Here is a 72,089-nt window from a genome sequence, read left to right as displayed (position 1 = left end):
TTTCAATGCACACGACAGCAACTACAAAGTCTCAGCTTGCTCTTCCACTTCCTCAATCACTGTAAATAATGTAAATATGTTTTAACTTAAACCATATTTGAACTTTCCTTTTCAGCTGATTTTAAAGTACACACAAATCCAACATGAACTATATTTAAATGTTTAAATTAAACATTTATCCACATCCTCCCCACGATGAACAACTGTTTATCACTAATTAGCCCATATTTAACAAATCTCTAAAGGATACATCAGCATCATCAAAGGATCAGGATCACCAACACGTCTCCTTAACACACTGACTGTGAAGGTACGAACAGTACAGGAACATACGAGTCCATCTCTACCAGGAAACAGCTCAGTTATCCTGCCCATCTTCCAAGTCTGCCTGGGAGTGTTGCCCTCTTTGATCAAGATGACAGCTCCCATTTTCAGCATGTGAGCTGACTCCAAGTCCATCAGATAGTCCTTTCGTCAGCAGTTCCAGAAACTAGTTGACAGCTTCTGCAGATATCTCCATCTCATGTCCTCTCCGCTCACACTTGTGGCATGAGATTGTGGTAGCAAAGTCTTTGGCGGTAAGGATGCAAGTCTTTTCCCCATCTGAAAGTGAGAAGGTTTGAGTGGTGGAGCACGTTATGGCTGGAGTATGTATGGACTTATATAACTCTGGGGGATAAGCTGTGAAAGCTGTGAAGTTTTTTTTCTTTTTAATACTTTGTTAGATGTCACTTCACCCCTCCGTGTTGTTGTACGGCGTGATTTGGAAGAGGAAGAATTATTACTGGCACTAAGAGATCATTTTCCTGATATTCCACAGGCTATTTACTGTGCATAATACAAATTCTTGAGACAGGTCATCCCTTTGAGTCCCCAACAAATTATCTTAAGCAATGCGTTAGTAACTGCCCTTTATATTCGTCTCAACTTACTGAAGATCGTAAAAAAAAAATTCTAGCCTTTGCAGTTATATGTAATTGTTTTCACATGTTCTGCATTAGCAACAATGTTTTATTTGACTGTACTTTTCTAGTTACAGATGGTCCAAGTGACTTCCTGTAAAAGAAGGAATGTCCCGATTTTTGAAATGTGGACAGAGGATCACTGACGTCTCTCTCTCTGGTGAGATGAAGCCTTAGCTGAGCTTCATTTGGGAGCCCAAGTTGAGGTGTCGTATCTGAGGGCCATAATCAGGCCAAATGGATACAGCAAGTTCAATTCACCCACCTTTTCAACAATGAAGATACAACATTAAAGGGTAACTAAACCCCTGGTCAGAGCCTGACTCTGCCCACTTTTCCAGCATTTTTCAAATATTGCCAGTGGGTGGAGTCCAGCGGAGATAGAGGGGACGAACCGAGGGCGGGGCTAAGCGGGGGCCTGCACCTGAGACCCACAGTGACGGATTAATTGACAACTGCTATCAGACTCTAAAATGGAGAGTGACTGGAGTGACGCAAGTAGCTTTGCAACAGAGCTGTCATTTGAAGTCAAGGATTTTTCTCCCCCACCTTCACCTGAAGTGGAGGGTGAATTGTTTGTGGACACAGGGCCAGAGCCATATCAATTCAAGCCACTGGCTCAAACTGCGGTCTTAACTCCTGCATCGCGATCGCATCCAGGATTATTATTACTATTACGTTATTATTGTTCCTCACAGGGTCGCAAGACGACGTAAAGCACATGCATCTGATGAGTTTTATTGAGTTGATGTCAATAGCACATGCTATCTGCATCTGTAGGCATATTCATATTTTGCTGCTATGTGAAAAAATCCAGCAAAATGCGCCGGCGCGTTTGTCGACCCCAGAGGATTAACTTTAGCCTAACCATAAATTGTGATTAAAATATATATATGATCACTCACATCAAGACGCCGCTGCGGTGGTGGAGTCCATGCAGGAGGAGCAGCGTTTGGCACTGTGTCGCTTTTCAGCACGAGCTGTGTAGAGAAGCCCATTTCCACCTCTATTGCGTTGGAAAAGCAATCCCGTGTAAAATGCAGATTGCACACTCCAGCTCTAGGCAGGAACTCACGGTCTTCCAGGCCAAGTGCATGCAACCACTGGCACTTAATTTCCAAGTCTGCTGGAAAGCTATGCAGTCCAGCAGTGCTGTTGCAACCAGCAACACTACACCTATATATACCATCCTGACCACTGTACTAAATACAGATAAATCTACGGTAACTTAAAGCTATCCTAACTAATGCAATACTATGCTACTAACTAACTATGTTTCTAACAATACTACACTAACAACTATGCTAATTAACTACCTAGGCCACACAAAATAATCAAAATAACTATATAAATGCTATGTTAAATAGATGCTAAAATACTCTATCCTGATTGTTTTCAATACTCGCAATTCCAACTCCTGACTCGCTACAGTGGTTTTGACGAAACAATATGGTTTTTATACTGCCAAGGGCGTGGTAGCTCGTACAAAGGGTGTGAGAAAGCCCTAACCACGACCCCTGAGTATTTGGTATTATACAGTGCTCAGCCAGGTGTGGACATGCAAAATCAGCAGCTGAGTTACAAATCAGGCCGGCTGGTCTGTTATCCAACCATGTATGTTTTTTCTCAGTGCGTAAAAGATTATGGGCGAGTTTTCGTATATATTTCGCCTTTGTTATTGATATTATTGTTCTGAATGTCGAGATTTGCTCATAAAATGAACACATTTTAAACTGCGTCACTAAGTGAAACCAAACCGTTTTCATATCAGACTTTGAGCTAAAAAATGATTGTAATTAGATTAGATTATAAAATATTATATTCTCTTTCTAGTTACAGATCACCCGGTGTGTTCAATATTGTTTGAAAATGTTGAATTTAACATTGTATGTTTGCTGCTGTAATATTGAGCATACGCAACGTTGCAATCGTGCAATCTGCGTGTCATTGTTTACTTTATTATTTATTAATATAATCAGCACATGGTTTACCCAAGTATGTTAATTTATATATTACTTAACTGAATGTTTGTATCATTTACTGATATACGTACAACTGTTTTCTTTGTTTATATTCTGTTTATTGCAGACCACACATTTGTGAAGTAACATATACAAACTCCTTTGAATAAATAAGTTAAACTGGGATTCCCTTTCCGGAAACACACACCACCATCTTGACTACATTAATCCGGAACCCTTGAGCGTCCCATACGCTCGAATAAAGGGCGTGGTCAGAGCCCGTCTATGGAGAGCCTTGGCACTTCCTATTAGCCCCATTGTATCGATCTTGGTTGCAGTTCCATTAGAATTCCACTGGAGGTGATCGCGGGCGAGTGCAGACTGAATGGGAGTCTATGGAGCTAGACGGCTAAATGTATCTCTTTCTCCTGCTTGTCGTTGAATCAACGTAGATTTTATTGTTGATTCCGCAAGTTTAATATAGATTATAGTCCAAAAGTTCAATGAATGAGTACTTATGTCCTTTCGATTTCTTACAGGTTGGGCCGTTGTTGGCCGGAACACGCTAGCATTCTGCTAATGAATGCTGATTGGTCAGTGACGGACTTGTGACTGAAATGGCACAGAAGGAAATGGCTTATTAACATGAGACTAAGTGACCTCAGACTCTCCATGTCACACGAGAAGTTAATGCAGGGGGATATGTTGTATGTGAAATGCATTTTGAGGAATGCTTCCTTGTAAGTTGTGCATTTTGAATTTAAATAAAAATAATACAATAAATAATACAATTAATAGAATTACTGATACATTGTGCTGTGATACCTGCTCCAGAGGTGTCCTGATGGCTGCCGGAACTTCATTAAGGCACAGCTGTCAGAGGCAGGGAAAAAAGACAGGAAGAAGGTTTGACCGGAACATGAAGGATCTGGGGCTGCAGCTTTTACACAGCAGCCCAAAGGCGTATCGCCAACTGAAGACGATATTTGCTCTTCCCTCTACAAGAACGCTTAGGCGTTATGGGGTGTGGGATATGTGGGATATCCGTATATACGTGTGGGATATTTCTCTGTAAATACCAATTTATGAAATTAGACTACTCAACTTCGACCAGTTTCATAATTTGAACAAAATCTGATTATTCAACTTAATTGTTCCGACAGCCTGGCTTCCTGCAGGGAATCATCTTCCAAATGGGAGTCATCGCCACCACTATGACCCCTGTGGAAAGAATGTGCACAGTAGTCCTGGACGAGATGGCAATCAAAAAACAATTTGATTACGACTGGAGAAATGATGCCATTTATGGCGTATCAGGATCAGGAGCTGCTGCCAAACAAGCAATGGTCATCATGACTAGGGGCATTTTGGGGAAGTGGAAGCAGGCAAGCTATACTTTAGAAAAACATTTGTTTTGATATTGCTGTGTATATTCAAACGCATTTACCTAAACCATGTCTTTCAACAGACCATAGGATATTTCTTTTCCCCAAGTTCAATGCCAGCGGAGGAAATTGCAGCCATCATTAAAGATGCCATTCGCCACCTACAACAAATAGGGCTGAAAGTATGTAGTGCACAGAGTTTTTTTTTTTTTTTTTTTTTTTGAAATAGCAGCATTAACAAATGCATTACTGCATTGTGTGGACTTCCACTCCAACCTTGTATTGACAAAATGTATTAACCAATTTCAAAGGTGCAGGCAGTAATATGTGACCAGGGAAGCCCTAATGTTAAGGCTGTGCGTAACCTCGGGACTAGCCTGGACCCTCTGGGAGGTGAGGAGTCCCAATGCATCCTGGTGGGGGTTCAGAGGGTTCCAGTGATCTTTGATGTACCTCACCTTCTCAAATCAATCAGGAACAACCTGTACAAATATGGCCTACAGGTAAGCACAGTAAACAAAGCAATCACAATTGCAATGACTCATACTGAACATAAAAGATATCACAATGATTCACACACCAGCTCGTATTTATTTATATCCTTAGACACAAGGAAAAAATGTTCGTTGGAATCACATTACCAAATTCTATGAGCTGGACAAGCTTCACGCCATTAGAATGGCCCCAAAGCTAACCGAGAGGCACATCCACCTGCCCGCATTCTCAAAGATGCGTGTCAGTTTGGCTACGCAGGTGTTTAGCCACACTGTCTCTGCTGGTAAAGTTTATCCATATTTTCAAAAACTTTTCTTCAACAACTAACTGCAGATTGTAATGTGATACTGACCACCTATTCAATTGTCGTATCTGTTGTGACCCAGACATTTCTGCGATGGTAACATTGCAGAGACTGCCAGCAGAGGCAAAAGATACAGCTGACTTTGTAGCAAAATTAAATCACCTCTTTGACGTGCTAAATTCTAGGTCATTATGTAAAAAAAATAGCACCTTAACTTCAAATATACAACTTACTAACTACACCCGATTAACTACGACCTACCTTTCTACCTTCACCCCACTATCTACGACTATCTACCTACAACTATCCTACTTGCAGATCCGTCAAGGACTCAAACACCTGGCGACGACCCCTCGGTGCAGGAAACCAGGAAAAAGAGAACTTCCTGAGTGAATGCATCAATTGGGTGGCAGGCTGGCAATTCAGGTCAGTCAATAAGAAAAGACAAACAACCAAACTACACCAAATCAACATCTAGGCTGAGGCACACACTCGGGCCAGCTGACAGTCTTGCCTGGGCCCCGGACGAGATAATCTTAGATGGGGCCCCCCCGCGCCCAGATCTCTCCTTTTCCCTTGCTCTTCCTCTCCTTTGCATTAACTATGTTAACAAATACAACTTTTGATTTCAATAATGTAGGCTATGTAGGCTAATGTAGGCTAGTAGCCTAAATAATATTAAAATTAATATTAACAATGCTGTAGAAGTGCTGTTTATTAATAGTATGTTAACTAATGTAGTTAACTAGAGTTTAATAAATGGAACATTATTGTAAAGTGTTACCGATTTTTTTATACAACGATTCAGTGTTTGACAGATCAGTTGTTTTAACCATTCATTAAAGTGAATGGTTCAAAGAAGTCATTCTATTCTACATCACTCACCGATCAAATAAGGCTTTGGCGGGACAAAAATTTGCTTTGGCAGCCGCCAAAAAAAAAGTCAATGCAGGAAAACCCCTAACAAGGCTCGTAAACGTTGGCTGCGCTGTTTCTTACCTTGCTCTACGTTGACTTTACTAGTTCCAGCTTCACTGTCACCACCTTTTTTTTTAAATATTTGTTTAGAAAATCTCCCAGCCCTTAATTTTCTTCTTCTTTTTTTCTTTCCTTTTCTAAGCACCGGACTTGTGCTGACCGGACATTTTGAGCGTAGCCTACTGAACTTCAAATCAAATGATAACATCAAATTTTGATCAGTGGCCAAACCATTTTTGTGTTGGGGGTGGGGGGGTTCTTGACCACTATTTCAAGGACAATTAGGAAGAAAACAAATAAAAAGCTTTTATGTAACTCAAATATTACATTTTTTTTCCACAAATAGACCTATTTAAAAAAATAAATAATAATAATTATTCCATAATTTAATGAGGGCCCAGTTCTGCCGTGAGACGTGTTACTGCAGCCAGTCCAGAAACCGGAAGTAACCAGAGTGCCAATTCTCTTCCTATTAGACATTCTCTGGCGTGGTGAGCTTCTACCAAGGGCGTGGTGAGCTGGAACCTGCTTACGTCACGCAGAACCGCAAACATCCAATAGGAAAATTCAACTGCAGTAGCCACCGTTCACCCTGAAGAGGGCAGCACTCAGACGTTTTTAAACCATATATTGTAGAATTAAAACACTTTATACCCAAATGTCAAAAAAGTTACTCGAATCAATGAACAGCACTAATAAAGCCCCATTCCTACAGATCATTAACTAAAAAAAGTTGGTTTAGGGTTTAGTTACCCTTTAAGTGCAAAACATTAGAAAAGTGCTTAGACCAGACCATTAGACCAGTACTTCTCACTTATTCATGGGATATGAAGATTTTTTTTTAAATTTGAAATTTAATTCCTGATTTAATTTTCACTCACAATTCTGGTTATTTTAAAATTAAGGTTGTTGTAGAGCCATCGACCATTGAGGACATGATCATCATTGAAGGAATTTGTAATGATGAAAATGGTGATGGAATGGTGCTCTTATCAGAGACAGTTGAGGAATATGTCAACTCCACTGCTGCGGCCACAGCCATTGGTGAAGATTTCTTCAGCAATCTGTCACTGAGAGCGAGTGTGGGACATACTAGCCGCAGGGTACATAGGATTCAGCGTTTAGATGACATGGAACAATAGAGTTTTAACTGGTTACTGCCTTATAACCGTTTTGTAACTGTTTGTTATATTCTCGCCTCACGATTTGGATTTGATTATCCTGGACTCTGACCCTTGCCTACTTGATCATTCTCTTCTCTGCGGTTTCAATCAGGAGCCGTGAAGCTTGAACTGTATTATTGTTTCAATAAATAGAAGTTAAGCATTCTTCTGCTTTTGGGTCCTCCTTCCTCAGATCGTCACAATAAGAGGGAGAAACATCTCATATGTGCTGCTCTCAAGTATAAGGGTCTTTCCTTTCCATTAATGCTTGGATAAACACACCTATGTCTCCCTCCATTAAGAATAATGGCTAGTGCTAGTGGGATATACAGAAACTTACCAACATCCGTTGGTACATCCGATTTTTGGAATGACTCGCGAGAGGAAAAAATTACGTTTTAGTTGCATAACACCAGTTAATGGTAATGCCGTCATTTCATTTTTTATCAACATTTAGACAATATTGCAAAAGTTTATCGCAAATCTGTAATGGAAACACAGCTATTGATATCCCATGACTATACTCCAGTATACTCTGTATTAGCGATTACATCCAAGTTACCTGCCCTTGACACTAATTCATATTTTGGGTTGTTAGTGCAACATTTATCTACAATTCAAATAAATTATTAAATAAGCATTGTATCTTTCTTTTTAGTCGGCAAGGTGCATTAAATAAACAAATTAAAATGCACATCATACATTCTACAACAATATTTATCTAGAACTAAACCTCTGTTAATTCTCAATAAGAACGTTTATGGAAAACTGGTTAATAATAGGTGAAGATTGCAATGCTGTTTTGTGTTTCTTGTGTCATGTCAGAACTTTTGTTGTACTTCATGTTTCTAGTGCCATATTTGTTAATTAATTTTATTAGTCTAATTGTTCCCAGGTACATTGTGCCCTTGTTTCCCTTCTTCTTTGTCAGTTGATGCACAGTGTTTCCTCTATGTTGATTAGTTAATGGCGGCCCGCCACGGCAAAATTTTTGCCGCCACGGTAACGTTAGGGCTCTACAGTGCGACCATTTCACTCGCATTTGCGCCTAAATATGTCTGTGTGCGATCATGAAAAGATATTTAGGCGCACTTGTGCGACTGACCCGATCGAAGATTTTTTTTTTTGGCAGCCGCCAAAGCGTTTTTTTCGTCCCGCCAAAGTCTTATTTGACCGGTGTGTAATGTAGATAAACTGCTGCGCTTGTGACAGCTGGGCGCATGTTTAAAAGAACGAGAGAGCGAGAGCGCGCGCCCTCTGGTCGCGTGTGCGCGAGCACTCTCTTTGCGAAGCAAGGTTCCACGTTTTAATGAATGGTTAAACGACTGATCTTTCCAACACTGAACTCACGAGACGTCTGAATCGGTGTATAACAGATCGGTAACACTTTACAATAAGGTTCCATTTATTAAACTCTAGTTATAACTACATTAGTTAACATTAACTTTTAATAAACTGCACTTCTACAGAATGTATTAATTTTTGCTAATGTTCATTTCAACATTTAATAGCCTACATTATTGAAATCAAAAGTTGTATTTGTTAACATTTAGTTAATGCACTGTGAACTAACATGAACAAACAATAAACAGCTGTATTTTTATTAAGATTAATAAAGATGAATACGTTCAGTAACATGTATTGCTCATGGTTCATGTTAGTAATAAACTAATGTTAAATCAAACCATATTGTAAAGTGTTTAAAAAAAATAATTTACAGAACAAATAAGAACGTAAGGTGTGCTTACCCCCTTTAGTACAGCCTATATGGTTAGCTAGATTTAGCCTTAATAAACTACAGCATTTACAACTGAATGGTAGCCTATTCAATTGTAGATGGTAGAAAATAAGACTATTAGTTAAAATAAACTTTTTAATGCTACTTTTTCTCCCTGCTTTTTTATATTGATATGATTATATACCAAAATAATCTATTAAAGAAGGATTCTATCTTACAAAGCTATGAAATCCATAGGTAAAATCACAGCTTTTTTTTTTTTTTTTTAAGTGTTGGCCACCGAAGACCATTTTTGACCCAGGTAAAACCCTGCAGGGCCAACAATGTTTGTGTGCGGACATTCACACTTCAAGCAAGAATCGCTAGTGAGGCACGAAATGTATGAATTTAGTTTTTTTTTTTTTTTTTTTTATGCAATTTATTTATGACAGCCAGTGTAATTGTTTTTCTAAAACTGAAAATATTTAATGTTCATAAGGTAAACTTTTGTCACACAATGTGGCACAGTAATATTGTGTCATTAAAGGAAAAAAAAAAATTTGGACTGTGCTCCTAAATTTTTTTAATTAGGAGCACAAGTGCTCCTAATAAAACAAGTTACCATAAAGCCCGGGCTGTACGAAAGCCGTCTATCAGCAGTGATTGTTAAAGTGCATGTCGGAGAATCCCGCGGATAATCGCGCGGTTGTTCGGACAGACCTGCCCCCACTGCTAAAAAAAATCCTAAAGGAAACACTGATGCATGTTTGGTTGCAGTGTTTTAAAAGATTAGTTGTCAATGAGCCAATGCATAATCTTCTTTTTAGAACAGACAGGCACATGTTCAGATTATAAACAGTTTTTTTTATTTTATTGAATTTTTTTGTATTATCTTTTAACAAATTACAAAACAATGACAAACACAAATTACCTAACACACAACAATGAAGATATTTAATCAGAAATATACATAAGATGACAGCAAAAGAACATTGCTCTACAAATCAAAATGTACAATTGGACTAACAAAACCGAGGAGAATACACATGATATCTAGACACTTCTGAAACGTTATGTCATACCATACCACATAATGTCCATATGCAGTTAAAAGTGTCCATTGTGGAGGGGATAATACATGTCAAAAGTTCCAAGGAAATAGTCTCTTTAATGATTGAATGCCAACCTTTAATGGAGGGAGGATTATCACTGATCCATGACATCAGTAGATTAGAGTCCTGCAACGGGTCGGGTACCCGCATAAAAGTGGCTAAAACGGGTGGATTGTGACATTCCTAAAATTCACGGGCGGGGATGCGGGCGGATAATGAACTCCTTGCGGGCGGGTAGCGGATGAAAAATATGTTCAATATTTGTATGTCTAAATTACCATTACACATACGCAAATATGTGTTTTAGTCAGGCCATACTTAAAAATATTCTTGTTTGCCGTAACCCGACCGACCCTGTCAATTTAGGACCGACTCAATTCATTTTTTTTATTTACTTTTAGTCCGACCAACTTTCCGGTTGTAAACTTGAGTTAAGACAGACCGATTTTTTTTTTTTACTCTTAAACAACTAATACAAATGCAATAAAATGATATTAATTATATTTTAGTAGGCTAAGTATTGTGTATATAAATTGTCCATATATAGGCCTACATACAAATGTAGGCTACGCTCTTTCTTTTAAATAAAAACCCGTGGCGTCATCTATGATTATATGGGCTGTAGGCTATATGCGAAATGAAACCGAAATCGCAACACTCAGGGCCACGAACCTACAATTAAAACTTTCACAGAGATCTCAAACAGGCATTTAAAACACCAAATATTAAGAATTGCCATATCAAGCAAAATAATATTCGATGATTGATCGAAAATCATATCTCTCCCCCCACATGCTCACCGGCAATGCTCCGACATTAAATTTCTCTGTACTATAGGCTAATAGGCCTATGTATTGAAGCCCAGTCATTAAAAAACAATTTAGTTTCATATTCATGTTTAAATAAAATACATTTTTTTATAACATGTTGATTATATGAAAAGTGAAAAGCATGAATAAGATAAGATGATCCCGAATATCGGGAGACAAATGTATGTGGGCAGACATGATTTTGACCACTTCATTAAGTTTGTTTTTGTAGAAAGCCTTTCTTTAAAGTGCATTTCGTTTTGTATTAATTGTATCTTAATTTTAATCAATGTTTCATCAACCAATTTCCTGGATTTAATAAATAAGAGGTAGGCTAAATATCGCAGGAAATATAATCAGGACACGGAGGCATCTGCGCGTGAGGCTATTGTGATGTTGAGAGAGGTGCGAGATAAAAAATAAAGCACTTTAATTGGAATGATTTTAGCTTGTGTGTGATTTATCGCAGGCACGGGTCGGGTAACGGGCCAAATATTAACGGGTCTGGGCGGGTGCGGATTTAATTTTGATATTATCACAGGTGACGGGTTGGATCTGGTGCTGAACTTTGCGGGTACGGGCGGGAGTGGGTCTCCAAAAATGGACCCGTGCAGGACTCTGCAGTAGATTCTTTCTGGCATCAAAAGTTAAGTGACTAAAAAGACGTCTTTTATGTTTATTAGAAATTAGCCTACAGGGAAAACCCAGAAAAAGTAACAATGGATCCAGTCCCAAAGCCACATCCAAGATATTGTTTAATTCAACCACAACTCTGGACCAGTAAGCCTGGATCACATGACAGTCCCAGATACAATTAGTATTATCTCCTATATTAGACTTGCATTTAGGGCAGAGCAGTGAGAGAGTTGGATTGTATTTATGAATTACATGAAAGGTGAAATATGTATTCTGTGCAGGATTCTGAACTGAATGGCTCTTGCTCTATTGCATACTGAAGGCCTATTAGCCTGGGACCAGACAGTCTCCCACTCCTCTTCCAAAATATCCACCTCTTGCTCCCTTTCCCAAATCAGTCTGAGGTGTGAGGTACTAACTGTACCATAGTAGCATAGATCTTTATAGAAAAGGGAAATCAACTTGTGCGGAGGAGGGTTCAGAAAGATCTTCTCAAGAACAGATAGTGAGTAATTAGAAGTGAGTTTAGTATTTTTGAATATATAGGTTTGAGAGTATTAAGCACTAAGGGACTGCTACACAGAGTATTTCTCAGCTTTGAGTTATGCACAAATAAGAGGTCTTTGAAGGGACAGGTGGACTGTGCAGATTTGAGATCAAGCCAGACTGATTTAGGGTCTAATAAACCATTCAACAATAAATCGAAGTTGCCAAGCCAATTGGTCCAATCTAATGTTCGGAAGGTCCAAACCTCCCTTTGCACTAGTGAGCTGGAGGTTTGATCATTTCAATCTAGGTTTTATTTTGCTCCAGATAAATAAACTTAGCCACCCATTCAATGAGTTTGGAGTTTTAAGCAACCAAAATTATGATCAAATTAAAAAAAGAATAGACTCATTAAAGGTGCCTCAGGATGTGGGAAGGAAAATTGTATCTGAATTTAGTACTGATCAGTGGAAAAATCAGACTGAAATTACCTGAATGTTAATGTCTTTTAGCCACAGCAAATAATATATATTTTTCTGTGTAGTGATGTACTTAATGTTGACTCTTTTCCCGCCAGCGTTTTTTTTTTTTTTTTTATGTTGCCAGCCACTGCCAGCGATTTTGGTCATTTTCACAAAAATGTCATGGCCCCCAGACTATTTTGTTGTATGAAAATCTGAATATGTAATATATCAAAAGAAAGTACAGACTCTCTGCTTTTCAAGAAAAAAAAAACTTTTATTCTAGATTCATGCATTCTTCTTTTATAAACACTTGAATGTAGGTACGTTTCATAAAAAATAGCAACATTTTGAGCAAAAAGGTGGGAAAGTCACGTTTTTGTCAAAGACTACACATCCAGATGTGATTCACAAACGATGATCAAAACACAGATGGAGTTGATCGAGTCCATCAACACCCCTAAAGCTTCACAGTCCTAAAACTCGTCCTGGGTCAACATTTCATGCAGTGACATTAAGAGTTGATTTATATCTAATCGTATTCTCTTTATTGTCACACACTGTATACACAAATGTACCGAACATAGACTGTAAAAAAAGATGGACGACGTCCCTTCATTCTCTTCCATTGGTGAAAAGTGAAGACACCAAAGTCCTAATAGGGCGCTGGCATCTTGCGCAGACTTGGGTCCCAAATCTGCGCAGTAGTGAGCGGGAAGTAAAGCCGCAATATCAAAGTCCCGTCCTCACTCCCGCAGAAACGGTTACTACAAAGTTTACTGTTTGAAATAAACAGTTATGGACATGTAGAAATTAAAGTTGAAGCTCCAATCTCCTCCCGAAAATCCAATAAAAGTCTGTTGGTGCCTTGGTGACTTCATTTAGAGAAGCTGTCAATCATGATGTCACATTCCCGTTTTTGTAGCATCAAATAACGAACTAAGACCGAACTTATTAATAACAAACAAACACAAACTTAAATCAGCATGATAAAAACTACCTAAAATGACAGAAAACATCTTTGAAAAAAAAAAAATATATATATAATTTGATTGTTTATTTTCCATCGCGTCCATTAGACTTCATGGGGAGGCGGGGTTTATGACCTATACTGAGCCACCGGGGGTGATCGAGACGTTTGGCTTCACTTTTTAGCACTTGTGCGGCACGCTTGGTACCAACGGTGAAATTCTTAGGTGGAAGTCTCTGAACATGGCAGTATAACAACACAATGTATGAACCAGCTATTTAATGTTGATGATTGCATTGCATTATTTTTCATATGCAATATTGTGTATGATATTGCTAGTTTCTGCATCATCTTTGCCTGTGTTTTGATTCTGGAGATATGACATCTTTCAGAATCTTCCCTTACCATATAACAGCGAAAACACAAGAAGGCCAGAAAATTTCATCAGTGGTGAGGAAAGAGTTAAATTTCAGTGATAAACCATCTTAAGTTAACGAAACAATATGAAACTAGTACTTGTTTAATTAGTGTTAGTTTTACAGACAATTTGGCCCCCTGTTCTAAAGTGAAAGTTTATCCACATGTCATATTTAGAGTCTAATGAAGAGGAATATGGTCAGGGTACAAAATTAAAGTTGATATATGCTAAACAAAACAAATTCAGGTAAATCCACAGGTGGACAGAAATGAAACATTTATAACATAATACCGGACAAAGGAACTGAATTAGGGATGCACCGATACCATATCGGCCCGATCCTGAGCTCATGTACTCATAAAAATGCTCCGATACCAACAACCGATACCAGGCAGCGTGTAAACAATGTTTGTGTCCAGACAAAGAAACACTGACAACAGAGGGTATAATTGGGATAAAAAAAAAGAAGGCTGTCTTTGAAGTTATTGTATCTTATTAGTGGAATATTAAACGAAATATAGTAACACCTATATAGCTGTGGTGCACGAGCTGATAAGAGAAAAACGCGCAGTGGATTGAGCGCGCAGCGGCACAGTTATGTGCGAGCTGGTCGAGCGCATCCCTTCTGTGAGTGGAAAGTTTGTAATTCAGTCGGATGTCAAGAGAGAGAGAGCGCGCACTTCTGTTGAATGCTCTTGATTGCTGATCGTTCACTCAGCACGTGTTATTTGAATTAAAACTAAATCGTATATGCAAGTAAAACATGAACCGTTACCTGATTTATGTATAACGAGTGGTTCCCTACATTATTACAGGATGTTTGCAGGTCAAGCAGTTCCATGAACGAAACATCCAAAGCGACCGCTCCGAAAACCCAACGTCTTGATAGACAGTGCACGTATACTGAATTGAATTGTCTTTCATGTCTTGCGATTATACGGACGAATTCATAAAAGTTTATGTAAAAACGTCTGTCTTGGCGAGTATCCCAGGAAACAAAGTCGGTTATATCTTAAGTGAACGTAGACAGTATATTCAAATGGGGTCCGTGCGTTCGGTCTTAAAGGGCCAGCAGGTTTATTAGAGCAGGTTTTGTTTAGTGTTTTAATGTTAATCAAACAATGGACAAATAAATTACTCACTGATCTTGACTAAATAGGCTATCCTTTTCAACTTTACAAAAATATCCATCTATATTTAATTTATACAGTAAAGAATGTCATGTTTTTTCACATTTGATTACTTAATTCAAATTTCTGTACCTGTTAGATCTACCCGAACAACTCTAAAAACATTATTTCATTTGTAGCCTCTCTTTGTTCTATTGTATTTATTTGTGCTATATATGTGTACTTTGATTATTTGTTCTTATTTTATTACTGACTGCTTACTTGTCTTTAATAATGTTTTAAATTCACATTAATTAGGCTGGTAGTTTTTGTAGTATCAAAATTGGAATAAAGAATTGATATTTCACTGGTGTCTAAACATTTGTACCACTGACCCAGTCCTCAGCACTGAGCCCTTCAGGAGCTGCTCTAAATATGTGATGTGCTATTAAATGATAGATAAAATATGATAGAGAGAAAGTATGAACAGTGAAAGTAACAGAACTCATTCAATGCATTTTAGCAGGCTTAATTAAGCATGAAAATAACTGAAGGAAATATATATTTGATGAACAAATTAAGCCAACTAATATGATTTATATTATTTTGGTTTATCTTTTAATATATTTAAAAATTAGAAATGCAGTGAAAATACAGGTATCAGTTTTTAGTATCGGTATCGGCGAGTACCAAAAATGGGAGTATCAGTATCGGACTCATTCTGGAAAAAGTGGTATCGGTGCATACGTAAACTGAATACTAACAGGTATGCTGTAATTAATGAAAAACCAAGGTAAAAAAAAATGAGTGGCAGGAAAATGAGGGAAAACAAATGAATCCAAAACTGAGACGCTAATACAGTATGAAGACAATTTCACTCCCTGTTCTAAAGTAATTTCCAGTAACCAATGCTGATTTTAGGAATCGTCCAGAGCTGAGATTCACATAATGGGCTTTTTGTTTCTACGCGCTGTAACCGGTAGACCAATCACAACACTGCTATTTCCAGTATGAGCTCGCAAATGAAGTTTCAGGTCTCTTCGATATGTGAAACTCATGTCACACTGAAGACACATGAAAGGTTTCTCTCCAGTGTGAAGCCTCATGTGGACTTGATAGTTTCCTTTTTCATTGAAACCTTTTCCACACTGTTGGCAGGTGAAAGGCTTCTCTCCTGTGTGAAGTCTCACATGAACATCGAGGTTTGATTTGCTTGAGCAAGTCCTTCCACAGTAATGGCACATGAAAGGCTTCTCTCCAATGTGACTTATCACATGCCACTCAAGGTGATTGCTGTCTGTGAAACTTCTTTCGCATTGGTGACATTTAAAGAAGTTTTCTCTTGAGTGTAGCCTCATGTGGCCATTAAGGTTTAATTTACGTCTGAAACTCTTTCCACATCGATCACATGTGAAAGGCGTTTCTCCAGTGTGAATTCTTTTGTGGTCATTCAGCGTTCCTTGATGTGCAAAACTTTTTCCACACAGTTTGCAGGTGAAGGGCTTCTCTCCAGTGTGAACTCTCATGTGGACTTTAAGGCTTCCTTTTCCAGAGAAACCTTTCCCACACTGTTGGCAGGGGTAAGGACTCTCTCCATTGTGAATTCTCACGTGAGCTTTAAGGTTTTCACGTTTACTGAAACTCTTTCCACACTGAAAACAGGTGAAATAACGTCTACCCCCCGTCTTTCGAGCTCTTTTTCGTGAGGGAGTCTTTTCAGTCTGCGAGCAGCTAGGATGGTTTTCCCCAGTTATGAAATCATGTTCCTCTTCCTTTACAACGTTAAGTTCTTGAATCTCATCTTCCAGCAGCATCGGGTCTAAGGTGAAAATAGATAAATACAAGTTTAAGCCCCAGTTTAATGGCACAGAATGAAAAATAAATGCATACAAGGTTCAGGCTTCTCAAGCCAACATCAACATTTTTTCACAAACTTTAGCCTCTAGTTGCAAATTGTGGCAAGCATTCCCATCTCGCTTTATTAATGATGTCATCAGCGATTAGTCAATGTCCGCTCGACTTTAAATCACCATAACTGTATATAATATGATGCTATAAAAATTCTAAGATCCACACTGGGAATATGGAAAAAATAAAAACACAGGCTTTAGTTGGATAATAGAGGATATGGTAAATGTAATGGGTCAGAAGTGCTATGATTTCATGCCTACAGTGATATGGTCATGCAGATCCACTTTCCTGCAGAGATCAGCTCCAACCCTGATCAAACACACCTGAACAAGCTAATCAAGGGCTTTAGCATACCAGTCAAGTCAAGTCATCTTCATTTATACAGCGCTCTTAACAATATTGTTTCAAAGCAGCTTTACAGTGATAATAGGAAATTAAAGTAACAGAGATTGTTTTGGCTTTACAGCAGCTCTAGAAAAATTTTATTGTCCAGCTAAAGTTAGTTTTGATTGATTCACTTCCGTTGCGAAGATCATTAGTTATTAACTTAGGGGCCACTTACACGACACCGTTCTAACAGAAAACCCTTAATGCGCCCCGACCATTTGCACAACAACAGTGCCTGGTGGCTCGAGAACGCAAACCTTGAAATAGGTTCCAAGGTGCAAGCGTTGAATAATTTTGAAAAACGTTATCTCTGTGTAAACTTAAAAAACGTGAATCTGTGAAAACTCTGGCCGCGTGTACATGCATATTACGTGTCTTGACTATAGGCATGAGTGTTTGAATGTGCATAGTCTTTCTTTACAAATTTACCTCACCAAATTATGTGTCTGGCCTTAAAAAAAATCATAATACAGATACCAGGGAATGTAAAGCCAGCAGCCATATCACCCTGTAGCCCAAGACTGGTTGCCCACTGAAGCTAAGCAGGGCTGAGCCTGGTTAGTACCTGGATGGGAGACCTCCTGAGAAAACTAGGTTGCTGCTGGAAGAGGTGTTAGTGAGGCCAGCAGGGGGCGCTGCTCACCCTGTGGTCTGTGTGGGTTCTAACGCCCCAGTGTAGTGACGGGGACACTATACTGTCAAAGAGCACCAGCCTTCGGATGAGACGTAAAACCCAGGTCCTGACTCTCTGTGGTCATTAAAAATCCCAGGATGTCCTTCAAAAAAAAATAAAATAAAAAAAAATAAAAAAAACCCGGTTTAACCCTGGAATCCTGGTCAAATTTGCCCATTGGCCCCTGTCCATCATGGCCCCCTAATCATCCCCATATACTGATTGGCTTCATTACTGTCTCCTCTCCACCAGTAAGCTGATGTGTGGTGGGCGTTCTGACACAATATGGCTGCCGTCGCATCATCCAGGTGGATGCTGCACATTGGTGGTGGTTGAGGAGATTCCCCCTTCCATGTAAAGCGCTTGGAGTTTCAGAAAAGCGCTATATAAATGTAACTAATTATTAAAGTCAGAGATATCAAAATTTGGAGAATGTTTAAAAAAATTCACAAGTGTTTTTGCGAAACCATTATATATCTGGAACACTAGGTGGCGCTGTATTCATATTATCATTAAAGATATTGCAATTTATGACAAAATTCAAAAAGACGGACTGATGTTTCGTCTGATCTGGACAAAATCAGCACAGATTCAGCATGACACCAAGAGACACCAATATTATAAGTTTCTGACAAGCTGTTAAAAAGTTAATAGCAATAGCTATTTTTTCGTATCTCGTGACCCATAGGCGGCGCTGCTCCCATCTTTTGTTTCCCCTCAGAACATGGATTTGATGAAGTGTACCAACTTTTGTTTTGATTAATCAAAGTCTGGCAAAGATACAGCCTCTGAATTCCTTTGGTAAATATTAAAAAGCTTGTGATTAGGGCTGTGCGATATGACGATATACATCGGATGGATGGAATAAAATCTCTATCGTTCATATTTTGCTCTCAGTTATTTGGTGGTGTCGCAAAATACATTGTTTATGGCAATATTTTTTGATCATTTTGATGACTGCAATCTTACACGCCACCATTAGGCGATAAATAACATGTAAAGTGAAGGGGAGACAGAAACTGGTGGCCCGAGCAGGACCAGCCAGGACAAATCAAGGAGCTCGTTTCTAAACGAGGGGCTACCTCTAGCATGGACATGGTTTGATTATGAAAAGTCTGACATGGATCAAAAAACTGTACTTTGCAAATGATGTCGGACGCCGGATCCCACAACAGGCTCAAAACACCACTAACTTCACTCGCATTATCGACGTAATACATCATTCTTCATATCATATATAACAGCACAGTGAGGCAGTGGTCACGCTGCACGGCAGATTGTACTACGGACTATTTCAATTGAGCAGTGTAACTTTCTAATATGTTTGGTTGACTATTTTATTTTGATAATGAACAATGAAGCAAATTGGCTCAAAATAAATATAAATAAATCAATCATAACTTGTAAATAAAAAATATTTGGATCAGTTTATATAATTAAATGTAGTCAAATTAATATTACAATCAATCAACCTGTTTGTCCCATGAAAACTCAGTGTTAATTGTTTTTTTTAATTCTAAGAAATGTTCATTTCTGGGGGAGTGAAATGTCTTCCTTACTGTTCCATTACTACTAAGAGCCTGTAGTCAAAATCTAAATTGTAAAATAAACTTTGTTGCAAGCAGAGAATCAGAACCTTTTATTCAGAAGTTTTATTAACTAAATTACAAACATAACTAATCTAAACACACATTCACATAAAAATGGTAAGTGACAGTATGAAACCGTGGAGCAGGAAATGGAACTATGGAAAATATCCATCAGCTTATCATTATCAGAGCACCTCATTAAATGTATACATGCATGGCCTTTGCAGTGAAAGCATTTTGTGAAGTTCCTGAAGAGGGATTTTGATGGTTCCATGAGTCTGAGAAATGTTCGCAAGACTGGAGCGCAGATTATGCAGAGCAACCAGGAGAAGGGAGGAAGTCGGAAGAGTCTGTCGCCTTGGCTACGGTTTCGTTCCAATGAACTGCAGTAGCCAAGGCGACATCTAGTGTATATATCTATACCCGCCCGCACCCTCAGATCATTTGGACGCGGCTGTGTTCAAGAGGTAACAACGATATAAATACTGTTCGTTTTCTCACACAAACCGCTCGTTTCGTGTCTTAGGCCATCAATGTGTACTTACGATGGGGAATTGTTTAATTTGGAAGATGGGGAATTGTTTTAATTTGGACTCTGTGCTTGCTCTTTGAGGTGGTGACAATAGACCTGCATTATTTGACTGACAGACAAGAACGGTTTGACCTAAAAATATCAAAATTGAAACTACTGCGGAAAAAAAGACACCTACATCTTGGATGCCCTTGAGGTAAGCTAAAACATACCAAAATTTAATTTCAAAGTGAACTATCCCTTTAAATTAAGAAATTGTTCCACACTCCTGATGTTGTCCTTGATTCTGTTGTGGTTGGTCCTCTCTCCTGAATGAGCACATGGCTGGTTGTGAGTGAAGGCCTGGTGCAGCCCCGCAGGACAGCAACCCGAACGTACCGAGAAGCCAAGAGAGGGAAGGGCTTGAGTAACCGGCCATTTAAAGCCTGAGAAAGGTCCCACCTCTCAGGGTTGGCTCGACCAATAGTAAAGGTGGAATTTCCAAACGGGAAATTGTTCTCCCTCTGTTTGGGGGATTTAGGATTCTGTCTCAAGTGTGGTTACATGTGGGTCTGGCCGTTTGTGTCCATTTATACTCAGATTAAATATAACAAACACACACTGCCTTCTAGGGTTGTGCCGATAGACGGTAGTATCGTGTATCGATGATAGTCAGAGTATCGCTAATGGAAGATGCCTTTGACGATATCAATACGATAATTGGCTCATTTTACCATTAATGTATAAAAATTATTATTATTATTATTATTATTATTATTATTATTATTATAAAGCTAGTATTGTTATTAAATTAATATAGGAACTAAAATTAATTTGCCTTGCCTAAATTCATAACAACATCACCACATAGCCTAACACTTGCGACATCACCGACACGCACGTATGAGGACTCCCCTAAGAAAATGTTTTTAAAACAGACTAAAAAACATGATTCATTCACAAATTGTCAAGAGTGCTTGTTTTAACCAAGCGGCAACCTCCCCGTCTCTCTCTTGAAACCAACACGGAAGTGAGTTAAACTGCAATTCATTAACTGGCCGCTTGGCCTGGCTGCAGGAGTGAGTCAAATCTGTATCTCCCTCATGTTAAAATTACCAACTTTACAGCAGAAAAAAACATGTTTACAGCCTGGATCTCTATGTGGCTTTGGTCTATATAGCTAATTTTGCCCTTCATAACAACTGTGAGGGGGGTGAATTATTTTATAACTCGTCCGTTTAGTTGATTAATATTTAAATTTAAGGGTGTGGCCAGTGGCCACTTGAGTGACAGATGGATTGCCGCTGTCAGTGCTAGCCGTTTGTCTGCTGTTACTAGTCGTCACACTTCACCTCAGCAAATGTTAGCTGCTGAACTTGCCATCTCTGCAGTGTTTGTGCTTTTTTTCAGGATTATTTCATACAATTTAATACTTGGGTACAAAGCCCACGTCTTTGGATTCCGTCGTTGTCGTCGAGTATCGTTCGAGAGAACAACCAGCACTGTATTTCAGTTGTTTTCCTCTGTGAACATGCACTAATGGATGTCTGACAATTTCGTTGCTTTTTGGGGTTTTCAAATTTAAAACGTCAATAAATGCTCGTTCGTTCTGCTCTCACCGAACAGATGGATTATAATATGCTTATGTAAATTACCGTCAGATGAAATCATGCAGGCGTCGGCGCTTTCTCCGTCCGTGCAATAAATGCACATGAATGAGCGCGGATTTTCTAGCGCATTTACTTGCACTTCAAAGGTAATATATCTATGGTTTAACCCATTTGAGAGACGGCCAAAATCAGAATTTAAAATGGACTGAATAAAGCTCTCTACGAACTTGAGCGATGCCGCGCTGACGGACCATGAAAGAGTGACGGACATGTATGCACATAAATCACTGTCACACACAAACACTCTCGAAGTAATACACAGTCTAACTTGTAGCCACGTCTTTTAACTATTATAATATTTCGAAGGGCAAAAAAAGGAATGTTTAATTGGTTTTACATTATCAGGTAACTCGATCACGTCGAGCTAGGTGATTTCAGATAGCCAGGCTGCTCAGCTCCACTCACGCCCCGCCTGTTTGCCTATTTTCTGTTATCCTGGAGTGACGCAAGGCCAAGATGGCGACGGACGGCTACGCCCACTTTAGGCTTCAAAAATGCTCTTCAGAAACCTACGGGTGACGTCACGGACACTACGTCCATATTTTTTTACAGTCTATGGTTTTAACAGACGCATCATTCAAGATGAAAACACCATCGCTGTTCGTCAGTATTTTGTTTCCATAGCACATTAACAAAACATAGCCTATATATAATAACTAATAACACTAAATACAATACAATTACAAAATATTAATAATAATAATAATAATAATATCACTAAAATGATATAGGCCTAATTTAGTTCACGAACGCAGCACAACTCTGTTAAAATCAACTTCAAACACTTGTTTAACAAGAAATATTCTTCTAATTTTTCCACGGTCATTAATGTAGGTCTACAAGAGAAATATTAAGCCAGTAAATTAAGATAGTTGCTATACCGTTATATCCATCGTCGTCTCAGAGAATGCAGCGTTAATGCAGCGACAGATGCCGAAAGCACAGTCCGTTTCTGCTTTCACTTTCAGGGAATGAGCGCGTTTACATGCACGTTCTTAACCCGAATATGCTAAATAAACTGACAATGCATGTGGTCACATTAATCCGTTTTCCTTTATCGGAGTCAAGTCATAAGTTTAAACCGATCGACTCAGCTAGATTTTTGCCCCTTACTCTGATTTCTCCCGGCATTTAAAACACATTAACCCGCGCGGGTTCTTTGGGCTTATTGAAGTGCGCATGTGAAGTGAATCCAGACAGAGAGAGCACTGGTAGGAGGACATATATCACAAACTCCGACTCTTTCTTGACCCAAGAAATTATTATGTGTTCTCATCTCGTGCAGAAGTACAGTCAAAATGCTGCATCTGTAACGGCATGAGAGGATAATGTGTGTCCGTAAATTCCCCACTGACATGTTAAAATACTCTGAGTCAGATTGAAAAATGATTAGGATCTTTATTTACCTCACTATACCGGGAAATAACCTGATTTAGCCTATTAATAAACACTTCACCTTTGCAAGCAAAATAGAAAAAGATTCTCATATATAAAATGAAGTAATAAAACAAGCAAACTAATGAGTAAATAAACAAGTTAATAATCAAATAATTAAGCCCCACCCCCCACGATAATATTGTGTATCGCCGATCTCGCAGGCTGACGATAGACGATATGAAAATGGAGCATATCGCCCAACACTACTGCCTTCTATGAGGAGGTGATGTACACTAAAGTGTGAGTCATTAAAGGGGTGGTATAATGCCCTTTTCACAAGATGTAAAATAAGTCTCTGATGTCCCCAGAGTGTGTATGTTAAGTTTTAGCTCAAAATTCCCTACAGATATTCTTATATAGCATGTTAAAATTGTCACTTTTTGAGGGTGAGCAAAAACGCACCGTTTTTGTGTGTGTCCCTTTAAATGCAAATGAGCTGCTGCTCTCAGCACAGGGGGCGGAGCTTCAAGAGCTCCTGTCCTTTTACCTCACACAGACATGCACTGAAAATGTCAATGTTTATGTTCAAACTGGAGCCAGACAATGATGGAGAGACTCAAGAAGAAGTGACAACATGTAGAAGCAACAGGATGTTTCTGAATGGTTAGTTGATGAATTTATGTAGCTTATGTGTAGTTTATGTAAATTATAGGGTTAGTGATGTCACTAACCCGGGAGGAAGCTCGTGTAGTTCCTACCAGCCGTTTGCTGTAGTCCTTAAAAAGCGATTTCTTTAAAAGCAAATATCTCCCTTTGCTTTGAACTTTGAGCGTTGGAACTTTGCAGATGTTGTTTATGCTCAAACAGCAACATTACACACTAACTAAAGTCAGAAAAGTGAAATCATAATCAACCACCCCTTTAAATAAGTATTAATTAGTTAAGAGACACGATATAGGTGGGGTTACATTAACTAGTAGTTCTCTCCCAAAGCACGCATAAAATAAATATTAAATGCAAGAGACAGTATACAAGACACACACAAATTATCACACACAATGTCCTGGGATGCATGCTCATTTAGATTTAATTAATTTATAGTGTTCATATTCATTTATATAAATATTTACTTCATGTTAATTTATATATTTTCTCCAACAGCTCATATGCATGTTTTTCATAAGTGAAAAGGGGTTTAAATAATAAACTAGCTCAATAGTGGATTCCAAGTGATCAAGGGCTTAGTGTGTTCCACTTAAACCTTATGCACGAGTTCCGCTAGTAGTGGGCACTTGTGCAACGTAAACAATGACTCACATCCAAGTGAACGAGACGGAGGGAAGTTAGCGACTGAAGGGCATAAAAATTTGGAGTGGAACGCAGCCCCGGTGTTTTAAAAATGCAGCGCTCCCATCGAAAACGATTGGAAAAGTACGCTACCTGTGGGGAAAAAAAACATGGACACAGCCTAAGTCAGGGTTCGCCAATCTCGGTCCTGGAGGGCCGCTGTCCTGCAGAGTTTAGCTCCAACCCCAATTAAACACACCTGAACCAGCTAATCAAGGTCTCACTAGGCATACTAGAAACTTTCAAACAGGTGTGTTGGAGCTGGTTGGAGCTAAACTCTGCAGGACAGCGGCCCTCCAGGACCGAGATTGGTGAACCCTGGCCTCATGGTGCCTTCACGTGCTATGGTAATTATGGTAAATACCAAAAGCCGACATGGAAAATGCACATGAACACCCCCTCATGTGGTATTTTCCACTGGGCAACTCGTAGAATATTTTGATGCACGAGTTGCCGAGATGAGATAACCTTTGACCTTTTCAAAATGGCGGAGAGCAACGCAAGAGTCGTGAATACTGTTAGCGGATAGTTTTTGTAGCCTATACAAATTTGTGTCATTAACGATTGTAATATAATGCGTTAACACTCAATTTTCAACTTCGCCGCAATTTCCTTGGTTCAAATTTAATCATTTTGTGTCATGTTTTAATTTTTTTAATTATTAATTATGTTTTAATCATCAGAAAGCACCACATTTACGTTTCTATTTTTTTTTTTTTTTTTTGTAAAGTTAAAAAAGATACTCTACTGACACAGACCTTGAGTGTACTACATTACGACAACAAAAGCACTTGAACACAACACACTGGTAAATACCAGTTCACAAGTGGAAAATATAATCTTTTCCATAGCATGTGAAGGCAGCATCAGTGTTTATCTGGTCATGTTATCTCACCATGTCTGTCCACATATGGCTTGATGCCAAATAATAGCGCTTTATTTAGGACACTCATATGACATTCTTTAAAATTATCATTAATTTCTGTACAGCAAGAGATTTTAATAAGGATTAAAACTGTGAGAATGAAACCAACCTGTTTGTTCCTCAGTATCTTTGTGTTTCAGTGTTTCATCAATCTTCATGTCTTCACTCTCCTCTTTAATAAACTCCATCTTTATAATAGTGTGTCACGTGGATCTCAGTCGCTTCACCTGGAGTTATAATGTGTGTTTGTCCTGTTTAAGATGAGAATAATAAACGTTAACGTTAAGAAGCGTTTCAAACAGCTCTAGTTCAGTTCACTGGTAAGAGTCAGTCAGAGGTAACTTACTTAAACATTAGCCAAAAAAGTGATTGAAAAAACTAGTACTATATGAATAAAAGAGTACAAGTAGACATACACACATCATTAGCCTACTATGATTCATTTACTTAGAATTTATTTGTGGTGTGATGTGTAGATTAATATAGACTGCACTTTCATGAAAACATTCGCTTTTGTTTTTTTACTAACGTTAACTTACACGTTTGTGTTCGTTAGACTCGGTGATTCGAGCGCTTCGAATCACTGAATCATTTCGCGAAGCATTTGGTTTAATTGATTTGAGTCAAAGTCTATAGAATAACACTTAAAAGGTTTGTTTGAGTTGCCCAAAGCTCCGTTTCTCCATCCCTACTGCGCTTTACTCACATTCTTTAACGTTTGTTAATGGTTAAGCATAACAACGCTACATTCAGTGACATATAACTCATTTCAAAGCTCTCATAAAGCTATAAAACAGTGCAAGTCATAATCTAACCGAGCCAAACAGGATTTATATCGATCTAAACAATTAAAAACACAAACCTTTATTCAGCCGAATCACAGCAAATGCAGGAGCAAAGAGGCACAGCAAAGGCGCAGCCATATGACGTCACACCACCGAAACAAAATAAAAGTTCCGGTCAAAAGTTTGGACACGTTACTATTTTTAATGTTTTTGAGTTTCTTATGCTCATCAAGCCTGCATTACTTGATAAAAAAATTAATATTGTGAAATATTATTACAATTTAAAATAATGGTTTTCTATTTTAATATACTATAAAATGTCATTTATTTCAGTGATGCACAGATGAATTTTCCTCAGCCATTACTCAGTCTTCAGTGTCACATGATCCTTCAGAAATCATTCTAATATATTGATTTATGATTAATGTTGGAAACAGTTGTGCTGCTTAATATTTTTTTGTAACCTGTGATACTTTAAGGAAAAAAAAAGTTTATTCAAAATAGAAAATCTTTTCTATCACTTTTTTATCGATTTAACACATCCTTGCTAAAAAAAAAGAAAAAAAAAAAGAATTACTGACCCCTAACTTTTAAACAGTGCTGTATACATTAATTTAAAAAAAGTGAGATTTTGCAAAACAATTTATTCCTGATATCATGATATTCAAATGCAAATAGCTCCATTTTAACATCTTCTTTAGACAATATCTGCCCCCTCCAGGCAGGCATGCGCTCCTCCCTGTAACCACTGGTTATCTGAGGCTACGTCTACATTAATCCGGATACATTTGAAAACGGCGTTTTCGTTTATAAACGCTCTCCGTCCACACTAGCATTTTCAGACGTTTCAGTGTGGATGAGAAACTTTTGAAAAACGCCTGAAAACGCTAAATTCACCTTACTGCGCATGCGTAAAACCCCACAAAAGATCACTGATATGATTCCGCGCAATTTTTCTGACAGGATAATTTTATTTAGTAAAATTTCTCACCATTCACTGATGCGGTCCAGGTCGCACGCAGTCACCATATGTTTGGTCTAAAACGCAACTGCTCTCATGTATTGCCGCAGGACAGCAAATATGAGTAAATTCTGTCATCTTTGCACTGCAGGACTGTGATATGAAGTAGGGCTGGGTATTGTTAGGAATTTCACAATTCGATTCGATTTCGATTCTTGAGGCTTCGATTCGATTCGATATTGATTTATTAGCTTCGATATCGATTCAATAATAAGTAAATACACAAGTAATTAAGTACCTGAGTATATTTTTAAATAATGTGTGCAGTATTACCAATGTTTAAGAACAAATTGACCCCAGCATGTTTCCTGTCATGGTTTATTTAGCAGAACAAACTGTACAATATTGTACATGTGTTGAATACAAACCACAACTGTAACAAACAGGTGCTTTATTAACACCTCTAAAGTGCATGTAACTGTAAGTAGTAGAAAGTATATTTCTTTCTTCCTATACATTCAAGTTATAAAAGAAATGTAAACAGAAGCACAAAATGTGCATACTCATAAAAAAAAGTGCAACCATAGATATTAAGTGCTATTTTGTCAACACAATAAATAACACTGAACAGCTGATCAGAGAACCTTTGGCTTATTTACTGTGCCTATATGTAGGATACATTACAGACATTTCCATCATATAACTCATAACATTTTAGTACAATAACATGTTAACTCTGAAGCATTTGTTATCAAACTGGTGCACATGCAGGTTTTTGTTCAAAAAATGCAGCTGGTCTACATGCTCAGGCGTCAGTGCACTTCTCTGGGCTGTGACAATGTCACCAGGTGTTGAGAAGACTCTCTCAGCTGGTACACTACTACCAGGAATACAGAGGTATCGCTTAGCTTGGCATGACAAAAGAGGGAATTCCACCTCATGTTCCTTCCACCAGCTGAGTGGATTAGTGCTGAGTGGTATTGGTTTTACCTCTTTGTACTTCATCACCTCATCTACTGCATCATCTCTTGTTTTTATGGAGTCTGCTTCTGGAGTATATGTCTGCCCAAGGAGATCTGCCAATGTACAAGAGTCTCTTTTCTTCTTGGATGGGGGTCCAGAGTCCTCAGCTGGTTCTGCTTCATTTTGCCTCTGCATTTATTGGTCCACTCTGTTGAGAAAGCAAAGGAATTGTATTGTAAATAGTTATCACCCTTTTCGAAATAGTGTATATAACAATATAGTTAAGTTTAAATTCATAATTGCAGTGTATCATTAATAATAAAAATACATAATGTTTTTATTCACACTATGCAGTACTTACTGAGCTTTTTTCAGTTGCCAGTGTCTTAGTGTTATCAGTGATTTGGGCGAAGACTTCCTCACGCTCATCATCAGTCAAAAAAGGCAGGGCCTTAAAGCGTGGGTCCAGGGCAGAAGCTAAGTAGAGTTGTTTCTTTAAGCCTGTGTACCTTAAAATAAATATAATACATTTCTATTACAAAAAAATATAAAAATTATCATTATGAAATTAGTATAATACAAAACAACTGTCTTAGAATAGAGTGTCATAATGATAATAAATACCTTTTCTGGAGATCCTGATGCACAGCAGATTTCATCTCCTTCACCATCACAGGATCACTCGGGGCCGGATGCATCTCTTCCAGAAGTCTTGCTCTCAGAGGGGCGATGACAGAGAGAGTTGGGGTTCCTTCTTGAGATATGACTAAGGTGGCTTTCTTCAGTGGCTTCAGAGCCAGTGCAACAGCTTCTGATGCTGTTATGTCTGCCTCTGTAAGGGAGCTCAGATCTTTCTCTTGTTTTCTTATCTCAGGGGCAAGTAATGCAGCAGAGATAGCAGCTTGCCGTTCTAAAAATCTTTCTACCATGTCAAATGCACTATTCCAACGCGTTGGTACATCGGTCACTAACTTGTGCTGTCAGTCTGCCTAGAAGCCTTGATACTGCAGGCATCTTGAGAGCAGCCTGTGATGCCAAGTTTAGGGCATGTGCAAAACAGCCAATGTGCAATGTCTCTGTCAGTCCAACTGCTCATAGCATGTTAGCTGCGTTATCTGTTACAATTGCTGGCACTTTGTCATTCAAGCCCCATTCATTCATTGCCTCGGTGAGCAATTTAGCAATATTGTTCCCTGTGTGGCTTTCAAAGAGCGCTCTGGTCTGCAGGATGTTTGACACAAGGACCCAATCAGTTGAAATAAAATGAGACGTGATGGTTACGTACGGGTCGGTCGCTCTGGAGGTCCAGCCATCGCAGGTAAGCGCCACTTTTTCCGCCGACATTAAGGACTCCAAAACCTCCGTCTTAACCTCCATGTAAACACGTAGCAGGTATGGCGTACCGTGGCTCAAGTGTGTATTTAAAGCCCACGTTTTCAACAACACTAAATGGGCGTAAGTCTTTACAGATGTAGACGGCCACGGATCCTGTTGTCTTCTGTGCACGAACGGAGCCTGAAGGAAATTTGCAGTGAAAGGCTTTGTCGAGTTGTGTCTGTTTAGAATCATCCGGCTTAGCCACGCTGGATTGTTTTTGTTGCATTAGATCTGCATGGTGTCGAGCTAGGTGGTTGCGCAAGTTAGTTGTGTTGTTACAATATTTAAGAACGGTGTGGCAATGCTTACAGACCACTTTGGTTTTATCCATCTCTTCATTTTTTCCTGGCTTACAGTGGAATCCAAAATGACCCCAAACGTCGGCTTTTAACTTTGGTGGTGCAGGCTTGAACGGAGTGCAGCTGCTGTCCACCATCTTGCTGTTTTGGTAAATCGCGTCTTGTACAACGCTGAACGCTCTCACTAGAGTGTTGCCCACAGCGCCGCCACTGGCCGGTGGGCTGAATCGATTCATAGGATTTGATGAATCGATTTTGAATTGAGAAACAAATAATTGCAATGCATTGATGAATCGATATTTTTACCCAGCCCTAATATGAAGAGTGTGCAATGTAGAATATTTTTAGCAACAGTGTGAAAGTGAATAGCTCATAACAGGCAGAATACTGGTATAAACATGAATATCTATTGGTACAATATGCGTCACATTACTAAATTTACGTCATCGTTTTTAAATACCACCGGTTTCACAGTCCACACTACAACGTGAAAACGGCGTTTTCAAATGTATCCACTTTGGAGTGCGTTTTCAAAAAAGATTCGTTTTCATTAATAAAAACGCTGTCTCAGTGTGGACGAAGGCCAAAACGGAGAGAAAAATATACGTTTTCGTTTGAATGGCCTTCCATTAGTGTGGACATGGCCTGAGGTTCTTCGTGAACACCGGACCGAACTCAGGGCAGCAGAGAGGAAATGGCGCAAATCAAAAGACACATCTAGTCTGAGTATGTGTCAATCTCTGCTCTCCTTTTCTGTTGATGTTCATGCTGCAAAATCTTCATATTTCCACAACAAGATCAACAGCGCCTCCAACACACGATCACTTTTCAAGACATTCAACTCTCTCCTCTGTCCACCACCACCAACCTCCTCTTTAATTGCTGATGATTTTGCTAACTTCTTTACCAACAAAACAACAACAACTATCAGCAGTCAGTTCTCAGCTCCACACACACAGGAACCCAGACCAACCTCTCCCAGAGCCAATATTCTTCTCTCCTCCTTCTCTCCACTAATCGAGGAAGAAGTATCTAAACTTCTCCTCTCCAGTCATCCTACCACCTGCCCTCTAGACCCAATCCCCTCACACCTTCTACAAGCCATCTCTCCCACACTTCTACCAGCACTCACACACATCATCAACTCATCCCTCCATACTGGCATTTTCCCTACAGCATTCAAGCAAGCTCGGGTAACTCCACTGCTTAAAAAAACAACATTAAACACATCACTTGTAGAGAATTACAGATCTGTCTCTCTCCTACCATTCATTGTGAAAACAATTGAACGAGTTGCTTTCAACCAAGTAACATCCTTCTTGTCTCTGAACAACCAGCTGGATGTCAACCAATCTGGCTTCAAGAAAGGGCATTCAACCGAGACTGCATTAATGTCGGTCACAGAAGCCCTACAGACCGCGAAAGCTGCTTCCAAATCTTCAGTTCTCATTCTCCTGGATCTGTCTGCTGCCTTCGACACTGTGAATCATCAGATCCTTCTGTCCACCCTCTCATTACTGGGCATCACAGGAACTTCCCTCCACTGGTTTGAGTCCTATCTCACAGGTAAATCCTTCAAGGTCGCATGGAGAGGCATTTTAAAAAGTGCCAAGACAGTGTTTGAGTAAATGGATAATAAATAATAAATGGAATAAATGGAACCTTATTGTATTGTAAAGTGTTACCGATTTGTTCTCCACCGATTCAGTGTTGGACAGATCAGTTGTTTTAACCATTCATTAAATGGAATCGGTTCAAAGGAGTCATTAGTTCACGAATCGGACGTGTCATTAGCGGACTTGTACGCGTTGTGTGATTATCCCGGCAGTCAGGACATCGCACAAGATTTGTGTCAACACATAAAACATTTCATCACTGGATAAGTTTTTTTTTGTTTATTGAAAGTGTTTTTTATGTCAGCTGAATGGGCAGAACGCTTTTCAGAGAAGATAAGGCAATGTAAAAACTTTTTTTTTTAAGCACAATTCACACCCAGTGGTAATTCAGGAAAAAAATATCCGAATGCTCCACGTGAAACTTTGGTCCTCTGATCTTTTACCATCGTGTCAATTATCAATTGATTTTGATTAATATGCGCGAGGGAGCGAGAGAGAGCAAGACAGTTTGAAGACGGTGAGTGCGCTGAACATGCGCCCTATGGCAAGCGCAGCAATCATCTACATCATTCACCGATCAAATAAGGCTTTGGCGGGACAAAAATTTGCTTTGGCGGCCGCCAAAAAATTGTTAAATGCAGGAAAAACCCTGAGGCCACGCTTCCAGGGATGATCTCGTTTTCATGGAGACATACACACGCGGTGTGCACGGAGGGGAGGGGCTGTGCGTGAGAGAGACGCGTGAGTGACAGAGAGACAGAGGGAGAGCAGGGAAAGGAAATGCAGCTGAACGAATACTTAATAAATATCTTGTTTTAAATAGCATTTTTTTTTTTTATAACGAAGCGCAATATGTGGCGGCCAGTGTTGATTCTGTGGCGCACCGCCACAAATTAGTCTATGTGTGGGAAACACTGTATTTAACCCTCTGAGGTCGGCAAACGCGCGGGCGCGTTTTGCTGGATTTTCTCCACATTGTAGCACTATAAACTTAAATTACTCCGTCATTTATGGTCATACAGAAAAAAGAAATATAAAAAAAGAATCTGTGATATTTCTACTTTTGTATGTGTCCACTTACAATCAAATCAAAACATTGTGCTTTTGTAAAATAAAGAAAATAAACAGGGTGTGCGTTCTGCCTCTCCGTCGCGGTGAACTTTTTTTTCTTGAGCACGTCTATAAACTGAAACAAAACTCAGCGAATACTTGTCACACATTTATGAGCCATACACCTTTATAAACATTTAAGTGTGTACTTTTAAATGATCGGGTTCAAAACGAAAACAAATATTTTCTGTTTAAGTAATTTGTATAAAACCAACAAGATGTCCAGCTTCTCAAACGCTTCCTAATTATTTTTTAATTTACCACGCCCACTCGCGCAAAAGAGATTCACATGCAAATCTCCACATGGAACGCGATCGCGCTCATTAGGCCTACAGTACCTCAAAAACAAAACACCAAAACACTTGACAAGTCTCTGCTTTTAGACGCGCCTGAGCTTACATTGGATTTAGGCTACCTCAGAAGAAGAAGAACGCGATTTGAAGACAAGAAAGATTTAAGGTAAGAAATTCTTACATGTTTGTTATTGTTGCATAAATGTCACATTGCAGTTGAACTGTTGCTAGATATATGGGGAATATTATAATATTTAGACCCGTGTTTACTGTTAGGCCTACTGTATTTGTGGATATCTGGTCAAACGTAGATATGTATATGGTAACCATAATGTTTTATATTTGAGCGCGATCGCGTTTGAATGTATCAGATTTTGCAGCGCGATCGCGTTTGAATATATCATTTGAAAATTTGAAAAGCAAAACACACCAAACGGCTTCATGTTTTTACTATTATCTCATTTCATATCATCATAACGAATGGAAACATTTGAAGTAACATGATAATCAATATATTTTTCTCTAGCTTGGTTGTTACTGAAATATTTTGGAAGATTTATACTGCTATCTATTGTTATTATTATTTTACCCAGCACTGCGCATAGCCTATGCCTACAAGGCACAACAAACCTGGTGTTCATTATATTATATATTGTTGGAAACATTTGTGTGTGTGTGTGTGTGTGTTAGGGCTGCACGATATTGGAAAAAAAATTACATTGCGATATTTTTTTTGGCAACGATATATATCGCGATATTGCGAGCCATCAATCCAGGCTAAAGTCAATAATTACCATTCCATGTTATTAATAATTTCACTATAAGCAAGCTTCATTACAAGTAACAAAAGGCTACTTAATATTTTATTCCAGAAACATATTTCTCTCAGAATTCGGTGAACGTTCTACACAGGACCTAACGTTCTTGGACCCGAAAAATTGTTTTCTGTGCTGATTCAGTGACGCGTTCATGTAAACGGCACCTAGAACCAGCAAAAGTAATGATTAATAATATGTAAAATATTACAATGAGACATTTTAATTGTTTATTAATAAACAAGTGTTTTCTGTTGACAATACTGACTCGTGATCTTCGCAGCAGTGTTCGGGAGAAATGCACTTTTCATACAGATTTTTTTTTTTAATGGTTCTGTTTAAAAGTAGAGATTTCTGTACATAATAGTTATATTTCTATTTTTTTTACTATTATTATTATTTTTTTTAGGTGTGTGAGGCGAGTAGGCTACCTTTTATGCTTAGTTTCGGTTCATGGATGATAGCTTAATCTCCAGTTCAGGCGCTGGCTGCTATAATTAATTTTTATTTATTAGGCTAAATCCAGGAAATTGTATAATGAAATACTGATTAAAATTAAGATACAATTAATACAAAACGAAATTCGTTTTAAAGAAAGGCTTTGTGATTTCTGTTTGAGGTCTCTGTTAAAGTTTTAAAGCAGTCTTTTAGTGCGGCTTTCATAACCGCGTCCGTAATGTCACGTAACATTGTTTTTTCCTCATAAATGCGAAAACGAAAAATAAACGACTTTTTTTAAAAAAGACAACCATCCACAACTTTATAATACTTCAGCAAAGTAGCCTACCTCTTTTTGGTCAACATCCTCCTTTTTGTAGACGAAATAGGCTAGTAGTAGTCCTAAATAGCTGATTTTGACTTTTTTGCGGCGGATCCTCTTCGTCGCGCATTTTTAGCTATAGGATTGCCAGTGAATGTTGGCTGTGAGCGGTGAGCGCGGCACAGCGAACCAATCACTGTGCAGGCACGCGGAACGCGTATGTCACCCCAGCAAAAAGCCATACAACAAACTCGTGTTTACTGTGTGCTACCCTGGTGCTACCGTTCTCTTACACTATGGTACTAACGTTACCCTTCACATCGCATGTTCCGGCGATGCGACTATCGCTCATTCGCACATCGCGATGTCGATGTTAAAACAGAATATCGTTCAGCCCTAGTGTGTGTGTGTATTTTGTGAATTTTAAAAAGCAATTTTAACCAGAAAAATCTAATATTTATTTCCAAAATCGTGCAGGCCTTTCTCTTGATATCAGTATGTTCACTTTTTTTCCAGGGCCCAGATGCCACTGAGTCCTGCCGACTTCAACATTCACATAAGTCTCTGGAACATGAACATGGTAAAGTGAAAATCAAACACCTTGGAAATGAAAGGTATGTACAATGTTTTTAGGAATGGCACAAAGGTCTCTGTCTTTCAATAAGTGCTTTTTTGCCATTTGTTGTGTCTATTTGGATTATGTTGTGTAAATAAATCCAAACAATCTAAAAGCCATTCTTTTTTAAATCTCCTCATTTACAGTATTGTGCAAGGTTGCTCAGAATGATAGGGGCCTGATAGCTCCTAATAGGGCCGTTAGGGGAGTGTCTTTGTCTTTCTCAGGTGAGAAAAGCCATACATATTAATGAGCTCTCGCATAAGGCTTATTCACACAAAACACGTCGTAAAAATTTTAAATCAATATATTGTCTTCTCTGAATGAGCAGTCAGGGTGATTTTCACATAGTTTTGCAGCAAATATTCTAGGCTACGTCATACAATTTTCAAAAGTCTTGTGAAGAAATAATCAGTAGGGGTTTCATGGCCTTATTTCAGTGAGAAATTTGTTTTGTATTTTCACAAACCACGCATAAATGTCATTATCTCAAAACTACAAACTTTTACATACATGCTGCTGATATATTATTGTAGCAGAGTTTGTGCTGAATACAGTGTAATTAGACTTTAGCCATGAAAATGTCACAAGTAACAGAAATAACCAGAAATGTCAGAGCATGTCAGAACACCTCCAGGGCCCAGAAAACAGCTCAGACCTCAGAGGGTTAATGTGATATATATTTAAGTAGCCTAGTAGTTGTATCAATGCCTGACTGTCAAATCAAATGCATACGTCTTTCTTCCGCTTATCCGGGGCCGGGTCGCGGGGGCAGCAGTCTAAGCAGAGATGCCCAGACTTTCCTCTCCCTAGACACTTCCTCCAGCTCTTCCGGGGGGACACCGTGGCGTTCCCAGGCCTGCTGGGAGACATAATCCCTCCAGCGTGTCCTAGGTCTTCCCCGGGGTCTCCTCCCAGTGGGACGTGCCCGGAACACCTCCCCAGGAAGGCATCCAGGAGGCATCCGGAAGAGATGCCCGAGCCACCTCAGCTGGCCCCTCTCGATGTGGAGGAGCAGCAGCTCTACTCTGAGTTCCACCCGAGTGACCGAGCTCCTCACCCTATCTCTAAGGGATCGCCCGGCCACCCTGCGGAGAAAGCTCATTTCGGCCGCCTGTATCCGGGATCTTGTCCTTTCGGTCATGACCTACAGCTCATGACCATAGGTGAGAGTAGGAATGTAGATTGACCGGTAATCACCACGACAGACCGGTACATCGACCGCTTTACTGCAGAAGCTGCACCGATCCGTCTGTCAATCTCCCGTACATCCTTCCCTCACTCGAGAACAAGACCCCTAGATACTTGAGGCAACTCCTCCACTTGAGGCAGGAACTCTCCACCAACCTGAAGTGGGCAAGCCACCCTTTTCCGACTGAGAACCATGGCCTGGATTTGGAGGCGCTGATTCTAATTCCAGCCGCTTCACACTTGGCTGCAAACCGTCCCAGTGCTTGCTAAAGGTCCTGTTCTGATGGGGCCAACAAGACAACATCAATCGCAAAAAGCAGAGACAAACCAAATACATTCAGTACAATTCAGAAACTTGTTGACAATATTTATTGTCACGTAACATAGAACTGAATATATATGTATGACTGCAGATACGTAAAATGTTCTCATTAACTAAATAAAAGTAGGGCTGCATTTCAAAATAAGAGAAAATAAATAAAATGTGAAAATTGTGCTTAACATCAGTAAAAATAAAATAAAGGGGGGGAAAGCTTGAAGTTCCCCTCTTCTGTTTCACATCTTGACTCTACAGTCTCAACCAATTTTATACATAATAAATCTCAACACGTCTTAACAATTGAACAGTTTTACAGAATAACTTTCTTCCCCTCTTATATCCCACTCCACCACTTTTTTTGCTCAGTGAGAGAATTGAGCTCTAGCTTGTCTTGCCAGGATTTGAAACCTGGGCTTGAATGGAGTCAGGGCCATTCTCATACACGTGGAGATGCTCAATGATGAGCCTGGAACGATATTTAGTTTTGATTATGTTTAATGTGGAGTTGTATGTGAAGCCAAACATGGTCAAGATGTAAACGGCTACTTTCACTTCAAGAGGAGTGACACCTAACAGGTCTTCACAGAATACTTTCTGGTCTGTGTTGAAAAACCAGACATACACTAACAGCTGAGTATAGTCACACATGTCAGTGGACTTACCCTAGTGAAAAAATAGTATACTTAAGCACAATTTATTAAGTATATCTAAATGTATTTAGCCTGACTACGTCAGACTTCGTACTTCCGCTCAATTTCAGTTCGCTTCTGTACTCAGTCTGAGATAGCGACCGTTTTCCCTGTTTTCCTCCGGCCTCAAAACAGCCGGCCAATCAACGAACAGAGGGCGGGCTGAGAGCTGTGACGTAGACGCTGATTGTACCGTGGATGCATAGATTTACTTCACATAATCTGCAAAAGTCGTTCACAGCCATGTTCACTCCGGTGTTTCGCTCGAAGGGTTTTGTTTTCGCATCATACATGTGTTTACAGTGGAAGTTAGATGCGGCTGAGCATGCGCATAACACACGCCATAACCAAACGTTATGTGATTGGCTTACGGGTAACCAATGATTTTAAACTTCAGATAAGCTTGAAGTAGGTTAGTGGGAATAGGACCAAGTGGACAGGTGGTGGGACGATTGGAAAGGAGGAGTTTGGAGACTTCTGCCTCTGAAAGTAGAGAGAAAGAGGGTAGAATGTGTGTGCTAGCTGGTAAAATGTGTGTGTCAGCTTGTGGATTGGAAAATTGGCCGCTGATGGTGGTTGTTTTATTTATGAAGAATGTGGCAAAATCGTAAGCTGTTAGGGTTGATGAAGGAGAAGGAGGGTTGAGAAGAGCGGAGAAGGTTTTGAAAAGCATGCAAGAATCTGAAGAATTGTTAATTTTGTTGTGATAGTAAGTCATTTTAGCAGTAGAGATATTAGCAGAGAAGGAAGAGAGGAGGGATTGATAAAGACCAAGGTCAGTAGGATCTTTCGATTTGCTCCACTTCCACTCTGCACCCCTGTGTTTAGAACGATGTTCATGGAGAACATCAGATAGCCAGGGGGCAGAGGGTGTGGCGCGGGCTGGCCTGGAGGAAAGGGGGCAGAAGTTGTCTAAGCAGGATGTTAAAGTGGAGAAAAGATTATCAGTTGCACTGTTAGTATGTAGTGTTGAAAGCTGATCAGGTGGAGGAAGTGTGAATGAGACCAGAGAGGATAGGCGAGAGGGTGAGAGTGAGCGTAGGTTTCGCCGAAAGGTGACCTGTGGAGGAGTGTGTGTTGTGTTCTGAGGCAGGTTGAGGTTGAGAGTGAGGAGGAAGTGATCTGAGGTGTGCAGTGGAGTGACCAGTGTATGGTCAGTGGAGCAGTAGCATGTGTAAATAAGGTCCAATAAGGTCCAATTACCTGATTTGTGAGTAGCCGCAGTAGATACTCGTTTGAGGTCGAATGAGGCAAGCAGAGTGTGGAAATCAGCAGCCTGAGGTTTTTCTAGGTGGATGTTGAAGTCTCCAAGAACTATGAGAGGAGTACCATCCTTAGGGAAGGATGAGAGTAGCACATCAAGCTCCTCCAAGAAACTGCCAAGCTGATTTTAATAGGACTAGTGATGGTAATTGAATGTGATTCAAATGAGCTGTTGTCAACTTGTCACACAGAGATGGTAAATGATCAAATTTCCAATCGTTTGAGATGAGCAGACCAGTACCTCTATCCCTACCAGTCAGGCGAGGGGTGTGTGAGAAAGTGAAGTTAGTGGAGAGGGCAGCCGGTGTGGCAGTGTCCTCTGGTCTGATCCAGGTCTCAGACAGGGCCAGTAGGCTGAGACCTGAATGACTAGAAATAGATGTAATGAAATCAGCTTTGTTTACAGCGGACTGGCAATTCCAGAGACCAATAGGAAAAGAGAATATAGTACTAGAAGACACCGGAAAGGTACGCAGGTTGTTAGGATTGGACTGCCTCCGATGTGTGACATTTGATTTACGTATGTTAGTAATAGTAGGAATTTGAAAACACATAGTGTAAGAGGGTTCACAAACAGAAAGATCAGATGAAAAGTTGTGTAGAAGAGAAAGGAAATTAAATAAATAAATTAATACTCAAGTTCCTTGTCGGTGGAGTCGCACAGGTAGAGTCGTTGGTCTTTACACTCTTTGGTCTTCACATGATGAGGGCTTCACACGAGGGCTGCCGCGGTGCACTAACCTATTTTATACACGCCTAATACCTCGTTATTGAATACAGCAGGCCACGCCTTACTATTTAACCAAGCGAAACTCAAAAATGTTAATGTGTTTTATTGTAATTTACTTGTTAAGCCAGATGAGTGTTGCCTTTTGTTAAAATAATTGTTATTATTGTGTTAATGTTTACTTATTATTAAACGAACGTTACGTGTATTAATGTAAGCTTGTATTTTCATCATACCAAAATTCAACGTAGTTGTCCAGCATTCCACCCTGTTGAACAGGGTACAATCCTTAACATCTATTACTGTTGACCAGCATAGTTTCCAATGTTTGTAACTTTTGCAATGTTTGCTGGTCATATACAATACAAGCATCCCATGCTGGTCACAAGCATACCAGCACCAAAACACAACATATGCTGGTCTATGCTGGTTTTTCATGCAGGGAATGGAAACGCAATCATTTCACAATATTTTTTTTATCAACATTTAGACAATATTGCAAAAGTTTATCGCAAATCTGTAATGGAAACACTGCTATTGATATCCCCATGACTGTACTCTAGTATACTCTTGTGGCAAGGGGGGCATGGTTCAGCGAGGTCTGTGATAGGAGAGAGGATCGGGAGACAGCTGCGGCGTGAGTGGGTTAAGTGTGAATGACAAACACCTGTGTCTTGTTTCAGTAATTGTCGTGGGGAGACTGATAAAAGCCATGAGGAAAGGAGATGCGAGGGAGAAGAGACCAGCGGAGATCTGTGGCTGATCGTGCAGCAGCTGAAAGCAGCGGAAAGTGTTTTTGAAGAGAACACAGAGAGGATGGCCGCGAGCACGAGGAACGTGTTAATTGACAGCTGATTCTAGTGGACTGAGTTTGATTATACAGCGCGGTGTGCGCGACTTTGTTTTCTCCCGTTTTATTTTGTTTTTCAATTAACACCCGACCCTGTCCTCTTCCTTCCTTGAATATTAAGCATTATTATAACTCTGTATTAGCCATTACATCCAAGTTACCTGCCCTTGACACTAATTCATATTTTGGGTTGTTAGTGCAACATTTATCTACAATTCAAATAAATTATTAAATAAGCATTGTATCTTTTTTTTTTGTCAGCAAGGTGCATTAAATAAATTAAAATGCACATCATACATTCTACAACAATAGTAATAGCTCACATAATTTTACGTCAATAACTGTGATAATATGAGTGTTTTTATCAAAACGCTATTGTAATTGTTGAAAGAGACTTAATTTGACAGTTCAAAGTCCAAGAATTTTGGTGATTAGCAAACATTAATTACCATAATGGTGACTTCAAATGAAAGATTCATTAAAGCATGAACATTACCTAGAACTAAACCTCTGTTAATTCTCCATAAGAACTTTTGTGGACGTATTAAATTAAGTAAAACTGGTTAATAATAGGGGAGGTTTGTAATGTTGTGCTTTATGTTTTTTGTGTCATGTCAGAACTTTTGTTGTACTTCATGTTCCTAGTGCCATATTCATGTTTATTATTTTTATTGTTCCCAAGTATCTTTTGAATATATAGCCCTTTTTTTCCCTTCTTCTCTGTCAGTTGATGCATGTTTGGTTACAGTGTTTTAAAAGATTTGTTGTCAATGAGCCAATGCATAATCTGCTTTTAGGAACAGACATGTACATACAGATTATAAACTGAGTTTGGTGTTTTAAGCACCCAAAAATATGATGAAATAAAAAAAAGAATAGACTCAATAAAGGTGCCTCAGGATGTGGGAAGGAAAATTGTCTCTAGATTTACTACTGATCAGTGAAAAAAATCAGACTACAATAAAAAAATAAGGTTGGAACTAATGATTACCTGAATGTAAATGCCTTTTAGCCATTGCTTACAAACAATATATATTTTTCTGTGTAGTGATGCACTTAATGTCGATAATTTCGATAATTTCCCTGCCAGTGTTTTTAAAAAAAAATGTTGCCAGCCACCACCAGCGATTTTGGTAACTTTCACAAAAATTTCATGGTCCCCAGAATATTTTGTTGTATGAATATCTGAACATGCAATATATCAAAAGAAAGTACAGACTCTCTGCTTTTAAAGAAAAAAAAAAACTGTTTTATTCTAGATTCATGTGGGTACGTTTAATAAAAAAATAGCAACATTTTGAATAAAAAGCTGGGAAAGTCACGTTTTTGTGACTACGTTTTTGCGACTACACATCCAGATGGGATTCAGAACGATGATCAAAACACAGATGGAGTTGATCGAGTCCATCAACACCCCTAAAGCTTCACAGTCCTAAAACTTGTCCTGGGTCAACATTTCATTCAGCAACATTAAGCAGTTTTGATTTACTGTAGTGTATATGCTGTTTAATGTTGATGATTGCATTATTTTTCATATGCATATGATATCACTTGTTTCTACATCTTTTTCGCCTTTCCAGTAACCAATGCTGATTTTAGGAATCGTCCAGAGCTGAGATTCACATAATGGGCTTTTTGTTTCTACGCGCTGTAACCGGTAGACCAATCACAACACTGCTATTTCCAGTATGAGCTCGCAAATGAAGTTTCAGGTCTCTTCGATATGTGAAACTCATGTCACACTGAAGACACATGAAAGGTTTCTCTCCAGTGTGAAGCCTCATGTGGACTTGATAGTTTCCTTTTTCATTGAAACCTTTTCCACACTGTTGGCAGGTGAAAGGCTTCTCTCCTGTGTGAAGTCTCACATGAACATCGAGGTTTGATTTGCTTGAGCAAGTCCTTCCACAGTAATGGCACATGAAAGGCTTCTCTCCAATGTGACTTATCACATGCCACTCAAGGTGATTGCTGTCTGTGAAACTTCTTTCGCATTGGTGACATTTAAAGTAGTTTTCTTTTGAGTGTAGCCTCATGTGGCCATTAAGGTTTAATTTACGTCTGAAACTCTTTCCACATCGATCACATGTGAAGGGCGTTTCTCCAGTGTGAATTCTTTTGTGGTCATTCAGCGTTCCTTGTTGTGAAAAACTTTTTCCACACAGTTTGCAGGTGAAGGGCTTCTCTCCAGTGTGAATTCTTTTGTGCTCATTCAGCGTTCCTTGTTGTGCAAAACTTTTTCCACACAGTTTGCAGGTGAAGGGCTTCTCTCCAGTGTGAACTCTCATGTGGACTTTAAGGCTTCCTTTTCCAGAGAAACCTTTCCCACACTGTTGGCAGGGGTAAGGACTCTCTCCATTGTGAATTCTCACGTGAGCTTTAAGGTTTTCACGTTTACTGAAACTCTTTCCACACTGAAAGCAGGTGAAATAACGTCTACCCCCCGTCTTTCGAGCTCTTTTTCGTGAGGGAGTCTTTTCAGTCTGCGAGCAGCTAGGATGGTTTTCCCCAGTTATGAAATCATGTTCCTCTTCCTTTACAAAATTCAGTTCTTGAATATCATCTTCCAGCCGCATCGGGTCTAAGGAGAAAATGGATAAATACAAGTTTAAGCCCAGTTTAATGGCACAGAATGAAAAATAAATGCATACAAGGTTCAGGCTTCTCAAGCCAACATCAACATTTGTTCAACTTTAGCCTCTAGTTGCAAATTGTGGCAAGCATTCCCATCTCACCTCATTATTGATGTCATCAGCGATTAGTCAATGTCTGTTTGACTTTATTCACATAACTGTGTATAAACCCTATATAATATGATGCTATAAAAATTATAAGATCCACACTGGGAATATGGAAAAAAATAAAAACACAGGCTTTAGTTGGATAATGGCTTTAGTTGGATAATAGAGGATATGGTGAATGAAATAGGTCAGAAGTGCAGATCCACTTTCCTGCAGAGATCAGCTCCAACCCTGATCAAACACACCTGAACAAGCTAATCAAAGGCTTTAGCAAATCAGTCAAGTCACCTTCATTTATATAGCGCTTTTAACAATATAGATTGTTTCGAAGCAGCTTTACAGTGATAACAGGAAATTACAGTAACAGAGATTGCTTTGGTTTTACAGCAGCTCTAGAATAAAGTTACTGATTCACTTCCATTGCAAAGATCATTAGTTAGGGGCCGTGAACACGACACTGTTCTAACAGAAAACACACTCATTTGCACAACAACAGTGCCTAGTGGCTCGAGAACGCAAACCTTGAAACAGGTTCCAAGTTGCAAGCGTTGAATAATTTAGAAAAACATTATCTCCGCATAAACTTCAGAAATGTGAATCTGTGAAAATGCTGACGGAGTGCACATATGTATTACGTGTCTAGTCTATAGGTGGCGCTGTATTCATATCATAAAAGATATTGCAATTTATGACAAAATTCAAAATAACGGACTGATGTTTGTCTGATCTGGACAAAATCAGCACAGATTCAGCATGACACCAATATTATGAGTTTCTAACAAGCTGTTAAAGTTAATAGCAATAGTTATTTTTCGTATATCATGACCCACAGGTGGTGCTGTTCCCATCTTTTGTTTCCCCTTCAGAGCATGTATTTGAAGAAGCGTACCAACTTTTGTTTTGATTAATCAAAGTCTGGCAAAGATACAGCCTCTGAATCCTTTGGTAAACATTATAAAGCTTGTGATCAGGGCTGTGCGATATGACGATATATATAGGGTTCTTGCAGGTTTCAGTAAGTCAAATTTAAGACCTTTTAAGACTTTTTAAGACCATAAAGATTGAAATTAAAGACCTTCACGACGCACTACTAAAAAAATTTATTCAAATCAAAGAAATTCTGAACAAAATCATTTTATTTCAATGAATTCAGTCATACAGATAAAGCAATCACATTAGTAACCTTCCACACCCAACAACGTGCCAAATGCCCAAAACCTTAGGCCCAAAATGAATGTAGGCTAAAACAAACTTGCCCTCAAATATAATAGATTTCATCTCATATTTATTTACATTACAAAACAGCATATTAATAGCCTAATAGAGATTGAACAGGTTACTCCAACCCATGTAGCACACACACACTCAGTCACTCACACACACACATCAGATAATCCATGTTAGATAGATAGATACTTACCTCGGGATAATTACAGTATCTATCTATCTAACATGGATTATCTGATGTGTGTGAGTGAGTGAGAGAGATAGTGAGAGAGAGAGAGAGAGAGAGAGAGAGAGAGAGAGAGAGAGAGAGAGAGAGAGAGAGAGAGAGAGAGAGAGTAAGAGAGAGACAGAGGATTACATATGCCTCCCCTTTAGCACCAATCTCAGCCTCAATGTTTTTGTCTTTGTACGCCCAGGGACATGGATAGGAGCTGGGCCATCTTTGAGCCAGCCTTTCCAGCATGTCTGCCTCCCTGGCAAGACAGTTGGACACCTCTTTTAAACAGGTCTTCCTCTTTTTTAGTTGCTCTAAACCATCCTCTGCAAGCTTTCTCTTCTGGCTCTGCATTTCCATTTTTCCATTTTCTGCATTTTTCAATCTCCACCCCAAGCAGCAGGATAGGGACGGCTTAAACTCTCATGCAGGAAGTTGTCTAGTCGGTTCTCAAATGGCTGGAAGTTGAGAAGTTCTTCGTTCCTTGCCTCAACGGACAGGAAAGACTCAAACTGTTGGACAATGGTTTCCCCTAAAACAAAGTGAGTGATAAAAGAGTCAAATATGCATATAGATAAAATCACAGCACTCAAGACTCAAACTGACTCTTAACCTAAGTAAGTCTTCAATAACAACATACAAAAGTCTGTGTAAAATGATGGGACTTATTCAGTACATGGGCCACTGCACACAGAACAGGTGAAGGACCATTAGAAGAGGGAATAACAAAAGCAAGATGTCCATGCTAAACCAATACACTGATAGGAAAAGAGAAAAGGGCCAAATGGGGGACCAAATGTCTGCAACATAGAGAGAATGCTCGAAACACAGTCTTATAAAAATTCAGAGTATAGTTGAGCATGGTACTTAAACTATGGTTCATAACCCCTTCCAAATCTATTCCTACCAGCACATACACCTCCTGTCAGCTGCTTGTCCTTCAGAAATGTCTGTATGAGACATTTCATTTAAGTCTTGCTTTTGTCTGGGTCCCTGAACATGAGAGACGGGTCCAGACACTCCATCTGCCTAACTGTTGCATATTTCAAGAGGCTCTTCTCCTGAACTTTCCTCACGATGTTTGAGAGTCCCAGCATGCAATCCCTCTTAAACTCAAGGACCCTTAGCTCTGCACTTTTACTGTTCTGGACAGGGGAATGTGCAATAAAAAATACATGTCAGTAGTATAAAAAAAAAAAGTTTAATTCAAAAAGTACACATGATTGGGCAATCATGAGACTTCATGCAATGAGGTCATATGACTTCTTAGTGTATTAGCCTAATGGCAAAGTTTCTTCCTGTTGCACACTTTACAACTGACATGTTTGGAGTATGTTAAACGAAATGACACTTGCTGCCTGCATATTGATAATTATTTCCAAAACCTTAAGAAGAATCATGACAATACCTTGAGAGCTACCTCAGCACCCAAGCCGATGTCAACCGTCTGTGGGAGGAGGAGCAAGTTCTTGTCAGACAGGTCCAGTATGGTAAGCTGAAGGGCAGTGATGACTTGCAGGACCACTCAAACTCCACTTTAAACAAAGCACCTTAGTAGACTCTGTCAGAAGACAAATGAAGTAACAATAACAGAGTTATTTCAGGGTTTCATTCAATTAACAAAGAAATTAACATTCACTTGGTCTAGAGGAGACTGGCCCTAAAATACTTCACATGTTGGCCTAACAGTATGACAAATACTTTGATTAACTTGGATAAAAGCAATCGTCAGAGATGAATAAATAAAAAAAATAGAATGTATGTTGATAGGTTTATGCCAACAAGTGATACAACCCATATACTGTAAATAATTACCTTAATCAACTCAGCCAAGTCTTTGACTTGACAAAGGCATCACAGGTTCGTCTGTTTGGTACTTCCTCATGAATGGACCAGGTCCAAGGTCCTGGCCACTGCCAACTGTGCATCCTCGTTATTGTTAAAGGATTGTTGTGGGCTGCTTCAATGGTGTCAAATGATGCTGTCTTGAGGTTTGACAGCTCTTTTCTGTGCACAGTATCCAGGTATAGCAGAGATGGCCAGACCGCCAGAGCCCACTCAATAGCCGGCAGATTGTCCAGCCACTGATGGCCGCAGAATGGCTGAGGGAACACTGTGGATTTGGTGACTCTTACGTAGTCCTCCCTCCTCGCTGGAACATGGTGGAATAATGTGTGCATTGCCTTTAATATCTTGTCCACATGCCACATCGAAAAGCCAGCCTTGAAGGCGTTATGCAGTGTGTGGAGCCCACAGCACGATTGCCAAATTTTAGTTTGAGACAATAAAGGCTAATCTAATCTAAACTGGTCAAATAAATTAAATCATACAATGTTAGGTTACTTTTTCTATGTAGGCTACAGCTTCAAATGTGTAGACAGACATCACTTTCTTGTCTCAAAATTGATAAGTAAAACAATAGCCCATTCAACTTTCACTTACTTTGACATGTTTCAGTAGGTCCTGCGCTGTCCCATGTCCTATGTCCCATGAACTGTGAACCCAGGTACCTCGACTTAACAATTCCATTGTTCCAGAAACGAACATGGACGTCAAGCTGGTCTGATTTAGGCTTTTGTCGAACATTACGACATACGGCCCGGTAAGAGTACGAATCAATTCCCTCTTTATAAACTCCCCCAATCCAAATCTTGCCACATAAGCCTCGTACCTGGAGCTGGGTACCACTTGTAACCAACTGCGGAAATCGCTGTGATCTAGCCACGTCTTTTTGAAAGTACACTTTACCATTTTCCACACGTAGCCGAATTTTAACAAACTCTGAGGAGACGCAGAAGAATTTTGCGAGCAGGTAATTGCATTTATCACAGGATTTGTAGTTTTATCACCACATACGTACCAACACCAATATCCCCCAGAAAGAACTACAACACACCGAAATAACTTTCTGCGTCCAGCATTTCTGAAAATGAACGAGGGTAGAACCTTTTTTAGACCTGACTAAATTAAATTTAAGACCTCGGATGAAAATCTGGCCGCTGTTAAGACATTTTAAGGCCTTAAATTTAAAGTTCAGAATTTTAGACTTTTTAAGACCCCGCAGGAAACCCTGTATTTATCAGATGGACGAAATAAAAAGTCTATCATTTCATATTTTTTTATTTCGTGGTGTTGCAAAATACATTGTTTACGGCAATACTTTTTCATCTTTTGGATGACTGCAATCTTACACACCACCGTAGTGATGCAGACAGAAATGTGAATAACATGTAGAGTGAAGGGGAGACAGAAACTGGTGGCCCGAGCAGGAGAAGGACCAGCCAGGACAAAACGAGGGGCTACCTCTGTAGCATGGACATGGTTTGATTATGAAAACTTTGCAAATTATGTCGGACACTGGATCCCAGAACAGGCTCAAAACACCACTAACTTCACTCGCATTATTGACGTAATAGGCTACAGCATTCTTCATATCATATATAACAGCACAGTAAGGCAGTGGTCACGCTACACGGCACAGATTGTACTACGGACTATTTCAATTGAGCAGTGTAACTTTCTAATATGTTTGGTTGACTGTATTTTATTTTGATAATGAACAGGCTGCTATGTTAGCAATGCTAGAATATGTTAGCAATACTAGAATATGTTGTTTGTGTGTGTGTGTGTGAGAGAGAGAGAGAGAGACACAACAAGCTGCATATTACCTGCTATCTATTTTCACTGAAATGTAGGCCTAATTGTTTGGCAGTTGGTGTTGTATATATCCTCAGAAAAACTATAGCCAGCATTACCCTTGCGACTTACATATGATGACTTGACAGCTGAGTATCACATTTGCATAGTCTGTAGGCTACTAATTGAATTCTCGATTGGTTGACTGCCAAATTAAAATATTAAACAGAATGATAAAATAACGTTATCAACCGGTTAATGGCCATTTCAAATAAACGTTTCTGTTCAGAACGATTCAATTTGATTTTGTTTCCCTGTCTGGTTATGTTCCTGTCAAAATTTTGTTTGTTTCAAGTTTTTGGTTTCGTTCATTGATTTGGAGCCATGTGCTACATTTTAAACTTGAAAGCACAATGTTTACATTTGGCATTTTATATAGCAATATTTTATGTTGTGCCTGTAATCATTGTTTTTGAAAAGTTTTTTATATTTCATTCATATTTTATATTTCTACATTCTTAATTAAACATTTGCCCAGAAGTTATAAATAAAGGGAGAAAAATAATCACATATGAATGAGTTAGTCCTTTCTATGTGGTAAATATATATAAACTATTAATTGATTGAATCTACAGAAAAGGTACTATATTGTGATATTGTTATCAGAATATGAGATGACTTATATCGTGATATAAGATGTTGGTCATATCGCCCAGCCCTACTTGTGATGTCAATATTTTAACAAAAATTAATAAAACAAATCTGTGTCATTTCTAAGCAGCTCTGTCCAAAGATCATCTCGACCAATTTTTATTAGAATTGGACAAAAATAGGAACAAAATGGCTGCTACTGTAATGGGTGGAGTCTAATGTAAGACGTTCAGCGACCGGTAAAAAACACGCAGGTTTTATGCTCCACTCCACTTTTAGACATAGACTTGCAAACTTTCTCTCGGGGGAATCCCTGTCGCCATTTTGAAGTGCATTCCACTTTGTGAAGTGGGTGAGGGAAGTTTATATGAAAAGACCCTCGACCCCTTGATTTTGACCGAGGGAGTGAGTCTACTCTGATGTACTTCAAGCACCTCTATATCCCACAATTCAACTTGATTGTGACATCACAGCAGATCAAGCTGAACTGAAGTGAATGATATATTATTATTTTGAGAATTAATCACATAAATAGTGTATAAAATATTCATTAAATAATAACACTTGTAGCTACCTTATGTTCACAGTCAAAGTTTATACTATTGATATTTTTTGTTCGTTTGTATAATTCTATTTTAACAGCTTTTTACTTAGGCCTATAGGATTTTATATATTTTCTCCAACAACTTATGCATGATGGTTTTTCATAAGTAAAAAGGGGTTTAAATAATAAACTAGCTCAATAGTGGAAGTGATCAAGGGCTTAGTGTGTTCCACTTAACCCTTATGCACGAGAAAATGCAGCGCTCCCATTGAAAACGATTGGAAAAATACGCTAGCCATGGGAAAAAAGACGTGGACACACAGCTTTAGTATTTGTTTGGTCATGTTATCTCACCATGTCTGTCCACATAAGGCTCAATGTCAAATAATAGTAATAAACTAATAGTAATAATAATATATATATATTTTAAATTATCATTCATTTCTGTACAGCTAGAGATTTTAATAAGTATTAAATCTGTGAGAATGAAACCAACCTGTTTGTTCCTCAGTATCTTTGTGTTTCAGTGTTTCATCAATCTTCATGTCTTCACTCTCCTCTTTAATAAACTCCATCTTTATAATAGTGTGTCACGTGGATCTCAGTCGCTTGTCCTGTTTAAGATGAGATTAATTAACGTTAAGAAGTGTCTGAATCAGCTCTAGTTCAGTAGTTCAGTTCACTGGTAAGAGAGTCAGTCAGAGTGAGAGTTAATGGACTTAAACAGTAGCCAAAAAGTAATTGAAAAAAATATATATAACTAGTAGGTTACTATATGAATAAAAGAGCACAAGTAGACATACACACATCATTAGCCTACTATGATTCTATTACTTAGAATTTATTTTTGGTGTGATGTGTAAATTAATATTTAACTGCACTTTCATGAAAACATTCGCTTTTGTTTGTTTTTTTACTACACGAGCGCTTCAAATCACGGAATATTTTCGCCAAGCATTTGGTTTAATTTACTTGAGTCAAAGTCTATAGAATAACACTTAAATGTCTTAAAGGGACTATGTTTAAGTTTTGTTTAAAAGCTCCGTTTCTCCATCCCTACTGCGCTTTACTCACATTCTGGTTAAGCATAACAACGTTACATTCAGTGATATTATCTAACCGAGCCAAAAAGGGTTTATATCGATCTAAACACTTAAAACACAAACCTTTATTCAGCAGAATCACAGCAAATGCAGGAGCAAAGAGGCACAGCAAAGACGCAGCCATATGACATCACACCACCAAACCAAAATAAAAGTACCGGTCAAAAGTTTGGACACGTTACCTTACTGTTTTTACTGTTTTTTTTATTTTTTTTATTAATGTTTTTGAGTCTCTTATGCTCATCAAGCCTGCATTATTTTGTATATATATAAAAATAGTAATATAGTAAAATATTATTCGAATTTAAAATAATAGTTTTCTATTTTAATATACTTTAAGATATAATTTATTTGCACAGATTAATTTTCCTCAGCTATAACTCAGTCTTCAGTTACATGATCCTTCAGATTCTGCTTAATATATTTTTTTAACCTGTGATACTTTTTTTAAGGAAACTTATTTTTTTTTTAAAGTTATGAAGAACAGGGTTTATTCAAAATAGAAATATCTTTACTATCACTTTTTTATCGATTTAACTCATCCTTGCTAAATTATTATTATAATTGTTTTAATGACTGATCCCAAACTTTTAAACAGTGCTGTATAAATTAATTTAAAAAAAAAAGAGTGTGCGATTTTGCAAAACAGTTTATTCCAGGTATCACGATATTCAAATGCAAATAGTGACAAATGTGATTTTAAAAAGTGCCAAAACAGTGTTTGAGCTGGTCCGTGTAACGCTTTGCAGTTCTTTGTTCAATTTGCACCATCAAAATTAACCAAATGAAAAATTGGCTTCAAACTTTCATTTTCCATTTCTTTGGAATAATTCACAAACGGATAATTGCTTCTCAGTTTAATTTTCAATTCTACAAGCTGGGTTGTTGCGTCCGAGTCTGATTTTTGAACAAATATAAAAAATTACTCATTGCTGTGATTTTCCATTTCTCTGGCTGCGTTCCAAACCGCATACTCAATGAGTAGGTACTTAATTTCAATAAGTACTTACTTAACTAGCGCTAAAAGAGTAGGTACTTTATCCACCTTATTCTGCTCAGTCTAAACAATGCGCGCTGCCATGACGACGACTCCGGTTGCCTACTTCCGTTCGTAGCGCTTGACCTGTACTAGCAGCGAGAGAATGAGTTCAAGCTCCTCATGTGCTGTTGTTATTTGTTTTAACAATTCAAAGAAGATTTCAAACTTTTTAGAAACTGAGTGTTTCGAGCATAAGATAAGAAGGAGATAATGCCCATGTCCGATTCCGTATCAGATACATTCAATAAAGTAAACGTTTAGAGTGGTTAGCGTTAAAACTGAACGTACAGGTCAAGCGCTACGAACCGGAAGTATGGAACCGGAGTCGTCGTTATGGCAGCGCCCATTGTTTAGAGCAGAATAAGGTGGATAGCCAGATCTCGTTGAGTATGAATGCGAACCGGACATCTGCCATGTTGACGTTATCATGTGACCTACGACGCGTTATCACACGCGCAACAACTTAAAAGATTCGAACGGACACGTTTAATTCATCTATCTGTAAATATCTTGATATTGATTAAACTTGCTCATTTTGTGGTCTTTTTGAAGAAACTGCTGCCCATTTATTTTGTGAATACATTTAGGGTTGATTTAAGTTCTTATATTTAACCCTACTAATGTGACCCACCGTTTTATCCTTAACGATGTTATTTATTTTTATTACGAAATCCCAAAATTGTCATCTCTTGAATATGTTGTTAATTATTTTTTATTTTTTTATATATCCAAACATTTTCATCCACAAGCAAAAGTGGCTAACTGCTTTATTTTTTCCTCTTTTTCTTGTTGAATTTAACTGTCGTTTCATCCCTCAGGCCTATAAATAACAAACAAAAAAAACTTTTTAAAAATGTATTATAATGAATTATTTAAGAAAATATATATTGAGATATTCAACCTTGTAGGTTCTTTTTTCCTGTGTAAAAAATCTCATATTATGTATGCAAACCCATATATATTATGGCGCTGAGGAAACCCGTTCTAGGTAGGGCTGTCGAGTTACTGATGTTATGAGATCTGTAAAAAATCTAATTATGTATGCAAACCCATAATATATATATATATATATTGGGTTTGCATACATAATGAGATTTTTTACAGATCTCATAACATCAGTAACTCGACAGCCCTACCTAGAACGGGTTTCCTCAGCGTTTGTAATGTCTGCACAAAGGGAAGCTGTGCGAAGATTCGCCTTTGGAGGAAAACTGTTGATTTTATACTCGAAAAATTTAAGTATCATTAATATTAAAAATTAATATTACCTCAGAATGAATTGCATTGCTATCCCACCCCAAAACATACAATAATAACAACGATAAATGCTGACCAATACTTAATTATATTACTTTTTACTGAAAATGATATAATTCAATAAAACAAACAAATTGTAATGTATGTCATATGACATAGCTATGCATGATTGAATACACTCTAGATGTGTATATAATGAACATATCTACATTTTCTTTCAAACAATTAAATAAAACATTAATTAAATAATTATATTTTATTTACTGACAACAATGAGAAATATTAATAAATTAGTAAAAGAATGAATGAAAGTCACCATCACACAATAAACAAATGCACAAGTCAACACATGAAACAAAGCTTTATTCAAACTACAATCATGTATGTAGACTACAGGCACTGAACCCCACATCCTTCTGCCATCTCAACACAGCGGTTCCCATTCTGCGGCTCTGATGAATCAGCTGAGCGCCAGAGGTGAGCCGTTCCTTCGTGCCTGAGGCTGTTACGTGATGTGTTGTGCTTCACAATCTGAGGCAATAAGGGCAAGTGGAGTGATGGAGGGACTCGTAAGGGCTGGTGGAGTGATGAAGGGTCTCATAAGGGCAGGTGGAGTGATGGAGGGTCTCGTAAGGGCAGGTGGAGTGATGGAGGGTCTCGTAAGGGCAGGTGGAGTTATGGAGGGACTCATAAGGGCAGGTGGAGTGATGGAGGGTCTCGTAAGGGCAGGTGGAGTGATGGAGGGTCTCGTAAGAGCTGGTGGAGTGATGGAGGGACTCATCCATGGCACCATCTCCAGGATTCAGCTCTGGGCTCTTCATCCTCAGTGCTCACACCAGTCTGCTGACATTTCAGATCCTACAAAATGCACAAACATAACACAAAAGCAGTAATTTTAACCGCACAATGTCATTTGATTTCAGTTATTTAGAAGACAAAAACGCTTTTTTTCCACAAATGCCGGCATCATCTTTCCTTGCAGGTCCTGCTCCACCATAAAAGATCTACAGCAAATGCACAGAAATCAAGAATCAGAAAGGTGCTGTAATAGCTCTGTTTGAAATTACAATAATTAAAATAAACTACAACTTAAGATTTAAATAGTTGTTATTCATTTCTGTAGTGTCACTCAAAGCCTTCATGAGCCACTCTCCACCGGATAAACACACACATCTGTTCATCTGACCCTGTAACATCCAGACAAGATCCACGTTACCTCTGTGTTTTATGAACTCAACACTACATTTACATGTTGAGGTTGTTTTAACTTTTTATCCAACATAAATGTTCCTCAATTTATCAATGGACAAATAAAATAGATAACTTATGTTTAACGTTAGTTACTTTATAGATTTGTTCTATAAATTTGTTCTATAGATTTGTTCTAATAGCACACATTCGTCACTCAGATGTCTATTTCATGTTGTGATATTTCAAGATGTTCCTGTCAGATGTAAATAGACATTTAAAATAAGAGTCTTTAAGATGTATATGGTTTATGTAAATCCACTTTAGAGACGTAACATACGTGTCCTTACTGGAGCTCCCCTGTTAGCTATAACGTTACATAATAAAACGTGTTTTTACAGCAAAATCACAACTATACTTTACTGTGTAATGTCTTTACACCTTCAACAATTCAACAGTTTACTCTACAGTAGTTCAACACATGCAATTTTAATAAAAGGAACCGTGTTTACTCACATTTGAAAGCACCCGTGTCGCTGATCTCTGCGATGATTGATAATGACGTATCCTCTCGCGTGGCCTCCTGGGATAGAAGAGTATCCATCGGTCGAGCACTCGAAAATCTGGCCGGAAGCAGTAAGCCATCCGGGAACTTCTCGCCTACTCTTTTATGAATACTGATGTTTCGAACGTACTGCTTCCTTCACGTACTGTTTTCGCCTACTATATAGTAGGAAAGTAGGCATATTCAAACGCACTTAAGTCCGAATCTCGCGATAATTAGTACGTCACCCAGGTAATTCTCGCCTACTCTTCTGGATTCGTACATACTTTTTCGCTCGCCTACTCTTTTTCCCATACTAAATAGTAGGGAAGTATGCGGTTTGGAACGCAGCACCAGTGTTTTGCTCGCGGTTGGACCGTACCAATTCCACTGGGGGGGTGGAGCGGGGGGTGGGGATGCATTAACCATAGGCAGAGCGCTGTAGCGTTTGAAGATGGTGAGTGCGCACGCGGCTGGGGCTTTCTCTCTGCTCGTTCTTATGCGGGAAAAAAAAGAGATCCCGGCCAGTCTTGGAGCCCGAAACAGGAAAAGTGTAACATCTTTAACTAAAATTTTATAACCTATTTGGTCAGTAACTTCATCCAACATCATTCATTTGATGAATGCTCAAGCCCGATTTTAGGCTATCCTCAAGTCCGAGTCAAAGCACGAGTCATCAGTCCGCGAGTCCAAGTCAAGTCACGAGTCCAGAGAATAGGGACTCGAGTCGGACTCGAGTCCGAGTCCAGGACTCGAGTACTCCATCACTGACCTAAAACAATAATTAGGCTAGCCTACTAATGATTACTTATAATAGTAGGCTAGCTATTAATAAATCCTTATGTTATTTAATCGGTGATGGCTTATTCTGTTTGTCGACAACTTATAAACACATTAAATAAAAGAGGTTAGATAATTATATAAAAAGTATGGAGATTGAGTCAAAAGGACCAAGATTGAGCGTGCACGCGCAATATCTCAGCGAGTCAGCGAATGCAGAGCGAATTTTGAAAGTGCAACCCGACATTCGTGTGAGAGAGAAGGAAATTCGCCTGCGAAGAGATTCGCTCTTGCGCATTAACAACCACTCAAGTGGTACAATAATACGCTCTTGACAGTCGTTATTAAAATTAAACGATATTTAATTTTAATATCGTGAATTTATTAATGAAAGTGTGAAAGTTCTGACACAAAACGACGTTGTTACGTATCCTCACGCTTTTTTAAGTGGGTATACGGAAATCCTTGGCCTTTTCTAGTGGGTATACGGCGTATACCTGCGTATCACGTAGACTACACCACTGCGATAAATCATGGACAGACTCAGACATGCCATACACATAATGCTACAGCGCTCTAATGCCTATGGTTAATGCATCCACATCCCCCCAACCCCCGCTCCACCCCCCAGTGGAACTGGTACGGTCCAACCGCGAGCAAAACACAGAGAAATGGAAAATCACAGCAATGAGTAATTTTCAATGAGTTTGTTCAAAAATCAGACTCGGACGCAATGAACCCAGCTTGTAGAATTGAAAATTAAGAAACAATTATCTGTTTGTGAATTATTCCAAAGAAATGGAAAATGAAAGTTTGAAGCCAATTTTTCATTTGGTTCATTTTGATGGTGCAAATTGAACAGAGAACTGCAAAGCGTTACACGGACCTGAGCTCAATCCGTGTATCATTCGTTCAGTCGTTTTTTGATTTAATATTGAAAGTAGAAAAATGAGAAACGGTTCCTTTTTTCGTTTTTAAATATTTTCCAAAAAACGAAAAACAAGAATTCAGCTTGATTTTTCGGTTTTCGTTCTGAGGTAGAAAAATTATTAAACAGCTTGAACATTCGATGAACATTCTACACGTGGGAGGGAATAAAACGCCCCTTTCCTCTGATTTGTCAGCCGAAGATCAAACTGTTGCGTCATCAGTTCTTACTCAGTTCCACACAGCAGAATAAGAGTACTCCGCTGCTGCAGCTGATGTGCGGATTCTTAACGTGTTTATTGCAACTACATTTCATCTTTTTCTCATCAAACAACCAGATTAACGAAGGTTTTTTTCTGTGTAAACCAGCAGTTCTCATAGAGTATTAAGTTATTTCCCCTGCTGAGGAACAAATCCAAGTGATGGCACCGGCGAATCGCCCTTTAACGACATATTATCAGTTCACTTCTGGCATTGCTAACTTGCAGTGCCGTCGCCAGACCTCAGTCTTAAGGGGGGCATATGAAATGCATGGGAGGGCACAATTATTATTAGCCTACAGTGGTCTGCGACGCGCCGGGCATAACGTCATCACGTTGGAAACACCACGCTTCACGTCATCTATCTAAGTTATTTGTCTGTGTACTCCGGTTCAAAAAGGCAGGAAAGGGCGAAAAATTCCATCTCATTTTCTCCTCTATTTTCAAAATCGTCTGACATCTTTGTTTTAATAAAGTTGAACTTATGCATTTTTCGCATGGCTATAACAGGGTCATTTAGAAAATGGGCATGGCAAAATGCACTCAAATCCTAAACGAAAACTCAGAACTTCACGAAAATTGGTGGGCATATGTGCCATAACATTCTAAACAAGCATGCAAAATTTCATGGAGATCGGACCATAGGTGGCGCTATAACTGTCAAAAAACTTTGAAAACTATATATTTCCTATGGTAAATTGCCTGTATTGGCTGTAAATTGACTTTTCCATCTATGATGTCAGTGGTTAAAAGTTTGCTAAATGAAACTTAATGTCTTTTAATGCTTATGTGCTTAAAGGCCTTAAATGCTTGAACCCCGTTAAATGCTGCTTGCAGCTTTAATTTATTATTATGATTTAAAAAAAAATCTTTCGTGACATTTCCAACGTGATGACGTAATGCCCGGCGCGTCGCAGACCAGCACAAGACGAACAATAGTGGTTAAAAAGTATATAAATGTTTATTTTTTTAGAAAATGACCGATCATTTCGCTAGATAAGACCCTATTCCTAAACTGGGATTGTGCAGAGCCCTTTGAAGCACTTCAGAGCCCTTTGAAACTGCATTGATTTGAACTTCAACATGTTGGTTACCGTTGAAGTCCATTGTGTGGATAAAAATCCTGAAATGTTTTCCTCAAAAAACTTAATTTCTTTTACACTGAAGAAAGAAAGACATGGACATCTTGGATGGCATTGGGGTGAGTAAATTATCAGGAAATTTTCATTTTGAGGTGAACTAATCCTTTAAGCCAGGGGTTTTCAAATTGGGTGAATGTGAGCCTCTCCTTAGAGTAGGTAAGGACAACCGAGCCCCCCCTTCCCCAAAATCCTGTCCGCCTGCCCTAACCCACACACGCCTCGGCAGTAAATGCCATCTTCTGTGTGTTCCGGAATCCAGGCAATGATGAGTTTCAATAACAACTGATAAAATGTAAATATTTTTTAATATTGTATTTTATTTACAATTTTTTTTAAGAAGTGCATTCATAAATGATTCTTTGCAACAGCAAATAACTTCCAACTTTATGCAGGCCTAATTGAGGCTACTTTTAAAAATCACAGAACATCAGTAGGCCTAACCATAAGTCAACAAAACATGCTTAACATGTGAATGTTACAAGTGTGAAACTTGTGTCTGGGCCTTAAATGGAGAGTTCACTTTAAAATGAAAATTCTGTCATCATAGGCTACTCACCCTCAAGTTGTTTCAAACCTGTATGAATTTATTTCTTCTGCTGAACACAAAGGAAGATATTTTGAAGAATGTCAGTAACCAAACAGTTAACTGGTCCCATTGACCTCCATAGTAAGAAAAAAATATATACTATGGAGGTCAATGGGACCAGTTAACTGTTTGGTTACTGACATTCTTCAAAATATCTTGCTTTGTGTTCAGCAGAAGAAAGAAATTCATACAGGTTTGAAACAACTTGAGGGTGAGTAGCCTATGATGACAGAATTTTCATTTTAAAGTGAACTATCTCTTTAAGCGCACATTTGAATGCACATCGTCTCGAACAAAATCAGCACAATGGACAGCTCTCTGATCAATGAACGATAACGCTTTTTGTTCACGGAACGCATAATAACACATAACAGTCAACTGCATTTAAGGCATGTTATCAGATCAAACAGATTTGCATTACTTTTTTTTTTTTCAGCCACATAAAATTTCAGATTTAAACAGCCAACAAAATGCACCATTCACGTCATTTGCACGTGTCATACACGTCATTTGCACGTGTCATTCAGGTCATTTGAATTTTGAACTTTGAATTTATCCGCCCATATCAGTGGGAACAATGAGGACGCGCTTTTGATGCGCAGAGGTGTTCGATGCGGGGCTGCACTGCATAAAGAAATAAACGCAAGACGACCTCCACCTGCAGCCTTGATCTGTATTTGTTTTTAATCATGGTCAGTGCGGAAAACCCACACTCACACAAGTAAGTGGAGGTGAAGGGGATTAGGACTTTCATAGCCTTAGTGGAGATCTGGCGGAACTCGCTCTCCACAGACAACCAGAAACGCGTGATCGGCATTTCTACCAGTCTCTGCTTCAAGTCCACATTCGAGCTGAGATCGACCAGGGCCTCCTCCTCCTGCAGGCTCAGTCCATCACTGGGTGTGGTGGGGAAAGAGAACGGATTTCTCACCCACTGATTTCCCATTGCGTCCTCTCCAAAATACTCGCCAAACTGTTCACGCAACCCATTCAAATGCGCAATGATGACCGGTTGGACAGAATTAAGAGGCAGCCCTGTCTTCTCCGCAACATCCTCCAGGGTTGGGAACATTTCCACAGAACCTCGTTCAACACGAGCACACCACAAGTCCAGTTTTTTCCTGAACCCAGACACTTGGTCGTGTGCCGAAAAGACGTGGCACTCTTTGCCCTGGAGAGAGGTGTTGAGGGAGTTGATCCTATCAAAGATGTCGGAGAGATAGGCCAACATAGCAAGCCAGTTCATGTCTGCCAGATGTTTTGCCAGTGGGGAGTTAATCTCGGTGAGGAAGAGGAGGACTTCTTCGCGCAAATCGCACAGCCTGGTGAGGACTTTGCCCCGAGAGAGCCACCTGACCTCGGAGTGCAGGAGCAGCTGCTGGAAGTTAGCGCCCATCTCATTGCAGAGAATCGAGAATAGACAGGCGTTTAAGGCACGCGATTTAATTATATTCACAATTTTGACAGCCTCATCAAGAACTGCACGCAATTCTTGGGGCATCCTTTTTGTTGCTAAAGCCTGACGATGGATAATGCAGTGCTTCCAGACAGCCGCAGGGGCAACTGCCTGCACCTGTTTTACCAGACCGCTGTGACGGCCAGTCATTGCTCTTGCCCCATCAGTGCATATCCCACAGCACCGGCCCCAGTCAAGGCAATTGGACTGGTAAAAGTTATTCATGGCCTTGAAAAGTTCGTCAGCTGTTGTGCGGGCAGGTAGAGGAACGCAAAAAAAAAATTCTTCCTGCACACTGAGGTCTTTGATAAAGCGAACGTACACCATCAGTTGAGCACAGTGTGCGACGTCAGTGGACTCATCCAGCTGAATGGCATGAAAGGGGCTTTCACGAACACAGTCCAGGACCTGCTCTTTGACACCACAAGCCATGTCTGATATTCGTCGCTGGATGGTATTGTCAGACATGGGGATCGCATCAAGTTTAGCAGCAGCTGCTTCTCCCAGCATCACTGAACACATATCTCTAGCTGCAGGGAGAAGCAATGTTTCGCCAATGTTATGGGGTTTGCCTGCCTTCGCTATACGTAGCGCGACACGATACGATGCTTCTGTCGCCTTTATGTTAACAGTGCCAAACGACTGTATTATTGTTTTTTGTGACTGCAAATCATCACGCTTCCTCTCAAAAAACTCAACGGGCTTGTTCACTAAATTTGTGTGCTTGGTTTCAATGTGACGCCGAAGTTTGCATGGTCTCATGCTATCATTTGCCAGCACCTCCTTGCAGACCACACACTGCGGTAGAGGTGCGGCCTCGGACCCCGACCAGGTGAATCCTAACTTTAAGTATTCAGGATCATATTTCCTACGTTTTTTGCTGGGTCCTGTCTCCTCCTTTAATGCTGACTTCTGTTGACTTTGGACAAGGAAACGATGCATTTTTTAAAGCTAATACACGCAGTTACAGATATCAATAGAGCTGTTTTCAAATGATCGCTATGGCAACGTAGAACAACAAGCCGATAACAAACTTCCGGTTTGCGTTCGGCTGAATTACTGCTATCAGTTCGATTTCGACAGTTATAGTGAATTGTTAATGTACCTTTTTGTTTTTGTTAAAGCTTAATAAAAATTTGTTTAAAAAAAGTTTGATTTCGACATAGTATGCGTGCTGAGAGTGTGTGCAACAAGCAAGAATAAGATGTGTATTTGTAAATCCGGTGACACTCGTGCGTTGATTTGTATCAGTAAACTAGTCTTTTCTGTCTGTGTCGGCTGCAAAAATTAAGTTGAAGATCGCCATCTCCGTATTGAACGTGCCTATAGAGAGAAATGCACATCATGGATTACACTGAGTAACGTTAGCTATTTCTTTTAGTTTTGAATAGTTTCGTTTAAAGAAATGTAAAGCTTTCTTAAATATTTTTCATGTATAACGTTAAGAGGCATAAACTGAGTTTCGATTCATTTATAATTTAAATTAAAGAGATATGAGATATGAATTTATGATCACGCGTGCAAAGTGACTGCGGCGCGCCAGCGTCTCCATGATTTATATTGACTGCTATATTTATATTTATTAAATCCAGGCAATTTGTTGATGAAACATTTATTAAAATTAAGATACAATTTATACAAAACGAAATTCACTTTAAACTAAAAGTCTTTCTACAAAACAAAACTTTATGAAGTGGTCAATCATGTCTGACCCACTCCATTTCCCCGATATATCCTATCTTACTCATGGTGTTCACTTTTCATAAGCAACATATAGATGGAAAAAAAAATAACATTATAATATTTTAACATATGAAACTAAATGCGCTTATATAATGGCTACAACACAGTCTATTAGGCACATTCAAGTTAATTCTCAAATTAATTTTCAAATGATTGAAAAAAATAAACATAGGCCTACCCCTTAAAAAAAAAATATAAAAAAATATATACATTTTGTATTGCAGTTTTTTCTAAGTACAAGAAACACTCTTTCTGCGTAGAGTGCTGGGCAACAGGTCAAGGAATAGACGTTGGATCCCCCCTTTTCCCCACCCCTCTAGGGGTCAGCCAGCTGTTTTTTTCGTTGTTTTTGTTTTCCGTTTATATATATATATATATATATTAGAGGTGGGCATAGATTAATTTTTTTAATCTAGATTAATCTAGATTAATTTTGAAATTAATCTAGATTAATCTAGATTAAAATGGCTCATTTGAATTCTGCCGAAGGCATTCAGAATATGTGTGCTACCCAAATAATGACTATAAAAGTAAGTCTTTGAGAACGGGTTTCTCCAGCCAGGTGGCGCATTAGACCAGGGGCTCATCTCCTGTTTCCAAAATGCATCACAAACTGCTTGAGAAAGCTGTTCTACTCATAGACTGTAAAAGGTTACTACTGTACTGTTACCGTACGTAGGCAACATTAGGTAGGCCTATGTTATTATCAACTACTATAGGCTATCAATTAGGGATGGGCGATATGGCCTAAAATCCATATTGTGATATACATTGCAGCCTCTTGCGATAACGATATTATAATAAAACCATTTCAGAACAGGTTACACAGACCCTGCTAAACAACTGCTAAATTTTTTTTTTTTTTTTTGAAAGGGTGTATGTAGTTTTGAGAACATATATTGTGCAAAACTGTAAGTATACAACATAATTTTGCAGATAAATAAAATTTAAGTACACTAGCTGCTGAGACTTAAGTAGGTCTAATGTTTATTATGGCTTGGAGCTTATGAAACCCCAAATTTAAAATGAGAATATTGTCTAACTGATGTCTTTTCAGTTAAAAAGAAACACAACAACGATTCTTAAAATCGGGCGCTTTTAATAAAAAGAGATTGTGCTACACCACTCACTAAGATATATTGGGAATAATACGCGCGCGCTGGTATTCAGTGATATGTTTCGTTTTGAATTTGAGGTGGTAGAACGGATTAGTCGTGTGTTAACTTACCGAACTGACACAGTCTACGTCGGACGGCTTAAATCCGAACCAAGTCCAAATAATGGATGTTGCACGGATCTTTTACACCAGCTTTCACTTTCAGCCGTGTTTACTTAAAGGGTTACTTCAGGATTTAGCATTAAGCTTTGTATTAGTAGAAAACCTGTAGTATTTTCGAATTACCATGCTTTCCCCCCTCATATCCCCCTGAGAGGAGAGATTTATGTATTTTTTGTCTGGAAAAAATCCTCCGATGACGCAAAAATCGTCATTTTGCGTCATCGGAGGATTTTCTGTCCAGAGGCTAAAGACTACAGCCAGTAGATGGCGTTGTTCCGCATGTTTTCAGCCCGCCCATACAGGGTGGGATCTCACTCACAGAATGTACACAGTATCAGCCGTCTTTCTTTGGAAGCTAAGCTAGCAGGCTCTTGTTCTGTGGAGAAAGCTGAATAATAGGAGAAAGCTGAGTAAGTAGGGGTTACCATCTTCCTTTTCCCGGACTTGTCCGGCGGGCGAGACTGTTAAAAATGTCCGGGATTCAGCTTTTGCGTTCTGCGGTCGCCATTCATTGTTTACATGCACACCTCTCGTTTCAATCTAACTGAATTAATTCCGATCGGTGAATCTGACTGTAGGGTTTACATGAACGCTAAACAAGTGATCGGTTGATGTGCGTTTTACCCTTGCTAAGAAAATTTCCGCTCCTCCGTGAGAGATGCGAGACCCGGCGCGTCTCAGTAATGACACAACCGGCCTCGCGCCATTTTCCCGCGGCCGTCAGCCTCGTCCTGCTCGCCACAGTAAACATAATGAATGAATGGCGACTGTAGAACGCAAAAGCCGAATCCCGGACATTTTGGGTCTCTAAATCCCTGGCAAACTCATCACTTACTTAGGCTAGCCTTGTTGTTTTCAACTGTGCTCTCTAACCGGTAGGCGTGGCCTCCTAAGGCAGCGAAGCAAGTGCATTCTGGGAGTTGTTGTCTTTCATCCACATAAGCCAAAAATACATTTTCTGGCTTTTCTCAGTCTAGAAAGCTCCAAATTCAAAAATTTCTCCACATTTCTTCTACTTAAATGACCTATTTTAAATACACATTCATCTTCCCAGAGGTGAAGTATCCCTTTAAGATGACGACGAATGTGATGCGTTGCAGCCGGGTGTTCCTCGCGGCCGCGGGTAGATTGCGTCATCATAGCTTGTGTAGTATTAGCCAGCTCCCAACGCTACCAACCCAAATTGGAGAATAGATTAACGGCGATATTTTTTTTATCGCGCGATAAGAGTTTTTTATCGCGCGCAGCGCGTTAACGCCGATAACGGCCCACCACTAATATATATATATATATATATATATATATATACAAAATCTGAATTAAAATGTGTTTGATTTAAGCCTACATTTCAAAATTTTGTGTCATAACATTTCTTGTTTTTAGCCTTTCGCACGTACGATCACACCGGTGTAATCAGTCTAGGCTGGTCCCACACACCGGTGTGATCAGAACGGTCAGTGCATCACATTAAAATCAAATGTTGAATTTAGCCAGAGACAAGCGCGCTCAGAGCTGTCATATATCGCAACTTTTCAGTGTTTTCAACCACATACTGTTTATTTTAGGTTTCAGACATATAAATTCACATACGTAGGCTAGGCTAAAAAAACAATACATTTAGAATTTGTAAAATACACACTGATGTCTATGGAAGAGGTAATAGGCCTAATAATCCTTTCCATTATAATTCGACACGTTTTATTCATACATTGTGTAAGTAACTTTAATGTTTACTCTATTCTTCTCCCAGTTCACCAGCCACTTACTTTAATGTATTTCGGGAGAAGTGGATGAATTCACGTGTTGTAAATCCAACATATCCGATTCTCTGAACTGCGTCTGCGGCACAAACTAACATGCCGGCGCCCATCGCGCATACAGCTCAACTAACGCGATCTTTATAAAGGTGTTTAAACAACAATACACTTCCACTTGCATGTATTTGACAATCGGAATATCAGATATTTCATAGCTCGCTGAACTCCAGACACACACGGCCACGTTTTCTGTGCGTTTATGGCCCTGTTCTGCGTAAATGTATTGCCTCTTTTGACGCGTTTTGACAGATTTCATTGAAGGTAAATTGGAGCGGCCACACTGAGCTGTGCGTAACGCCCACACACGTGAAGTGAACAAGACAGAGGCTGTCCGGGACTGTCTGAAATGGTTAACTCTGTGGCGATGCATGTGCAAAACAGATTTAACTAATCATAAAGTCAATCAGGATACATAACAGGCCTACACTAACTTTTGTGTTGAAAACAGTCAGGTGCCATACATAAAATCCTTCAGTTTTCGAGTGTTGTTTGTGCACCTGACAACGGCACACGTTGAGCCAGAAGGAGTCATTGCTTAATCTGTCAGCATTACTACTTATCAGTAATCAGTCCACTCGTTTGTACCGCGACGCAAGTATCCCGCGTAGCTTTTACCCAGAATACCGCGACGCGAGTATATGGTTTATTTTTATTTTCTCTTCACATGTCGCGCCTCCCCTGTGACTCTTTGGCGCCCCCCAGGGGAGGCGCGCCTCACCTATTGAAAACCGCTGCTTTATAGGGCATTTAATCAGGCGTGCCATCATGCGGTCAGATCATTTTTTTTCTTTTAATTATTCTGTCAGTAGTATATTGACAAAGTGTCTAATTGTAACATTTGCTAATATTTTTATTCAAAACCACAATGTCAATGTAATGATTTTAGTCAGTTTTGGTTTCCAGTGTTCTGTGCCTGTTTTGCCTTCCTGAATTCAGAATACACGACACCGCTTTCAACTAAAACCATAACACCTTTTATGCGTTTTGGCTGTTCATTTACACAACAACTCGTTTTGGGTGCCTGAAATCGCTAACTTTTGAAAACGGGTTTCAACGTTTTTGAAAACAGTCTCTGTGTAATTAACAAAAAGGCAAATCTCTGATGACGTCATGCACATGTGTATTACATGTTCAGTCTATAGTGTTCCATCACCATCTACTGGCATGGCAGCAGAATACAGCGGTCATTTTCGTGGATCCGTGTGGATGGGTATAGTTTGACAACAATGTTGTCTGCTAAAAACGGAAAACTTTTTATGCGTTTTGGCTGTTCATTTACACGACAACAGCCTTCTGGGGGCCTGAAAAAAAAAAACTTTTGAAAATGGGTTGCTGTTATCATCTCCATGTAAACTACAAAAACTTGAATTTGTTAAAATGGTGACGTCATGCGCATACACATTACATGTTCAGTCTATAGGCACATAGTGTCGTTGCCAACTACTGGCCTGGCATGAATAATAGTGTTTTTAGTCATTTTTGCGGATCTGTGTGAATGCGAAAAACATGAAGGAAAAACTTTTGTGGCAGTCAATGTGGTTGAGAAAGAGAAGCTGCATGTTTCAAATCAATAAAAATACCAAACTGATATCTAAAAATCATGTTGTAAAGTGACTAAAAACATCATCGGGCCTTTGCAGGAGACGGCAGCTGGCTGGCGGACCAAACTAAAACCGAAAGATGAAGCTGCATATTTGTCATCCATGTTCTAAGATAAGGATGGATTTGAAATAAAATATATAAAATCATTTAAACGTGAATTACACAGGCCTGTGTTTAAGTATTGTTTTTACTGCCCCTTTTTCCTGACTAATCTGTTCAAGGAGTTTTAAGCTGTCGCCACTTTCAAAAGGGAGATTTTCTGGTTGAATATTGACGAGAAGTCATAACTAAACAAGAATATGAAATAAGGCACAGAGTATGCCATAGTGTGCTCAAAGTTTATTTGTTTGAATTCCGTTTAATGGAAAACCATTATATTATGTATACTGCTGTACTTAATTTACAAAGTGGTAGGTCACCCAGAGATACATACTCTGCTATTTTTTGACTACTACAAGTAAAAGTAGCAGTAGTGGTAAACTAGGATGAGAAGTCCATCCAAAAACATAAGTTTTTAATTATTCAGCGAAACTTGCATTTAGTTATTGTGTGATTCAGTCAGTGTTATTACACTGTCCAGTTGACATTGTGTTCTTGCTGTGTCAGGGTTGATGTTTGCTAAAGACAATGGCTGTTAAGGGAGACTTGTGAAAACTTGTGATTTTGCATATCATTATATTTTATGCAATTTTAAGAGATTGTTAGTTTATTGTGTGCTGGTAAAGAGTAGCAAATAATCTAACTATCTCTTCGAAATGCAAAATACAAATATGCATAATCTGTGAGGCGCTCAACCAGCGCCTCAACCAGGCGCTCAGGTAGAGTCAGAGGAGTTTAAGATAGGTGCTCTTGGGGTAGGGAAAAAATCCAAAGGAAAACAAAAGCAGGTACCAGGCACTCAGTCAAAATAACAGGAGAAGGATCAGGTTAAAAAGCCTTTAATGAATGTGGCTTAAGTCATTTTAAAAAATATATATATGCACCAACAGGTTTCGACCAACAAAATGGTCTTCATCAGGGCAGTCACACAGAAGAAGAGAATGGCAGCAAATATAAGCAAGGTCCCTCCAAAAGGTCTTTCCACAACCGCCTATATTTTCTTATAGAAAGGCTCCGACTCTTCGAGATAAGTTGGTGCATAGTTATCTACCCCCTGAGAAGAATGAAAGTTGGCTTAAGAGACCTATTGGGTTATATCGTTGTATGAACTGTCCTCACTGTAGTAATATCATCCCCTCAAAATCTTTTGTGGATTTTAAATCTAACAGAACATTCAAAATAAAAGATTTTATAAATTGTAACACTACATTTGTTATTTACCGGTTATCGTGCCCGTGTAAGAACGTGTTTTATGTAGGTCGCACTAAAAGACGTCTACGTGATCGGTTGGCGGAACATAAATATGCCATTTGTATTAGTAGCCCTGACTATCAGATGGCCCAACACTTCCTACATATGCACAACAAGAATGATTCTTTACTAAAAATAGAGGTCCTGGAACATGTGAGACCTTTTGATAGAGGTGGTGATAGGATTCGTAGACTCAACCAGCGCGAGTCATTTTGGATCCATCAACTGGATGCGCTTCGATATCCAGGTTTGAACGATGACATAGAATTTAAATGTTTTTTGTGACATGTTACCTATGTCTGTACATTGGTTTTGGTCTCGTATTTATTTTTTACTTATGTTCATACTTGATACTTACTTTTATGTATTTCTTTTTCCTCCAGATAACCTACATTGAGGGATGTTTTTGGGAGATATTTGGGGGGTTTTTTTGTTTTGTTTTCATTATTTCTTTGTTGGTCACCTGTTGGTTTGCTTTTGTTGATTTTCCCTATCCTGTAGACCTGATTGCTTCATTGGATTAATTGACTAATTTGGACCTTATTAGGTTAATTGATGTTTTGGTTTATGGGTGTGACTTTACTTGCTTATATTTGCTGCCATTCTCTTCTTCTGTGTGACTGCCCTGATGAAGACCATTTTGTTGGTCGAAACATGTTGGTACATGTTGGTGCATATATTATTTTTTTTAAATGACCTAAGCCACATTCATTAAAGGCTTTTTAACCTGATCCTTCTCCTGTTATTTTGACTGAGTGCCTGGGACCTGCTTTTGTTTTCCTTTACAAATATGCATAAATCAGGTGTGTTAATTAAGATGACTATTTAAATATAATTATGAACTAAATTGTTTGTCTAAACAATTAAGATAACCATTTGTATATGCTAATTCAACTGACTCATTTGTCCGTGCACTGTGGATTCAATTCTTAGCTGTGACTTCCACTGATGTGAATGTGGTATTTTATTTATTTTTCAAATATGTTATTTTTTGTAGGTGCATAACTGTTTAAAATATAAATCTGTTTTAATGAATTACTGTTTGTTAAATTAGACTAGCAATGTATTTATATAATTTTTTTTTTTTTTTTATGTAGAAATGGCAAGTTCAAGTTCAAAGAAAGACCTAAATCAATGTGTGACCGGCTACATCCATAGTATCACTCCATTACGTCAAGGGATGAAGCGACCTCACTTTGAAGGAATACTGCAGGAGCGACACAAAATATCAAAGCTTATGGTATTCAAGCCAGACCTCCACAGTCATTTTCAGACTGTGAAAAAAGATAGGTAAAGTTGTTCTTTATTTATCATCATTAACTCATTTATTCAACATTTTAGCTTTTGAACAGGAATCAAAAACAAGAATTGTCTTGTTCAATCATATATAACTCCCATATTTCAGATGTCCTGTACAGCTAACTGATGTGGTCTTGCAACCAGCAAGGCATGAATATGGTGAAAAAGCCATTTTGTACATACACAAGTCGAAAATCTCGTTTGCCTTCTGTTGACTATTCCTACAACCCCACCATCTTCACCTCCCAGCAGAAGGTGACTGTGGTCACAGGTTCTGGAAATGGAATTGGAGTATCAGAAAGTAGGTAGGCTACTATTCAAACATTAAAATTAAGGTTATCATATATTTATTTTACCTTGTAACATTGATGCATGTAAAATTAAGTAACTTCTTTACAATGCATGTCCAGCACTCCTATTTTTACTTTATCTGTTAAGTTGTACCTCAGATGTGACAATTTAATTGAGTCTATAGTGCATTTTTCAATTTTGCAATAAGATACTTTTACTAAACATTTATTTGTTTTCTTAAGGTGAACATCAAAGAAAAAGCAATTGAGTTAAAAAGTGAAGGGCACAATGTCCTTCAAAATGACATCGAATTTCTCCTAGAAAAGAGAACACATGTAATTGCTGATAAAACCGGAGTGATTGAGCTAACCATGTGGGGCCTGCAACAAACAATTTAAATTGGCTCCTGGTATGATTTCACAAGCGTTTCATTTAGAACATTCCAGGGAAAATTTCTCTCCACCACAAAGGACACACAAATTTCTATGGCCGTCTGCACTGACACCACATGTACTGTAGAAGAGACCACGTCAGAAAGTATTACAGCCCAAATAATTGGCGCAAAAGTGAAACTCATTCACCTTTGCCTACTAAAACACTGTCTCCCAGATATGCCCCAGAGTGATGTCACAGATGTGACACATATTACAAATCCAATGTAATTTCTGTGCACACATCTGCCAAATTAATCATCTGACCACATGCAACGACATCAAAACAGTCAACATTGAAAACCAAGTAATTCAGTCAGCAGAGCAGATTCCCCACACCGCCACACCAGACACAATCACTGATTCTGTGTTGAACCTGCCAACAATGACCCTTACACTTCACCACAACTATGTCACCCAGCTCACCTATCCATCAGCCTATCCATCCATAAACCAGACAGCCATCCCAATGATCACCGTCTCACCACCCACACCTACTCCAAGTTCTGATCTAGAAGAACTTGAGTGCCTTCTAAAAGAGGACTTTCCCTCTTAAAAGACTCCACAACCAAAACCACACCACTCTCACCTCCTCACCCTCTTGATAGAGAAGATAGTATCCCAGCCACTCCACAAAAGTAAATGGAACCCCATTTTCCTTTTAAAAACAATTTCATACTAGGAGCCAATTTCAATAGTATGTTGTTTTAAATACAAATATTTTATTTATTTTACTTCTGTATTTATGCAACAAGTTATTTTGTGTATGCATTTAATTTATTGTACAAACCATGTAGCCTATGGATTTTTGTTTTACTCAGATTAAACTGGTGTAAACCAGCTACTTGTATTATGTTAAGCTTATGTTTCAAATAAAGTTCCCTTTCAAAGCATTACTATCCTTTCTTTAAATGGTCTGCAGCCAAAACATTTAGCGTCATCTGAGGGGTTTTTTTTGTCCAGAGGCTAAAGACTACAGTCAGTAGTAGTAGCTAGTTCCGCATGTTTTCAACCCGCCCATAGGGGGTGGGATCTCACTCACAGAAATGTACAAATAGTGTTAGACATCTTTTTTTTTTTTTAAGCTAAGCTAACAGGCTCTTGCTCTGTAGAGAAAGCTGAGTTGTAGGCTAACCACGATGGCGGAAGGTAGTTTTGAAGATGATATGGCAAGAGGGGGATTTAGAAGATCTGATGCGCGAATCCGATGCTTGTGACTACTCTTGTACGAGCCGCAATACAGTGAGGAACAGTTGCGGATGATGGAAGAACAATAGACAGCCGGAGCAGCTGCTGAAGCAGAGTAACAAGATCTGGGCAGACTCGAGCTGGGGTGGACTGGTGGTGTCAGTGCTCTCACTGTGCGCCTATGGACACAGATAGAGAATCCTATTGCTGTCACGAATTTCAGCAATACCATTTTCTTCTGGAAGAAAATCGCTGAATCTGCTGAGGAAACGGCACCGGCAGCATGTGTAACAGAACACCCTAGCTTTGATCCACACATGGACAGGGGGGTCCTGGAAACCTATTTCAGGATCATGAAGGTGAATTGGAAATGCCAGCCAAAGCCCACAGTGACAAACGGACGCCTGAGTGTAAAGTGAGTATTTTGTAACCAACACGTCATGTACAGAGTTTGGAGACCCAGCATTTTAACAATGTTCTTCCCACGTAGTCAGCTGAGCTATCGTTGTTATATTTAAATCTATGCTAGCCTACTGTAGGTGCAAATAGCTTGCAACACTAACGTTGTGCTTACTGTTTTGTAGACAATATCGCCTAACAGCCTACCGTCACTTCGTGGAATGGGTCCTGCAAGGCGAGAGACTGGGGAAAGGCTATCGTCTTGTTTTGCCTGCCTGTGTTGTTCAGGACATCAGACAGAGATATCCAGCTCCTGACGGGCAATACTGCGGCTATAAAGAAACTGCTGAAGCTCTGGATGAGTTATGAGTGTGAAATTGTTCATATGTTTTGTAATTAAATGTTCAAACTCACATTGGCTGTGGTTCGTGTTATAGTCCTTAGTGTTGGTCCATTAGAGTATGTATTAGCCTAGAGATATAGTAATTTCAATTGGAGGAAAGCACTTCATATGCGGAGCTACTAAGCTACTCTATTGACATGGTCCTGCCTTGCATCATCTTTTTTAATTATCTCTTCTGGCCCTTTCAGCAGTTTGGCGCCGGATTGCTGGATTGCCCCGAACACACATCGAAACAATCAAACCTCACACCAAGCAATTTGACATACCTAACATCATAATCACACCATCACCTACAGACTCCTCCACTACACTCTTTCCATCCCACGAATATCTAGAACAAATTATGGTGGACTTCCCAGAAAGCACACCCTTCTCCTTCAACATCCATCTCTGCAACAATCCAACTACTCCAACATCCACTATACCATCTTCAGTCATACAACCCAAAAAAGACCCCTCAGTCTACAAAAATAACTTCCCATCCCAACAAATAAATGTATACATGCGTTCATACACTTCTGACACGTACATAAATGCATACACACATGAAACTGTGCACCTTTATATAAATCCCTACGTACTACATCCACACATACACATTATTAAAGACACCTTCAGACCTACATAATGTGCGCATTCATGTATGGATGTATCCATGTACACATGGACAACATGCAGATGTCACGGGGCGACCGGAGCCGGAACCTTGTGCACGGGAGTTGTTGTTACGGGGGAGCACTTCCGGTGCAACACCAGGCCGGTTCCGGTTTTCTCCGTGTGTTATGGCCGATCGGGGCAATCGAGTGGAATCGCTGACAGGTGTGAGAGGAGGAGAGCTGGGGCGGCAATTGAGATGCGGTTTCCAAACGGATTAAAAAGGGAGACGCAGCAGCAGGAGGAGGTCGACATGTGAGGCACGCAGCACGTGAGGGAGAGAGAGAGGCCGAGGCCGAGGCGGAAGCCGTGGAGGGAGGCCGTGGGAGAGAGAGAAAGAGAGAGAGA

The 72,089-nt window shown here is 39.1% G+C and overlaps 3 protein-coding genes and 1 long non-coding RNA gene across 4 annotated transcripts; all 4 read right to left on the bottom strand.

Annotated features, from left to right (window-relative positions):
* Positions 1–12,731: 12,731 nt before the first annotated feature.
* LOC307157391 (uncharacterized protein) lies at positions 12,732–26,273 on the bottom strand. Its single transcript, XM_079869309.1, has 3 exons — positions 26,219–26,273; positions 25,466–25,607; positions 12,732–16,785 (listed from the first exon to the last, which is right to left on the bottom strand). Exons 2-3 carry the CDS (start codon positions 25,542–25,544, stop codon positions 15,908–15,910), a joined length of 957 nt encoding a protein of 318 aa, XP_079725435.1. The 5' UTR covers positions 25,545–25,607; positions 26,219–26,273; the 3' UTR covers positions 12,732–15,907.
* Positions 26,274–41,220: 14,947 nt separating this feature from the next.
* LOC307157384 (uncharacterized protein) lies at positions 41,221–50,240 on the bottom strand. The gene is made up of 3 exons (XM_079869299.1): positions 50,170–50,240; positions 49,500–49,617; positions 41,221–42,571 (listed from the first exon to the last, which is right to left on the bottom strand). Exons 2-3 carry the CDS (start codon positions 49,576–49,578, stop codon positions 41,610–41,612), a joined length of 1,041 nt encoding a protein of 346 aa, XP_079725425.1. The 5' UTR covers positions 49,579–49,617; positions 50,170–50,240; the 3' UTR covers positions 41,221–41,609.
* On the bottom strand, positions 43,817–48,882 carry LOC307157446. The gene is made up of 3 exons (XR_013820982.1): positions 45,988–48,882; positions 45,581–45,733; positions 43,817–44,704 (listed from the first exon to the last, which is right to left on the bottom strand). It is a non-coding gene; the product is annotated as an uncharacterized lncRNA (long non-coding RNA).
* An 8,154-nt stretch (positions 50,241–58,394) lies between the features above and the next one.
* Positions 58,395–59,807, bottom strand: LOC307157653 (zinc finger BED domain-containing protein 5-like; the record flags this gene model as incomplete). The annotated part of the gene is made up of 1 exon (XM_079869583.1): positions 58,395–59,807. One exon carries the CDS (start codon positions 59,805–59,807, stop codon positions 58,395–58,397), a length of 1,413 nt encoding a protein of 470 aa, XP_079725709.1.
* Positions 59,808–72,089: the final 12,282 nt, after the last annotated feature.

The sequence above is a fragment of the Squalius cephalus genome (genome assembly GCF_949319135.1).
Source record: "Squalius cephalus genome assembly, chromosome: 4".
NCBI lineage: Eukaryota > Metazoa > Chordata > Actinopteri > Cypriniformes > Leuciscidae > Squalius > Squalius cephalus.
This window is presented reverse-complemented; position numbering and strand designations above follow the sequence as displayed.

What these genes read in the sequence shown, in the direction of transcription:
- LOC307157384 (XM_079869299.1), bottom strand. Translation starts at nt 49,578, where the DNA reads ATGGAGTTTATTAAAGAGGAGAGTGAAGACATGAAGATTGATGAAACA. An exon ending in AGATACTGAGGAACAAACAG is followed by an intron (nt 42,572 to 49,499) that starts GTTGGTTTCATT and finishes TTTTCTCCTTAG; the next exon opens with ACCCGATGCGGCTGGAAGAT.
- LOC307157391 (XM_079869309.1), bottom strand. Translation starts at nt 25,544, where the DNA reads ATGGAGTTTATTAAAGAGGAGAGTGAAGACATGAAGATTGATGAAACA. An exon ending in AGATACTGAGGAACAAACAG is followed by an intron (nt 16,786 to 25,465) that starts GTTGGTTTCATT and finishes TTTTCACCTTAG; the next exon opens with ACCCGATGCTGCTGGAAGAT.